This window comes from Lissotriton helveticus, chromosome 2_1, assembly GCF_964261635.1.
Source record: "Lissotriton helveticus chromosome 2_1, aLisHel1.1, whole genome shotgun sequence".
NCBI lineage: Eukaryota > Metazoa > Chordata > Amphibia > Caudata > Salamandridae > Lissotriton > Lissotriton helveticus.
In genome coordinates, this window is record NC_136059.1 from 624,095,862 (window position 1) to 624,167,950 (window position 72,089).

A 72,089-nucleotide genomic window follows, 5' to 3' on the forward strand; every position below is an offset into this window, starting at 1 on the left:
ATTTTGTTAGTGCGAGTGAATATATTGTACAGAACAAAGGGTTAGAACATGGAAAGGGGAGAAGGTAGAGATTGTCTGGCCGGGTAGGTTTTCTCAGGGGGTGCAGTATGGACCCTGAACGCGAAAAGAAATTTTTTTTTTTCGTGAAAAAAGTTGCGGGGTGCGCGCACTCGGTCGCGCACCCCTATTTACAAGACTGTGAAAAACTATAGTGGAGAGAATGGAAAGGGAGCAGGGTGGAGACTGTTTGATTTCGTAGGTTCCTTGAGGGGTTTATTAAGGATGCCGAAAGTCTAAAAGTAGCTTTTTTTTTGCAAAAAAAGTTACGGGGTGCGCGCACCCGGTCGCGCACGGCGAACAAATAACATAAAGAAAGATGGAGATAAATTACAAGTTTGAGTGTTTAGATCTAAGGTGGCTCTTAAAAGAGCCCTTGTGTTAATTGAGTTTTTTCTGCACTTATAAGTAAGTTCCGATGCAGAGTCTCATGTTACAGAGGAAAATTCTATTTCCCTCATCCGTGAAATGAACACCATCTCTCCGATAGATGCCTTCCATGTTGGAACGCAAGTTGTTGTTGTATATAGAACCCATGCTATATTCTCTGAGGAAAGCAGAAACAGATTTATTTACATGTTTCCTTGCTTTCTCAATCTGTGGACAACGTTGATTGGACCAATTCCATTTTTGTCTTTGGCATATATTGGAATACACCAAGACAGTTCGAGGAAAAAGTGTCATCAATTGACGAAAGGTGTCCTTTAGAAGCATTTCCAAACCTACCCCAGTTAATGTGCCTAGATCATTCCTACCACAGTGCACAATAATAAGGTTAGGTTCAGGGAGATGCATAAAAGTGTTCACCAATGGTATCAATTGGTGACATCTTAATCCTCTTTGGCCAATCCACATAATTTGCACATTTGGTAAGTCAAGGTTAGAAATTCGTCTGTTTGCGCATATTTTTCACTCCAGTGAATATAACTGTGTCCTCCAAGCCAAACCTTCATTTTCAAGGCAGATGCAGTAGTACTCCGATGGGTTCTGGAAGTGGAATGGCAAGTAGATGGTGAAAGTCACGATAAAAAAGTGTGTGAGGTTTGGTGTTGATGAAAAACTGAAAATGATTGGTTCATTGTTATACCTCAAGATTCAAGACTACGTTGTATGGTACTGTTTTTTTAAAACAAAATCTTCTATTGGTCGTGGAAAAAAAAGAAATGTAAAAAAACAGTGGATAGGCAGGTGTGTTTGGAGGGAAATGAGCCTTTTTGCTTTGATTTAGAACGTTGAGATATGAACTTTTGACCTGTGCCTTCAGCCAGGTGCAGAATGAGCTGTTAGCATGGTAACAGCCAGAAAAGGCAGAGGTTGAAGGGTGACCTTTATGTGACTTTGAAAATATTGAAAGGGATAACCAACTGAAATGTTAATTTGATTATGAAATTGTGCGGGAACAAATATGATTGGTTGAAGAGACATATATGAGTGTGTATTGACAGAAAATCTATGCCATTATTCTTTGGTTGCAGTGATAGAAGTATTATTGAGAGCTCCGTCAAACGGCTATCAGCACGAAATTGCAATGTCCACTGTTAGTAAAGCCAATAGGTCTGTTTATATAAAAAATAAAAATAAAAAAAAAATAAGAACAATAGGGAGGGAAAAAACAATTAAGACGTCAATGGCTTGCATAAGAGTCATCCTACCATTGAGTAGGCAAAGTAAGTAGCAACCGCTTCTAAAAGGAAGTCAGTGTTATCGTCCGAAAACAAGTCAGCCATCCAATTGAAAAGAGGAAATGAACATACATGCTCTTTAATTACCGGAGCCTCTAGTACCATCAGAGGACAATTCGGTGAATTTTCAATGTAGCTGTGTGCCAAGAAATCTTGTGCCGCTGCGAATATATTCCAATGACTCAGAACTCCATGTATCCCTGCAAAGGCCATAATCCCTCCGTCGGAACAAAGCTGTTTGTGATCAATTAACGGATTCATGAGATGATTGTAATTCACTTCAGGAGATACCGAGTTGCAGAGACATAAGTCCAGGGCCCACATGAAATCACAGCTCAGGCAATGAAATACAGGCTACACACAGGTGAAATAGGAAAATCTAAATGATAATCCATATGATGCACTGAAAGTCGCGAGTGGCAGGATGCCATAGTACTCAAGCATCCTGTGGCGAAACAGTTCTAAGCGCTCCAGCTTGTTTGCGAAGACAGGACGGACATCCATTTTGTAATAAAGAAAATAGGAACAGAAAAGTAGCAGCTGCTGGTAGTAGATCAGGAAGTTCAGAAACATAGGTCAGAGAATATGGAGTGAAGAGTAGCAAAATGCCTTTAAATAATTTGGTGCAAAAAAAACACCAAACCATTGGTTAGTAGTTGCAAAAAAAATAGGCCAGCTGCGAAGTGGAGGAGCGTTAAAGATTATGGGAGTCACCTCAGGAAATTGTAAAGGAAGGTCACTCTTTAATAAGGTATGCAGTTTCCTGCGAGTGTTAGCTAAGTGAATGAGAAATGTTTGTGAACAGATGCTCGGGTAGCTTGATTTTGTGACAATAAGGCTGTTGTTCAAGTCTTGGGATGGAACTTTGAATTTAAGGCCGGATTTCGCGGCCAGATGGAAACATCAAGGTTCCCATGCGGGGGTGGATAAACTACATTTTTACAGAGAGGTATATGCAGAGTGACTATTACAGAGTAAGGCTTGTCGTTTAAAAACTCATAGTAATTCTCATTGCTTGAAAATAAATAATCACTGCTGAGTGTTAAGGTAAAATTCGGCATTATAGGAGGTACCGGTGTACCTTTGAAAACACATACAACATTACAGCGCTTCCTGTTAAATAAGTCATGCAATTGGTAGTGCCTGAATGTGAATGACTAATTCCATGTTTCAGTACGCTGATATCTATACAAATATATTTTTTTGCCATCTCTAAGGGATTAGTAAGTAAAAGGGAGCGACTTGGTTTCATGTTACTAAGAGTTACTGAGCAGGTGGTATGTATTTTTGTGAAAAAAATCTGTGGAATTTAAACATTGAAAAAGCGCGAAAGATAGAGTAATTAATTCAAGGATTAGGCATGTTGGAGGTGCAGCTTCTGACTAAAAAGGGTAAAGTGTCTAGGCGTTGAATGTGGAAAACCGAAAAAGAATCGTGTGTGATGGAAAGGAAACGTGGTTTGAAAATAAAATTTAAAGGTGGAAAGGGAGAGGAGACATGAAGATAGTTTCAGGGCTTTAAGTTTGCCGGGTCTTTTCGGGTGTCAGTAGAGGTATTTTCTTAAAGCTAGGCTGGGTGTGTATCGAGGTGCACTTTTGAGCTCTGGCATAGGTAGATTGTTTTTTTTGTCGGCCTATCATGACAGCATGGTGTTGCAGTACTTCAAGAAAAACTGGCAGAGCAAAAACATAGAGTGCAGTACAGACACGTTCAGAAAGTACATGTAGATTATGTGCGGTATTGATATTTTTGACACTGTGTACTTATGAGTAGTGGAGAAGTGACGCAATGAGATGATGGTAGGTGAGTGTAGTGTAGTAACGGAACGGAAAACCTTTAGAGAGAGTTATTTTTAGTGTGGAATACTTTTGATTTTTTCTGAAACTTAGGTATGAGAATATTGTTGTGGTGTCAGCCGGACTGTAAGTTGAAGTTTTGTAAACATTATTGAGAGGACTAAATTAAGGTTTATTTAACTTGTGCAGCTATCAATCTGTGTCAAAGGCAATAGTCCACAGTCTTGTAAATAGGGGTGCGCGACCGAGTGCGCGCACCCCGCAACTTTTTTCAAAGAAAAATAATTTTGTTTTCGCATTCAGGGTCCATACTGCACCCCCTGAGAAAACCTACCCGGTCAGACAATCTCTACCTTCTCCCCTTTCCATGTTCTAACCCTTTGTTCTGTACAATATATTCACTCGCACTAACAAAATGGCAGACAACACTTCCTGATTTCCTCCGAATCGAATGTTGACAGACGTTAAACAGCAAATCACAATTCCGCTCGCGCACAACCGCATAAGTAACTATAAAGGGTAAAGTGTCTAGGCGTTGAATGTGGAAAACAGAAAAAGAATTGTGTGTGATGGAAAGGAAACGTGGTTTGAAAATAAAATTTAAAGGTGGAAAGGGAGAGGAGACATGAAGATAGTTTCAGGGCTTTAAGTTTGCCGGGTCTTTTCGGGTGTCAGTAGAGGCAGTTTCTTAAAGCTAGGGTGGGTGTGTATCAGGGTGCACTTTTGAGCTCTGGCATAGGTAGATTGTTTTTTTGGCCGGCCTATCGTGACAGCATGGTGTTGCAGTACTTCAAGAAAAACTGGCAGGGCAAAAACATAGAGCGCAGTACAGACACGTTCAGAAAGTACATGTAGATTATGTGCGGTATTGATATTTTTATGATATGCACTGCTACACAATCTTACTTAGTATATTTGTTACCCAATACATGTAGATTATGTGCCGGGTCTTTTCTAACAAAATGGCGGTCAACACTTCCTGATTTCCTCCCATTCGAATGTTGACAGACGTTAAACAGCAAATCACAATTCCGCAAACTGAAAATTCTTGCAATTTTGAAAAATAGGCAAAATTGCAAAACTTAAAGCCCTGAAACTATCTTCATGTCTCCTCTCCCTTTCCACGTTTAAATTTTATTTACAAACCATGTTTCCTTTTCATCACACATGATTCTTTTTCGGTTTTCCACATTCAACGCGTAGACACTTTACCCTTTTTAGTTACTTATGCGGCTGTGCGCGAGCGGAATTGTGATTTGCTGTTTAACGTCTGTCAACATTCGATTCGGAGGAAATCAGGAAGTGTTGACCGCCATTTTGTTAGAAAAGACCCGGCACATAATCTACATGTATTTGGGTAACAAATATACTAAGTAAGGTTGTGTAGCAGTGCATATCATAAATATTGCATGTAGTATCCTGGCAATGTGTGGGAGATTAGACTGTAAATGATGATTGATTTTTAGAAAATCTGGGTGAAAAATTTGGTAATTGGATGTGTTTAATAAAGAAATATTAAAGTTAGTTAGGCTTTAGGATATATAATGGATAGAAAATTAGGGAATGTATCTGTTAGGCATGATATTTGGCACAATGGGTGTATGTTGTCTAATACATATGTCTGTATCATGTTAACTAAAATTCAGTTGTTTATTTTTTTTTAAGAGTGTTTGGTGCTGAAAAGCAACAGCCTGAAGTCAACGTGACAGAGTTTACAACGATCAAATTCTTTTTGACAGGTGCGTGGAAATTTTTTTAATGACATTTTATTTTTGTGCAGATTACAATAATAAGCAAGATTTTTTAGAATATTTGTACTGCTTCTCTTTTGCAGGAGGATTTTATCTTCTATTTTAAACATGTCTGTACCTGCTTGCACTACATATGTATTTTGAGAAAGGGTTCCACTGTTTGTTGGTACTATCTTTTTATGGGCCGGGTCCATGTGTTATTTTCTATGCAGTTCTGGTTCATCTATTCTTTGACTGTAAGAGTTTGCTCTTTACGTGGATTAATTCTTGCTAAGTCATCATTATCTCTCTAACTCATGCTGTATCATTTGTGTACAGTTGTTTTTCTTGATTTATAGAGGTGTATTATGATATGGCTGTTGGCGTGATGGGCATTTCTGGTGCATTTCTGTGACTGTACTATCTATTTGCACCCTATTATATGCATTTGCACAGGTGTATTATGATGTGGTCAGTCGGAGGCCGTGGAGGGAGTTACGGTGGGGCAGGGAGGCGGGGAGGGGGAGGTGTAGGGTGGAGATATCTAAAATCTGGCATATGGATAATTGCAGGTAAGTATACAATTCAATTAATAAAACGAATTTTGTAGCGTACACAGCATCGCATTTTGAGATGCAGTGCGCACTACAAAATTCGTTTCAATAATTAAATTATGTATTTACCTGAAATTATCCATATGCTGGTTTTTAGGTCCCTCCACCCTACACATCCCCTCCCCGTCTCCCTGCCCCACCGTAACTCCCTCCACGGGCCGCAGCTGAATGTGGTTTCTTATGGTTATGATGAAATGTTGTACATTCGATGAGATTTACATGTTGAGTATGCTGTTTAAAGGTAAAAGCAACTGTCTCTGTGGGAAGTAGCAATCTGTTTAGTGAATGTTTTCATTGGTATATTGTGAGTCCCCCCTTCAGTTTGCATACAGTTTGAATCACAGTTTGTAGTGGTGAACTCAGAAAATAGATCCCTACAAGTAAATTAGAAAGTGTATAAATAGTTCTACAGCACACAAATCCTAAAAACAAATGTCACACTAAAATGTGTTTTTACAGCACAATTTCAATTAAAAAAATTAAAAGGGATAGTGTTAATGTCTAGGATCATAGTGTCAGTTTCTTTCTAAAATAAAGAGGAAGGTGCTATCTTAATCTATGTAGTTAATGTCTTAAAAAGTATGAAAATGTATGTAGTTTAAAGATTAGTAAAGGTAATGTTTGGTTATCTAATCATGAAAAAGATATAATTTAGTTTTTTATTTTCTTAAAAGGACACAGAAGACAGAAAAGAAGTACTAAAATGGAACATTATTCAGAAAATATAAATGTACATTTTGAAATTGCAAATGAACTTATAGAAGATTTATTAGAAGGAATATTTGAAGAGGAAAATGGCACAGAAAATGTGGAGTTTATGGACCGCACTTTTGATAGTGCATACTTAGAAATGTTGGAAGGGGAAGAAGAAGAGAATTTGGAAGAAGAAAATAATATTAATGAAGTATCTGATGAAATGATGCTACAAGTGCTTTTAGAATACGAATTATTAAATGAATAAAGTTATTTTTGTTTAAAAAAATAATCTTGAAAACATTATTGTTGTACTATTCGTCGGTGTTCTCCTTTTTGAGAATGAGAATAAAGTTTTCATGAAGTGTATAACAGATTAAAGTTAAAAAAATTAAAAGCATTAGGAACACCTACAATGCTTGAAAATTAGTATAGTATTTATATGCCTGAAAAATTAGATTCATAAAATACGTCTATAATGATGACACAGGTATGGGCTGTCATATATTTAGAACCAATATTCACTATAGGATTTCCTACTCTGTTCAGAGACTGTTTCTTTGTCTTTATTCTAGTTATAAAATCAAGCAGTGGTTATAATTTGTATGTCATATGGTAGTAGGGGTCTATAATATTTTTTTACTTTTTTCCAAACAGATTGTCATTTTTATCACAAACATCAATCACTATGCCGACCAGAAATGAAAAAAGAAAGCTGTATAAAAAGATATACCATTTGAAGAGGAAAAAAGAACAAGATTTACATAATGAACAAAGGAAGGAGAAAAACAAGAGTGCTCCTGGTAAGAGCAGCAAGGATTTTTTTTAAAGTTGTGTCAAAGGAAAAGTCAATTGGATAATGTTCAAAAGGAAAAACAGTTTTCAGTATCTACAAGGAGAAATGGAAGAAAAAAGAAAAATGTGTCTGAAATCAGTGGTGAGGAAAATATGTACAGTAAAAGACGTACTAATCAGTTTGCGGAATTAAGGAAACGTATGTTTCATAAGAGAGTAGTTTTGAATTTATTAAAAAAGGAAAAAGTTTCTAAAAGGAAATCTGCTTTTTATAAGAAGAAAAAATATATAGAGGAAGTTGTGGATCATGCGTTTGAGACAAAAAAAAATTCTTTATTTTAGTACTTAATAGAATAAATACACTAAATAAGGCAATCAGAGTTTTAAAAGCTAAGAGTAAATGGAAGAGACACAAAAAATAGAACTAATTTTTGTAAAGTCTTTTCTGGGAAATGGATGCATACTTCAAATTCTGAGCCATTTTTTAATGAAGAGAGTTACTTTCAAAGTAACGATGTGTTGCATGCAGTTGACACCAGTGGTCGAGCGTATGAAGTGAAGGATGGCTGTCCTATTGAGAAAAAGAAAATTGAGGTTAGAAATCCAGAAGGGGAAATAGGTGGAGAAGTTTTAGAGGGACGTGTTCATGCTCCTGTTTATAGTTGGAATTGTAGCAGTATTTGCAGTGTACGACAGGATTCAATGGATTTCTTTCGCAATTTCTTACGTAAGTACAGTAAGGAAAGTCTAAAAAAAAAAAATTGTAATGTTGCAAGAATTAGATCGTTGCAGAGTGAGAGAAAAAACAGGTTTGCAAGGTCATTCTCTGGCTTGTGTTTCTAAAAAAATATGCCAGAGTGTTTTTCATCACTTCAGGATGTTAGCAGTGCATCATACCAAAATGAGAAAATTAGTGAGAAAGTTGTATTATGCAAAAAGTCCAGCACTTAAACTTAAAGAGTTAAATAGTGCTCTTTTGCATGGATGTGCATTAGATGTGAAGAATATTTGTGCAGAAATTGAGGTAAGTTATTTTGGTCGAGATGAAGACAATGCAGAAACTGATATAGTTATAGAAGGAAATGTGTTAGAAAATGTTGGACATTTTAATACGGAAGATTTTGAACAGGAAATAACAAAGTTTAAGGTCATTGCAGGTGAAAAACCAAATTTAACTTGTGTGTGTTGTCGACGCATTCATTACAAAAGTCAAACTAGGTTAGTTGATTCATATTTAAAAAGTGAAGATGAAGATAATACTCAGTGGAAAGAGTTTGCGACTTATTTGCTGGTAGAAAACTATTTTGATTTGGGTTTTGAGCAACGTATTTGTAAATATTGTTATAATAAATTAAATGAAAATAGAATGCCTGCTAGAGCTGTATATAATAATCTTGAGTTGATAAATATTCCATTGGAACTGAAGGATTTAAATACTTATGAGACTATTCTGATTCAATGTGTACATCCTTTTCAGGCTATTGTTCGTATGGAGCCTAAGACAGGGAAATTAAATCCTTCAGATTTACAAAGAGGATTAAAGGGTAGAGTTGTATATTTGCCACTTGATTTAAAAAAAAATATGGAGACAATTGGTATTGAAAATGTAGAAGAGGAACCTCTAGTTATTCTAGTTAATGGTGTACCTACAGAGAGTAAGAAAATCTGGCAAGATTTAGTGGATGTTAGGAAAGTCAAAAAGGCAACGTTGTATTTAGTCAAAAATAATAAATACTATAAAAATGTGTACGTAGAAGAAGAGGATGTAAGTGAAGAAGAGGATAATGATTTGTCTATTGGACAAATTGAAAAAGTCGACTTGTCCAGAAGTGAAGAAATTTATGAACATTACAGTGTTCATCCACTGCATTCGAAAGAAGCAATGGGGAATGCTATTGAGTTATTTCAGATGAAAAAAGCAGACGGAAGTCCTATTAGTGTATGGGAAGAAAGTTTGGAAGGTCGTTGTTTCCCACAGTTATTCCCAACAGGTGAAGGTGCGCGATATGATGATCGACCTATGCAGATTCCTGCATCTGAGTACCGGACAACAAGATTATATGCAGAATATCCGAGATTTCGTCAATGTATTCCATATTTGTTTCATCTTCTGTTTGAGAGTGACTTATCTGGTCTTTCTTATGCAGTAAACCATATCTTAAAAAGTGGAGTGCATCTGCAAAATGTTTCAGCAAAGGAATTTATGGATAAAGTGCAACAGAAAGATAGTGTTTTGGATTCTCACCGAATTAATTTAATGGCATGTCAGCGTGGTACTAATGAGTATTGGTACCGTCGTCATGGAGATTTAAAATGCATGCTAAGAAACTTAGGAGCACCTACATGGTTTTTAACTCTAAGCTGTGCAGAGTATGCCTGGGAAGATTTACTTGAATTTCTTCGAGAGGCGAATGCAAATATTGAAAATATAAACTACAAGACACCAGGAGAATTGTGTTAGTTGGATCCGGTTAATGTTTGCAGATATTTTAATCATAGATTTGAAGCTATGATGTCTTTTATTACAAACAAGAAAAATCCACCTCTTGGTGAAGTTCTGGATTTCTTCTGGAGAAAAGAGTATCAAGCAAGAGGTGTTCCTCATATTCATATGCTACTATGAATTAAGGATGCTCCCAAATTTGGAAAAGACTCCGATGACACTGTACTGTCTTTTATTGAACAATATGCCACTTGTGACACACCTAACAGTACAACTGATAATGACTTAAGAGGAAAAGTGTTACGGTTTCAAATACATCGTTGTGGAAAATATTGTCTGCGAAAATTCAAATCAAAGGATAAATTCTATACTAAATGTCATTTTGGATTTGCACGACCGGTGCTTTCAAAAGGAAGAGTCAACAATTTGATGTCATCTTTGCGACATAATATCACAAGAAGATCACCCAAAAATACCTACAATTTAAGAAGAGGTGAAGAGTCCAAATATATAAATGACTATAACCCTGTCATTTTGACCATGTGGAATGCTAACATGGATATACAATATGTTGCGGACAACTCTATTGCTGTGGCTCGATATGTAACGTCTTACATCACGAAATCTGAAAAGACGGAACTGAAGGAGATGTGGGAAGATATTTCTCATGAAAAGAGCCTAAGCAAGAAATTGTATACGTACAGTTTAAAGATGTTATCTCATCGAGAAATTGGAGCATATGAATGTTGTGATCGATTATCATCAGCAAGTCTTTATGCGAAATCTCGAAGTATCCTGTGGGTGAGTTTAGGTCTTGCAGGAACACGAAACTGTGTTTTGAAAACTGTGCAAGAAATTGAATATTTAGCACAGAAAGAACCAAACAGTACAGACATTCTGAAAACAAATATGTTGGAAACATACTATCCAAATAGAAGTACTCTGCTTGAAAACATTTGTCTGTATGAAGTACTTGAAAAATACACTTTTAAAAGGAATATTAGAGAGAATGTTGAAAAAGGTATATACGCTGTAATTGGACAGGAAGGATGTCTGGTGAAACAAAAAAAAGGACACTTGATTAATCACCGAAAACTGAGTTACGAAAATCCAGACAAAAGAGAATTTTACTATTTAGCTCGTTTGCAACTCTTTAAACCATGGCGTACTGAAGAGGAACTACTTGGAGACTTTGTTAGTTATGAAGATTCCTTTAACGCATCTAAAAGTAGTATAGAATGTCCTGTTTTTAGTAATTATCTCAAAATGTTGAACGACGAAATAGAGCAGGAAGCAACAATTGCAGCGGAGATTGCTAGAGAAAGTTCACAAGACACTCAAAGTTCTGCATCGTTGAGTCAGGATCCACTGGGAGAACCAATTATCCGAAATGAAGCAGCCACTGCCATGGATGAGGTGGAAAGAGCAATGCAGCAAGCTCAAGAGGATATAATAAACTTAGAAGAACTGGAGAAGGAACTTAATCTTGAGCAAAGACAGATATATGACGAAGTGACAGAGCACATTGAGCATGGTTTTCGTCATGACAAAAAAGAATGCTCATGTATGTCATTTGAACCTATTCGACTATATGTAAGTGGAGAAGCTGGAACAGGGAAAAGTTTTCTTATAAAAGGAATTACTACATATCTACAGCAAAGAACTCAGTCACCACTGTCTTGTGTTGTTACTGCTCCAACTGGATTGGCAGCACATAATATTAAAGGTATTACTTTACATCGTTTACTGATGCTGCCAGTTGAACATGAAATTAAATTACAATATCACAAGCTATCTGGAGACGCTTGTTATGAAGTTTCTAGAGTCCTTAAAGAAATGAAACTTCTCATTATTGATGAGGTAAGCATGGTATCCAATTTAATGCTTGCTTTTGTACATTTTAGAATGCAACAGATACTTAAAACTGACTATGATGTGTTATTTGGAGGGAAACATGTCATAGTTTTTGGAGATCTACTGCAACTAACTCCTGTGAAAGGACAACCTGTATTTGAAACTGTTACACATGAAGACACCAGAAAGTGCCTCGGCAGTATTGGAAATGTTAATATATGGTCACATTTCAAATATACTGAACTGATTCAAAATATGCGACAGGCAAAGGATACTAAATATGGAAATATTCTTCAAGATATAAGGATTGGAAAACTAACTGAAGATGCGAAAGAAACTCTACGAACACGATTACTTTGTAAGTTGTTTCCCAATGAAGATAATGTACCTAAGAAAATATATAGTAAAGAGGTAGAAGATTAGTCAGTCATATGCTTGATACCAACTCTAAAAGAATGCTCAGTTTTCAATGACAAAATGTTGAAGTTGGAAAATCAAGAAATTAAGAAACTGGAAGCTAAAGATAAAATAGAGCATGAGGGAAGTACTATTGTTTTCTCTGAAAAATTAAAGTTAAAATTGGATTCTCTTCAGAAATCTATATCTAAAACTGCTGGCTTAGAGAAGAATCTGTATGTATGTTTAAATTGTCGGATTATTTTACGGAGAAATTTACATGTAGAAAGAGGTTTGGTGAATGGAGCAATGGGTAATATTGTTGGTTTTGTAAATTACCCAAATAGAGATGAGATTGAATTTTTACGAATAAAATTTGATGGAATTGAGGAAGTTCAACAATTCAGTCGCTGTTCAACTCGTTTTTTGCTTGTGAAAGACTTGTATGTCCGTTGGAAACAATTTCCAATTTGTTCGGCATATGCAGTGACTATTCACAAATCTCAAGGTTTAAGTGTAGATTGTGCTTTGGTAAATATTGGAAACAGTGTATTCAAAGAGGGTATGGCTTATGTTGCTTTATCTCGAGTTAGAACTTTATCTGGACTTTATCTAATTGATTTTGATGAGACAAAGATCAGTGCAGATTTAAAATGTGTGAAGGAGTATAATAGGTTAAGAAGAGAATATGCTCCAAGTTTACCTCAATATCCTTTAATTAAAAAGAGTATGGTTGGTCAGAAAAGGAGAAATGAGGAACAATGTAGTGAAGTAGTAGAGAAACGAAGAAAAAAAGATGAGGCTGTCATTGGTAGCAGTAAGAAAAAGGTTAGTACTACAGAGATTGTTGGATTTAAATTTGAAAACAGGTCTGGTGTCAACTGCTATGTAAATGTAGTGGTTAATGTTTTTTTTTTCTAAAAAATGTACAGCAACAGATTGTAGAAAATCAGGAGCAAACATTTTGTTGTTCCTTAAATTCTGTGTTTGAAAAATGTAGCAGTGGTAATAGTGAAGTAGCAAGTGTTTCAGAAGTAAGGAATGTTTTAGACATATGTGCAGGACTAAATCAATTTTCTCAGAATATTCAGCAAGATTGTCAGGAATTTATTATGTATATGCTTACAGTTTTGGAAGAAGAAGGTGTAGGTATTGATAGTCTTTTTGGCCTTTCTTATAAATGGGAACATATTTGCGATAATTGTTCATTTTCAAGTAGTACTGACATACACACAAAAAAATTTATATATTTAATATTACCAGATTGTAAAACAGTGTCCTTTAATAAACTAGTTAAAGATGCATATCAGAACATGGTCTGCTCTCAATGTAACTCAGAAATGTTATCAACATTATTTATCCACAGATATGGACAGTATGTAATTTTAATGCTTCAACGATGCAGAGCTGATGGAAGTAAATTGCCAACTTCAATAAAAAATGTTGTGGCTTCTCAAATATCTATTTCTAGAAGAACATTTGTAACTGTAGCAATTATTTTTCATGAAGGGCCATCAATATCATCAGGACATTACATAGCTTATTTGAAGTGTCCAACTGGTTGGACGCTCTGCAATGATAGTCAATTAAGTTTTAAGAAACGTTTGCCTTGTGAGTTAACAAATTCTTATCTGATATTTTTGCAACCAAAATTTCAGTAAAATTACTTGGTCTAGTCAGATTAATACTGTAAAAATATGAAACTGTGTTGTTTAGAAATATCATGTGAGGGTGTTCAGATCTAGAAATGAAACCTTTATGTGGCAAAGTGATAGTATCAGGTAAGGTTTCCTTAATGTTTAATGGTACAGGACATGTTGGATTAACTCATACTATTTGGCCACGCGGAAAAGAATGAGATATCAAAATGTGGACTTGAGATAAATGTTTTTAGAACATACTTACTCGGAAGTTTGTTGAGAGGTACTAAACAAAAACGAATTAACTCATACTATTTGGCCACGCGGAAAAGAATAAGATATCAAAATGTGGACTTGAGATAAATGTTTTTAGAACATACTTACTCGGTAATTTGTTGAGAGGTACTCAAAAAAATAACGAATTAACTCATACTATTTGGCCACGCGGAAAAGAATGAGATATCAAAATGTTGACTTGAGATAAATGTTTTCAGAACATAGTTGCACGGTTATTTGTTGAGAGGTATTTAAAAGTAACTGGTATACTTTAATTAGTTTGTAACTGTGGAGTATGTGCTGTGCTTACTCAAGAAATTGCGAATTAGAGAAAAACATTTAAGACATGTTTTTTTCTAGGTATTTATATTATGTATAGAGATCTTGTACGGGTTTTTTAAACACAATCATTTTGATTGTGTTTTTTTTCCCCGCTGTTACATGATGATTACTATTGAAATCACTGTTTATAGTGAAAATCAATTTATCTGAGGACAGCAAAAATAAACCATTTAATATGTTATCTAAATTAATTTTGTAACATTGGATTTAGAAATATGTATTATAACAGATTTTTTTATTGTCTTCCACAGATATTACATTTATAAGGCAAGTACAACTAATCATATGTGAGAGTTTCATGTACCTCTCTCTTATTCTTATTTCTTTCATCCTCTTCCTTTGTAAGTGGTGTTTAGTCATGGTTATTCCCTTTAACTCATGCACATTTTGCATTTTTTAATTTTCGAAACCTGTTTCTCTTACATCTTTTCTGTTAGTATTCTATCCAGTCTATCTAACTGTTCAGTTTGTTATTTACGTTGTTTTATGCTGACTCACCTTTATTGACCTTGTATCACCTTTCTTTCCTGATTCTTAATTTCTTTGTTTTACTGTACCTTACAATTTGTTCCTTAACTCTGTTTTCATTAATTATGCTTTATTTCCAAACTAAAATCTATAGTTTAGTTCTCTTACCCTACTTCATTTCTCTTTATGTCTCTCTCTTACACTCCTTGTCTGTTTCTATTCCATTCATCTTCTGTTATTCATCCCTTTTCACTCTGTTACTCTTAGTCTTTTTCCTTTATTTTAACTATCTCTTTAAGACATTTCGGTACTCTTAGTCTGTTTATTTTACAGACTGTTTTGTGTATTATCACTGATCATACTCTTATTTTCTCTCTCACTTTACTTTCCTCTAAACAATCATTATTTCAATGCTAATATTTCTTTCAATTAATTTTTTTATTTATTGATTAATATACTACATATTCAGTCTCGGTCTCTTTACGCCCCTCAGTCTTCTTTTCTTTCACTTTCTGTTTCATTCACTTCTACTTTGTTTTGTTTTATAAAATGAAATTATAACCTTATTTTTACTTTTGTTCCACAGATACCATGTTTTTAAAAGATTTTAAGTTTTCTTTATTACTATTTCCTAGGTAAGTATACAAAATAAAAATACTTTTTCATCACTGTGTCATTTCTTTGAGTATCCTGGTCATACCAGTGTCGTGTTTTATGTGAGCACTTCCACGGAGGATTGGCTGCACTGTCACAAGGAGCCTCTTAAAAATTAAATTAAGAAATCAGCCACATTTCTCGGAGTCACTTCACTAATGCTGATGTGTCAAAACATTGCAGGTAAATGATGTGTGTTAAAGAACTTTGGGGCAAATTATCAAGGGGGTTTTACTCTGCTTTTTTGGCTTTAAAAGCAAAGAAAGCGGAGATAAAATTATCTCTTTAGTACGTAGCTGATGCTAACAGCAGTTAGCGACAACTATTAGCAGATAACGACTATCTTGTGACCCGCATTGTTTGTCTGTGTTATTTATTACTATTGACATGCAAAGTTAGCGTTGCAAGATGTTAGTGACTGGAAACAGTTGCTAACATTGCTATCTCATTTTACCCACTTATGAACATATTGGTGCCAAGGTCGAAAATGTCCAAAACCTAATAGCTGCCCCATAGCAGTTCTTAGCTATGTCATGTAATGGGAGGTAGATAACATGACTCAGAGCAATAGCTCGGTAATGCATGAATATTGCTGACTTTACAACAATATTTATGTGTTTGGATCGATTTCTATCACTTCGGACAGTGGTTTACAAAGTTTGTTGATCTGTGGTTTCCTTGATCTCTTCAGCAGTTTACAGAGGCTCCCCACCATTTTTTATAACGGTGGGTAGGTGGTATGTATGTCCTATTATTTTTCTTAAAGTAATTGGTACACATTCATTCACACATGCAATCATCCGTTCACTGTTCCAGCCATCTGGTCTCTTATCCATCCACCCTTTTAGTTTACTGATGTATCCATGGTTTTGTACATCTACCCCCTAATTAATCTTTACAATCACCCTTCCACTTATCCTTTCATCTACCATTTCAGTTATCAATTTATCCATCCACGCATTCACTTGCCCATCATGTACATTTCATTCATTAATCTATCTATCCTTTTACACATCCATCCACTAAATCACTGATCCATCAGGTGGTTTTTGCTCATGCATCCATCCTTTATCACATCTATCCTTCCTTTTAGCCATTTATGCACCCTTCTAGGCATATATCCATCAATTTATCTTTTCTCTCATTTATACTTTCACTCATTCATTTATTCATTCATTTTTTCTTTGATTATCTAACCTATCTCTTTTCATTCATCCATTCATCCTTTTAGTAATCGATCCAGCCATTTAGACATTCCATACTTATTTACTCACCCAGCTTTGTACTTTATAATGTGAGCATTTGTCTGCAAAGTTGTAGGGAGAAGAGGCCTATGAAGAACAAAGTACAGCAAGGGGTGGGGTGCGGTGGGGGAGAGTTCACAATGTTTCCGTACATAGGCAGACTGAAATGTAGAAATTATCAGTCACACATGATGTCCAGTAACAGGATGTGAGGTTACTGTAAAATGGTGTTGTTTCCATGGCTTTAAGCAGTGTTAAAAAAAAATGGAGGGGTCTTTTCAAAGGAGGTGTTGGATGTAATTCCAAGGGCAGTTTAAAACACCTAAGGTACAAATATGCGTTTAGCATAGTGTTGTGCTCGACTGGTGTTATGTTGTATGTGTCATTGCATGCAGATATGTAGAACAGCAACTATCTTTACACCAACAACAAGCAAAGACTATTGGCTTTGACAATGGGTGCTAGTTCCTTTAAGTACAAAAGCAGTAACCATGGCATTGTTGAATATAATAATGAAAATACTGCTGTTCAAAAATGATGAGAGAATGAAAGAACGTTAATCTGTTTTTTTGAATTTTCTTTCATAGCCTTCTTTAAAGGAAGTGTTTTCTAATATTGCATGGTGGTGGTTTTACTTTTTTTATCTAACAGAATGCCTTCTGTTCGTTGAGGCAGGAAGAGCGCTATCTGCTCTAAAAACCTTGACTGCCATATTCTCATTCAGTAAGTGCCAATGAGTTCCATAGAGAATTTCAATGGCGGGAGGGGCTGCTGCTGGAGGAGTGAAATCCAAGGCCATTCCAGCAGCGGGTGTGAGCCTTCTCACAGGGGAGGAGCGCGCAGCTCTCTGAGATGGATACAGTTACACATAACAGGGTAGTGACGTCCGTGGAATTTACGAACGGTTGGTCACCCTAGTGTGCGCCGTGCCCTTGGCACCTCATTACGGCTCACTCGGGAGTCGCGGTGCACAGTTTGGGAATCACAGGTTTGGGAAGTAAACCGTGATAATTGCAAGACTCCTAAGCGATAAAAATCGCCGCAGCTCGACGAAAAAAATATTGGAACTAAGCCAACATAGTGATAATTATCGCTAGTTGTTTAGGGTAACCAGATTTCTAAAGGCAAAAACCGGGACATTTCAGAAAAATAGAAGAAGGACTATGATTTTACTTCTAGTGATGAGAGTGCTCGTTAGCAGAGAATTGCAGAAGAGGCAGTAAGAACATAAATAAAATGTAATTTTTAATCTGTGTACGTTGCCTGTCAATTACATTGCATTGTGGAAACAACAGGTAACTTTAACTGCTTTGTAAAACATAAAAAATATTTCTTTCCATTTTCAGTCGACTCTCTCTAAAAACGGGGACATGAGCAATATTTAATGAAATTTGCTTGCATAGCTGGTTAAAAGAAGGGAAACCATCCTGGCAAAACGGGGACGCCTGGTGAATCTATACTTGTTGTTAATATGCCCTGAACATCGTACATTTGACTTTCGCCGGCTATCGCCAGAGTTTTCCACAGTGTAACTACGTAATTATTAATTTGAATATATATGTGATAGTACTCCTGTAACAGCCAGAGGCAGTTAACATTACCGCGTGAAAACAAGCGTTGTTTTTACGCACTAATGTGTGCCTTGTAATTAGGAGAGGGGGTTGATTTAGTTTTATTTTTCACACCCGCATGTTAACGCTGCCAAATGCTTGATCAAAGCAGGCCGTGGCAGTCGTACGATAAACAAGCTTATTTAAACTGTTTTTCTAACAACAGCCGTGTTCGTTATAGTATTTTCGCCTCCAAACACATTTTGCTTGTGGTTTAACGTACGCCTACTATGCATGTCATTAACTGTGTGTGCGGCACACATGCAAAGTGCTCTTACGGCAGGCGCTGTTATGACGTTGTCACAAAGGTGTTGAGGAATATTTACAAGGATACGGAGGACATTATCGCCGCCCTTAACGGCAGGAAGTTGCCGATATAGGGGTGAAAACGGCGTTCATAATATGCTCTATGAATTGCAATCGAACGTAATGTTAGATATAAAGACATCTAACATACATTTCGATTGGAATTTGTAGAACATAGGGGCATATTATCAAGGACGGGCGATACATTTTCACCGCTTTTATCGACAGGAAACTGCCGATAAAGCGGCGATAATGGGCTTGATAATATGCCCTATGGAAATCCTATCGAAGCCCATGTTAGATGTTGAGACATCTAACATGGGCTTCGATAGGAATTCCATAGGGCATATTATCAAGCCCATTATCGCCGCTTTATCGGCAGTTTCCTGCCGATAAAAGCGGCGATAATGTATTGCCCATCATTGATAATATGGCCAATATTATGAAGGCGATTATCGTCGCTTTTTTAGCAGTGTTCTGCTGATAAAAGCACCGATAAATTATCACGTCTTCTTCATAATATGCCCCAAGTATTGCCGCATTCTTGAATAATTGTTCTGAAAATGCGGCGATACTTCAGCTTATGAATAGAGCTCTTTTTGGTACAATGAGGTAGTTCTGAAAAGAACTTTTTTTGGGGGGTTTTGTAGTTTTTTTACTTTTTTTTAATTTTTTGACAAGTTTTTTATTGTTTATGATTTGTTAAACTGGAGCCGAATTTTTGAACTGTAAAACAGGAACATAAGAAGTTGTTAAAAATTATCTTCATTCGAAGCATTCATGGTCATTAATTCTTCTTTCTATAAGAGTGAGGCTCTGCTCCCCGTACACAATCATTCCATGACACTCGTTGCATTTCATATGCACTTTCGACAAAAATGGTTTCAAGTCCAACTGTGCAGTAGATGGAGATGCAGGTCGTCTTCTCGATGAAGTACTGGCCACAGCTGGTGGTAGTTCTGTTGCCAGAGCTCTTGTCGCTGCCTGTGCAAATTGCACAGGATGGACTTGGCTCACATGTCTCTTCATCGTATTAATCGAAAAGGAATACTTTTTCGAAGGATTTCCTCTTGAAAGTACTGTGTCACAAATTGTGCAAGGTACTTTTGGAGCATTTACTTTTTTTTGATCCTGAGGATAGGTAAAAAATTGCCAGATGAAAGATTCTTTTTTTTTTTTTTAAAGGTACACGAAAATTTTCTTCAGATTCCGAAGATGAATTGCGTGCGGCAGCCATTTCAGCAAACTCTGCGGAAAGATGAAAAAGGTTCTTCTCCCTTGAGCGCCAAAAAGATAGTGAGGGAAGTTGGTGGTTTCTGGAAAATTGCAGAATAGAAACTACTATGAACCAATAGGAAGTGTTCTTTTCAAGTCACATGACTTGACATGCGCGTATTAGGACGTATACGCGGTGACGGAATCCGGACACGTACGTCATTTGGAAGTATCGGTCTAATTTAATGAAGTTTTAAAACGTGAAAAGGAGGAAAGGTAGACATTCTCTGATGTTGTATACCTTCATATGGGGTCCCAAGAAGAATACCGATAAAGTATAAATCCTTTTTTTAATCTTTAAAAATACCGGGGTACGCGCACCCGGTCCCGCACAACAGTATAAAACTACGTTTTCCAACATTTAGTGACAAGTCTGAAAACGTTAAAAAGAAGGCAAGGTAAAGACTTCGTAAACCTCTAGAGATTTATAAGGAGTCCCTAAACAATTCTGACAGTGAAGAAAACTTTTTTATTCGATAAAAACATTTCTCGAAATTCTATGTTAAAACTATAGAATACAGTGAAAATATAGTTAATAATTAGCATTTAAAAAACCTTTGAAATTCACTGAAAAAACTATAGGTTTCAAACACGTTATAGTTAGGAAGTAGCCTTTAAAAAACCTATGAAATTCACTGAAAAAACCATAGGTTTTACACACGTTATAGTTAGGAAGTAGCCTTTAAAAAACCTATGAAATTCACTGAAAAACCATAGGTTTTACACACGTTATAGTTAGGAAGTAGCCTTTAAAAACCTATGAAATTCACTGAAAAAACCATAGGTTTTGCACACGTTATAGTTAGGAAGTAGCATTTAAAAAACCTATGAAATTCACTGAAAAAACCATAGGTTTTACACACGTTATAGTTAGGAAGTAGCATTTAAAAAACCTATGAAATTCACTGAAAAAAACATAGGTTTTACACACGTTACAGTTAAGAAATAGCATTTACAAAACCTATGAAATTCACTGAAAAAACCATAGATTTTACACCAGTTATAGTTAGCTCGAAGTTTTACTCACATAAAACCATTGAAATTCCTACGTTATAGTTAGTTGGACTCACTATAACTTGCGCGTGCAATGCACTGCTGATGACGTCACATATTACATCACTCATGACATGGTCAGTGACATCACTCATGACATCACTGATGACACCATCCAGTGAATGTGTGTCTTTGTGAAAAATAAATATGTGTTATATATGTATATGTTATTGAATATCTTAGTGAATACATATATTAGAGAGTAATGTTTAAATATTTAAATATATGGATTAGTGTTTCACTTTGTGTATATGTTTTCTCCATGTCAATTTCCATAGGAAACTTTAGACATAGCTACAGCCCGAACTGCTAAACGGAATGACACCAAATTTGGCAAAAAGGTTGCTCTTGGTTCAGGAAACACTCTTTTTCTTAAATCATGTAAATCCATTCAGTAGTTCCCAAGAAATGTAAAGATTTCTAAGATATCCAAATATCAACGCAAAGGATTTGTGAACCCTCATGATCTCGAGCCTGCAATCTGATTGGCTGCCAACACTTCAAACCAGGAAGTGTTGGCAGCCATCTTGTTACTCAGTTGAACCGAGTCACAAGAAAAAAGGTGAAAAAGGGTAACAAATTAAGAAAAGGGGGCAGGGTAGAAACACCCTGACCCCCTAGGTCTGTTCCCCTAGGGCCAAAAAAAGCATTTTTTTAAAATTAATTTGGCGGAAGTCACATTGGGTCTGCCAATCCTGCCCAGGTTTTTTTTTAACGAAGCACAGTCTCCCATGCTTTGCCGGGTGGGCCAGGTACTGGGGCAATGACAAATGCGATGTGCAAGCCCCGGAGACCGCCATCTCCCTGGTGCTTAAATTTAAAGGGGGGGGCTATTCGCCCCCATATCCCTGGGGACCACCACCTCCCTGAGGCTAAAATATTTAATAAAATGTGTGAGGGGGCTCCTGCTGCCCCCAGGCAGCCATTGGGACCACCACCTCCTCGGGGCTAACTATCTCCAATGCGGGGTCACGTGGTCCCCCCACAGTCCCAGGGGCTACCACTTCCCCGGGGCTATTTTTAAAAGTAAAGTGAAGGGTTGATTGAGTCCCCCCACAGAGCCCCAGGAACCACCATCTCCCTGGGGCACAAATTAAGTAAAATACGGGGGTCTGCTGCGGACCCCAGGCCCCGGGGAACACCACCTCCTGGGGCTATGGAGAAGATGGGAGGGGGCCTCACGGCCCACCTCCAGGACCCCTCCATGGACATGGGCACCGCCAACCACCAAAGCCAGCTCCGCGATGTCCCGGTGTGCCCACCCCGGGACATTGCAGTTTCTATAGCATGATGGGGGCACTGCTCCCGCTATATCATTGCAAACTCTGGTCCGCTTCATAAAAGCGAGAGCAGGAAAAATGCTCTTGCTTCCATGAAGCAGAGCAAAATTGCTTTTGGGCAGAGGGAGCTACATGTTAGGAGCTCCCTCTCCCCAAAAGCAATGCTGGCTCCCACAGGAAGCGGGGAGCCGGCAGGGGCTGCAGTGGCCTTGAGGCTAGGACGCGGTCCTCAACGAGAGGCCAAGCTCCCTCCCTGTTTTTATTTAAAAAGAAAAGGCTTAGAGGACCCCCTCCTTTAAGATTTTTTTTAAATTGCCCGGGCTTCAGGGGATGGTGTTCCCGGGGCCAAAATCTGCCTCGGGATGGGGGCTGCATGCCCCCCTCCCTCAATCAATTATAATTAAAACATAGGCCTAGCCTCGGGGAATTGGGTCTCCGTGACCAAAATCAGCCTGGGGAGGGGGGCCACACAGCCTCCCTCCCATAATCAATTATAATTAAAGAATAGGTCTAGCCCCGGGGGATGGGGACCCCAGGGTCAAAATCAGCCTCGGGAGGGTGACCACGCAGCCCCCCTCCCTTTATAATTAAATAATAATAAAAAAATGGGTCAGGCCCCAGGGGAAGGGTTTTTCGGGGCCCAAAAGCGCTAAGATCAGACAGCCCCCTTTCCTAAATTTAAAAAAATACACAAACTGGTAACTCGCTGGAGGCCCACCCCCTTTCTCCACTACTCTGTAAATGTGCCTCCTGGTGCAGTCTTGGTTGGGGGATGAAGTCCACGTTGCTGCTGAGGGTCCTTAGGGGCCAACTACGCCACCAGGTACCTACAGTAAGCCCTAAACAATGGGATTGATGAGAGGAGGTCCACGGCCATGCCCCTTTTTACACCACTCTGCAAACGCACCTTTTGGCACACTGCTGGAGGGGGGATGAGGCCCGGTTGTGTCCTGAGGGCCTCAGGACTAAAGTAGTCTTTATCCCCCAAGCAGCAGCACACCAGGAGGTGTGTATGCAGAGTGGTGGAGAAAAGGAGCATGACCTCCGACCACCTTTTAAGCAAGCTGTGTGGGGCTTACTGGAGATAACAGGAAGGCTAGTTGGTCCCCAGGAACCTTCAAGAGGCAAAGAGACTTCATTCCCAACCGAGAGCGCACCAGGAGGTATGTTTGCAGAGTGGTGGATAAAGAGTTGTGGCATGCAACCACCTCTCAGCAATCCGACTGTGTGGGGCTTACTGGAGGTAACAGGTAGGCTAGTTGCCCCTAAGGACCCCTAGTAGTGAAGGGGACTTCATCTCCTAACCAAGAGCGCACCAGGAAGCATATTTGCATATTGGTGGACAAAGGAGGTGTAGCCTGCTTTCAGCACTCAGCAATCCTGCTGTTTGAAACTTACTGGAGGTAGTAGGAGGGGTAGTTGGCCCCAAGGATGTCCTAGGGTGAAGGAAGTGACATAATTAGGGCCACCCGGGTCCCTCGCGACCACCTCTCAGCCTTCCATACAAATGAAGAGTTGGTCAGACAGTATAAAATACAAACCAAGTATATTTTATTCAGGTACACTCGAGCGGAGTCCAGTTTAACCAGCCTCCTGGGATTGCTGCAGAGGGACTGACTTCAGAAAACATAGAGATACATTATGTACGTTTCTGAGCCAAGAATGTCCCACCACAAATGGAAATCTACTAGCAGGTGCAGCTAAAACAAAGAAGTACAATAAGATGAGTCTTGACTAGAGTAGTTTCTTTCCGTGTTTGCACCGTGTTAATTTTTGATATCGGATAGTGGCTTATCTTCTTGCCGTGGCTTGTCGGTAATCTCTAAACCCTTCAATCTACTTAAGGGGCTCAAATGTGGCCGGTGGCTTTTTGACAGAACTCTGTGTGTTTGTTTTCATTAGCTTCATATTGATTGGCCCATAGCCGTACTGTCAACCAATAACGCTGTGTCTTCGGTTGAATGTTATAGGTCAGTCCTCTGTGTCATCTTTTCCTATTTCTTATCCTTATGTGTTTATTCAACTACAGTGTGTAATTTCTGACATCTCATTTAACCCATTATTGGTGGTGTCCAAGAATATTACGAACTAGACTCTTAACTCTAACAGGACCAAACACTAGGATTTGCCAAGTAATAAACAGTTTAGTACTGGCAATAAAGTAGGACTTTAACCAGAAGAATTGAAACAGGGTCAATATTTGGAACAATATGTTTTTGTTTGTGATTTGAACACTTGAATGTATGTATAAATTTGTACTTATTTGTCACTTGTAAATATTGTGCGGTGTATATATTTGTGTGCAAAGAATTGAGACATGAAATGTCAGTACGTTTTTGTGTATAGACTGCAAACATACCTAACCGAAAAAAGCTGTATATAAAGAAAGAGAAAAAAAGTAATAAGATTAGTAGAGTCAATAAATAGGACTTCTGCTACCAAAATAAGAGTGTATGATTTATGGTGTTAGGGATAAAACTTTTGTTAAAACGCATTGTAAATGCAGCGCATCAATGGTGGCGCAAGAGGTGTCTGCTGTGACGCACAATAACTGGCGCAACCTGCTGATATGTAGGGATGCACCAGGTATTGTAAATATGCCCTATTGTCTTTGTAAGTCTGTGGGTGCTCTCCTTTGAGAGGAGCTGAAGTAACAAAGATGTGTTTAGGGGGAACGGGTGTTGTACCAACCAAGGATACTTCTCCTCTAGAAACCAAGATATTCCAAGTATTGCTAGTAGGGCAATCCCAACTTTTAATGCAAAAAATATTTTATTCTTTGTGGACCAACCCCGTTCTAGATGCGGTGGTGCAAATGGCTGTTCTTCTTCAATAATAGGCTGACCAAACGGATACATTATGAAGCAAAAGAGGAATCCAGTAAAAAGTAATAATGAAGGCAATTGTTCCCAGTGTCTGTCTGAGCCTCACTGATACAGGCTCCTATCGTTCATTAATGTTGGTGCTCTTGAGCACCGGTGGTGGAGCTGCTCAGTCCTAGCTCTCGAGGAATCTCACATCTCACAGGATAATGAACTCCCTCTAAGGGAGCATGTTCGATCTATCCTGTCAGAACAATGCACCAATCTCGCCTCACCCTAAACTAACACCATTGGTACTATTGACAAAGTACACCCTAACTTGCACAGTCCATCCCTAACTAATTTGACTTCTCCTTTGGTGCACTGTTCTTCAACTAAGGGCGCAAATTCTGCCTGGTGACTCCAGGCACAGAGGGGCCAACTAACTTTATTGCTCGGATATCCGGGGGAACTGCTGCATTGAGTACATTGTCATTCTCAGCATCCATTTGTGTCCATGTCAGCTGTGCGTCACTGAAGGGGATGAACTGAGGTATCTTTTCTCCCTCAGCATCCCCAATACCATCCCTCACCCTCTGGTCATAGGGAAGGGCAAGGATACTCTGCAGCAGTGACTGGAATGAATCCAATTCTTTTGGCCAGCGACTTTCACAGCAGTCCTGGTAGCGATGAGGACTAACTCAGGTCCCTTCCAACAGGGCTCAAAGCTCTTATTCCGCTGAAAATTTAGAAGCAACACCTAATCCCCCGGATGGATGTTGTGGCTGGGCTCCTCTGGAATGGGTGGTAGCGACTCTTGTATCTGTTGGTGAATAGAACGCAACTTTTCACTTAACTGACACAGATAATCAGTCAACAAAGGGTACTCAATCTCTGAGAACCTACGTGGACGCGGGACAACCCAGACATTATCCGGGCGCCTGAACACGACCTTGTAGGGTGACAATTATGTCCTAGAATGTGCTGTTGTTCTTGTGGACAACAGAACTAATGGTAAAGTATCTGGCCACTGCAACCCGGTGGTCTCCTGAATCTTTGCCAATTTCAGTTTGAGAGTACCATTGTACTTCTCAACAAAACCTGCTGACTGGGGATGATGTGCAGCATGAAACCGTGGCATTGAAATGACTTCCGTTATCACTCTGGATCAAACAGGGCAAGCCAAAGCAAAGAAAGAACTCCTTCAGGAGTATCTTTGCAGTTGCAATGGCTGTATTATCTTTAGTGGGGTAGGGCTCAACCCACTTACTGAATGCACAACCATCATCACATACTTCAAATTATTGACCCTGTCCATTTCTATGACGTCCATTTGCAGGACCTCAAAAGGGAAAATAGGAGGTGCAAAATTACCTGGTAGTGTAGGGGTACCCTTTCTAGGATTGTGCATCATGGACACCATGCAGTATTTCACTAAATATGCAGCTGTCTACAAGATGTTGTCATGTTGCCATACGGGATCTAAGAACTTGCAAATACCCTTAGCACTGATATGAGCTGGGCGATGGGCAATTGTCACAACAGGAAGAACATATGCATCTGGCAACATCCCTCTTTGGTTCCCAGGCATATCAACCCAACATTCCTCATCGTTCAAGTTTGCTGTGCTTTCTTGCCACATTGCTAATAGCTCCACCGTGGCCTCGCTCTGTATCTCCTTCACATTGTCAAGTGTATCCTCAAACATGGGGAACTCGGGCACCCACCTGGCGGGACCTGCTACAAACATTCTTTTCATCTTAGTTTGGGCTGTTTCTTTAGCTGTCTGATCTGCAAAAGCGTGTCTCTTACCCACATTGTCAGTAACTTTCTTCTGGGTGCTGCACGTCACTATTGCCAACTTCTTAGGGAGTGTCAAAGCAGACAAAAAGCCTAAATATGAGAGGGCTGTACTGTATTCTCATCCTATGGGAAGTAAGGAACCCTCTCTCAGCCCAGAGTCACCCAAAATTATGTACAACCCTGAAGACATACTGGCTGTCAGTAAAAATATTGACAACCAGTCCCTGACTCAATTCACAGGCTCGTATTAGGGCAACTAACTCTGCAGCTTGGGCCAACTGAAAGCAAACTTGTGATGTCTCAACTACAATGCGCAGCGTAGTAATCGCATACGCAGCTGTTATGGTACCATCTGGTAATTTAAAACAAGAGCCATCGACATATAGTTCCCCTTGTGGGTAAGATAAGGAAACATCAGTCAGGTCTACCCGTCCTTTCATCTCTTCTTCCATCCAGAAGATACAATCATGTATGTCAATTTCCTCATTCTCATAAGGGAGGGGGAGTATCATGGCTGGATTCGGAGTGGTACAGCTTTTGATCGTAATGTGCTTTTGAAAGAGCGTTAGCTCGTAACCTGTCAGACGTGCACTGGTGAGGTGCTCTGTCCTTGTCTTATTCAAAAGTGTATCCACAGCATGGGGTACCATACCTGAGGGGTCAGTATCGAGTACGAGTCCTGCCGATTGTCTTATTGAGACAGCCACAGCCGCTACCGCTCCTAGACATCTTGGGAGGGCTTGGGCGACAGGGTTAAGCACAGCAGAGAAATAAGCACACAGATGTTGCTTATCTCCACATTTTTGTGTTAAAACAGAAAGTGCACAACCACCCATCACATGGACATACAATCCAAAGTATTTAGCATAGCTAGGGGTACCAAGCACTGGACACAAGCAAAGCACAGTTTTTAATTGCTCAAAACACTGCTGACACTCTGGCGTCCAAAGAATTGGTTCAGACATCCTTTAGTGTTAGCGATTGCAGGGGCTTAAAAAGCAACGAATAGCCAGGTATCCACTGCCTGCAATAGGAAGTGATATCTATGAAAGCACGCACATCTTTCTGAGTTTGCGGGACAGATATTTAAACAATGGTACTGATGAGCTCAGGGGTAAATCTCCTACCCTCCTTCAACAGTAGGTCCCCTACGTAGGTGACCTCCTGTCGACAATACTGAAATTTGGAAAGGGACACTTTATGGCCATATTGAGCTAAATGTAGCAGCAATTTACCTGTACTGTCTCTGCAACCTTGGTCTGTATCCGAGGTGATGAGCAAGTCATTAACATACTGAAGCAATACATTAACTGTAGGGAGTGACAAGGAATCCAGCTGACCTTTCAATGCCTGACTATAGATACTCGGACTCTCTATATAGCCTTCAGGAGCACAACAGAATCTAACGCTTCTTCTGGTGAGGGTGAACCGAAACAGATATCTGCTATCAGGATGAATGGGGATACTGAAGAATGCATTTTGCAAGTCAATGTCAGAAAAGCATTTAGAAGAAGAAGAAATCATCGTCAAGAGAGATGTAATGTCAGGGACCACCGGAGACTGGGGAATCGATATTCTGTTAATTTGACACAAATCAATCACAATATGATAAACATGTTCTTGATATTCGGAGGGACCCAAAGGCATCCTTTTAAGAATGGGAAGAATAGGGTTATTGCAACCATTAGCAGTCGTCTCCTCAACCTCTCCTTTCTCAATCAATCATGCAGAATCTTTATCAAAGCTCGCTCACCTGCCTGCGATATCTTATGCTGAGGAATACAGGGTAAAATACCACCTTCCTTGATATGAATCGAAACGGGCGATATCTGTAACAAACCCTCATCTGTGTCGCCCGTTGCCCATAATGTGGGTGGCACATCTTTAAAGTCAGCAAGGAGGAGCGCATCTGTGGACAGACACTGCTTAGCGCTCACCACATTAGGACCCTTTATTATATAGACGCAGGCTGGGGAGCAATAAATTATAGCATGCAATTTCTTCAACAGGTCCAAACCCATCAAATTCTCTCCACAATTGGACGTCAACAAGAATGGTGAATACACAGTGAAAGGACCAATAGTCAACGCAAGAGGCTCTGAAATGGGGATCACAACCGGTACACCAAAAAATCCTACCGAAACATTATTATGGCCAGACAGAATAGCCCCAGGGACCAAGGAACGAGAAATAGAGCTGTTTGTTGCAACTGTATCCACCAAAAACTCCTTAGTGGAACCATGCACATCTGTACTTACATACAGACCTCGCTGATCTACAGGTATCAAAACTGGTCCCTCACCCTGTCCCTGGCTGTCCTAGCTGTAAGACATCCCGGTTACCTCATCCATATCATAGTCATCATGATAATACTGTTTGCCCAGAGGATCGTCAAAGTTGTTCTGATCAGTGTGATCCTGAGATGCCACAGCTTTCTGAGCCCAGTCCTGGCCACCATCTTCACAACCCCATCCACGAGACCCTTGTCCTCTTGGGACCACCACCTTCTGCAGAAGTACAGGACACTCACTGCGCCAGTGTCGCTCCTCCTTACAATACACACACTGAATCGGTCCCAACAGCGTAGTATTCCTGCTAGTACGGGGAAGCTGTGGGGCTAAACCACAACATCCCCTACCATTCTCTCTAAAAGCCTGCTGCAACAACACCTTCATCTTCAAATCCTTAGTCTTCTTTTCTACCTTTTCCCTATCCTCATTGTCCCTGTGCTCATAATACTGCTCCATATTCAAGATAACAGAAGGAGAAGGAGAAGAGGTGGATCAGGTGCTCTCGGAAGCCTGCAATCGAGTCGCAATCTCAGGAAGCAAATATGAAAGAAATCTATTAACAAACAAACGCACGCCACTTTCGTTCGACAAGTCCTGCCCACTTTAATCTAGAAACCCACCTTCAAACCGAGTGAAGTAATCAGACATACTCTCATCTTTCTTCTGACGACAAGCCGATAGCTTGTCCCAATCAACCTTTCTAGGCGGGATAAGAGAATGCATATACTTGATAATGCGGCCTGGTAACACAAATATTTCTACTTTAGGCTTCTCACCAGGCTTCCCCTCCTGGTCCCATACTTTAATTTGATCCCAGGTACCACCCAATTATGCAAAATTATCATGTGTGTGTACTTGCCCCCAAATACCAACAAACTAAACAACATTTCAATACCTGCAATCGTCATTACAGTCGAAGAGGCTGCCTCAGTCAATTCTTTGTAATATGAGTAGGATTTCTCCTAGGGTCAAGTAACTGAGTCTTAAGGGACAAGACCTCACTCCTTTTCCATGGAGTATGAACCCACTGTTCTTAGAAACGGGCCGCTATCCCATGTCTAGTAACAACATTATGCTGATCCCGCAGCTGTGGTATTTCAGGGTGGACATTCCTCATTGGAAACTGAGATACTGTCTTCGGGCTCTTCTCAAGCAGCCTACCTAGATAAGCAACCAATGTTGCAACATTACTAAAAACTTGACCAGGTGCCATGTCAGCAATGCATACGTGATCCTTAATATCATGAATAATCTGCGGTGCAGCATCATTGAAAGACATCTCCCAAAGTCCAATCAAAGTATCCGACATGTGCTTGAGAGAATGCTGTTGTACAAAAGGCTCATAATCTTCCATCACACTCTGTGCATCCTCCACACCATAAATGGGGTTTTGGGCCCACTGCGCAGCTTGAATCGGTACACCCTGTTTCTATGCCTCCCCCATATTAGATCATACCTTTGGTCGCCCCGGTCGTTCCTAAAATTTCGTCCAGTCTCTATCCTCAGGGCCACGTACTGGTGTCCCACCACTCAGTAATGTTGGGGAATGGAGGAAAACAGTGGGAGTGATAACAGAGGTAGTGGGCATTAACATCGGTGCTGGCTGGGTCATGTGTGTAAGAGCTGGCAAAAGGGATGCGGAAGCAATAGGTGTGACAGGAGTGCTAACAGTCTTAGTTGCCACAGACGGTGAAGACAAAGAAAGGACAGGAGGTGCCATGGCCAAGGCAGTCTAATCAACAGTAACAGAAGCAGAAACAGCAGAGACAGAAGAACCGGGTTGCTGGGCCGGTGGTGGAATAGCGTGATATACCCTTTGCGGGGCATACGGAGGTGTGGGTAGAGCATCTAGCAATTCTTCCACAAAAGCATAATTTTCTTCTCGGGCTACATAAGATTTATCAATATTCAGTTGAAACCTCCTATTTTCACGTTTAATTTCTATCTCCTGCTTCTCTCTGTCATGTCCTACAGCTTTCTGAGTCAATGTTTGCATTCTTCCCTTCCAGGCTTCTTTCTCTGCTTTCATTCGCCTCTGCTTAGCCTCTTTTTGCCATGTTCTGAGGGAATCAAACATAGACTGCTTGCTTCTTCTCGCAAACAACTTCTCCTGTAAAAACCTAAATTTTATTCATCAAAAGTGCCCGTCAATGGTCACTGCAACTCGGCATTCTCCCTGGTATATTTGTGCTATAACATACTAAACATAATAGGGCCAAGGCCAAGTTTTACATACATATTAAAATTCGGAGTGCCTTCCGGAGGCACTGGCTGACCTTCTTCCAGCCGAGCATCAGCAGAACAACAACGACAACAAGAAACCAAAAACCGACTGAAAACCGGCACTTTCAAAATTAAGCCAAATTCGTTATGTTGCTGGGCAAAGTGTTCACAAACACTTTGTATCAAAATCAGTCCTCAGACAGTACCAAATGCAAATCAAAATCAGTCCTCAGACCATGCCAAAGAGAAATCAAAATGGTACCATATCCACAAAGAACCAAGACAAACTGACCTGATGCACACAGGTCAAACAAATTTATTCTCCACTGTCAACTCTTCAGACCAAATGGTCAAATCCAAGGTTTGACCATTCAGGGCCCCAGTCGGGATGACTGCTGGGAGAGTCACCGCCTGGCCAGGCAGACGGGGCAGCTGTGAGTTCTGGTGTCTCTCGTGCAGGGATCCCTGGTCTGCCCGTCAGACCCGACGTTGGCCCCGACCTCCACAACCGTCCGCAACCGAGGATTGGTCAGCCAATGGAGTACCTGTTTGGGTAGCATCTGGTCAAAATCTCAAAAAGGATTGGAATAGGTGCATAAAGGTGTGAAAGATTTACTAGCAGGAGTCGTTCACTGGGCACTCTCAGACCTACTGATAGTGTTCCCATCAGGCAACCTGGTCACATGCCCATGCCAGAAAAGGTATGTAGGCATGACGACCCGGAAAGTAAGGACACGTATCACCGAGCACAAGAGTTCAATTCGGTGTTCAAGGCAGTCCACTAAACTCACAAATCATTTCTTGCAAGTAAAGCACACTCCGAATGATCTACGCTGGACAGTGCTAGATCAACCTCTGATACCGACACATATTACCGATACCAAAAGTTTCCTGTTTAGACGTGAACAAAAATGGGTACACAAGCTTAGGACGGATAAAGAAGGATTGAACGAAGACATTCCATGGATGTCTTTATAAAACGTTGCAATATATTTCCTTCATTTCTGATACATTGTCCGTCATGACGACTTTAGATAAGCCTCATAATATTTTGGGATCCACAACCAAGGTATTTACAAGAGGGTTCTGAGGCATGCACCCTTGGAGGGCTTGAAACTACCTAACGATCCATTTCTGTATAGTTAAGTTCCTCAATAGGAGAATTCAACTCACTGAGTGACTCAAATATGTTCAAATCGCTATTTGAAATATTTTTTCCCTAACCCCCCGTTTTTGCATTTGACCAGATCGCTGTGGGCTGAGATTTCTTTGATTTAAATCTTGTTTTTCTGATGTTTGCGTCTCTCCCAGTAGGCAATATTGCAAATAAAATGATTGGGGGTCTAGCACGAGAATATCAGATTCTAGAACTACTAGCCGTGCAAAAAACTACAGCTCCCATGATTCCTTGACGCACCGGGATGACGTCACGCCACCATCCGGAGGAACCAGGGAAGCTGTGAGAGGTAAATAGCATTGCTTCCTGCCCGTCCGGTACCTCCCACAGACAGCCCAGAAGGACGTCTGGAGTACCGACGGGCAGGTAAGTGGCTGGTAAACAGGGTGATCGCACAGCCAGTGTAGCGCCTTTGTGTAGGTGCGGCGTTTGCTAGCAATCGAATGACGGAGCACGCTTGCAAATTTGGTCTAATAACTTTCACCAGATTGAAGGCGGGCGGCGCTCCAACAAAGCTAATACAATACTGACGAATAACAGTCATTAAGCCTTTATAACTTTGACGAGGTTTTCCTCGGAAGTGCAGATTAAGTTATGAGATATCCTGAGAGGTTTTGCCCTCGTGTGCGGGGGCTTCCTCCTGACATTCTACCTGTGTCTTTATCTATGTACTATCTCCCACAGAGCGGGGCTCCTTGCGACCTGCGCTGATGCCGGGTGAGGTGAGGCGTCACTCTCCTTAATAAAAGGTGAGTGTAAGTGACCAGAAGTCATGCAGCTCTTACATAAAATCGCAAAAGCGGACTTGTGATATGTGGCATAGACACTACTAGAAGGGTGTAAACCTCAGCTATGTGATAAGTCTGTGGTGTGTTTTTACAAAGAAGAGAATTAAATAGCTAAATAGCTTAATGTTTTTTTCTCTCTTTCTCTTGCATATTGGTGTGTGTGTTTACTTTCTGAAACTCGGAATTTCAACAATCCAGGAGAATAGAAGGTGATATTGTTTACACTTTATTTTGTTTTACTAATTCCACTACAAGCAGTAGAAAGAATAGGTCCTGAAGAAGCAGTAGGTGACCTCTGGGCCCAAGGTAAACACTGCAGAAACATGTCGACCAAAAGAACTGTCATGGTAGTTATTTGTTGATGCTACCTCTCTTCCACTGTTTTTAACATTGGGAAGGGAAGGTCCCTATTAAACTGTTTTACTTCCTTTACCCTATTTTAATAGCACCACCACCGTTTGTATCTAATTAATTTGTTTAATTTTATATTTTTGCACTGCTTGTGAGCGACCCTTGTTACCTAACCCTTAACAATGTTAATCATTGGGGTATGAAATACGAATAGAGCACTATTGTGCGCGCTCGCACACTGAGTTACTTCCAGCGAGCCTCAAGATGTTTGTCCCAAATGATGAAGGGCGGTACAGGTCGGTTGCCTGATGGGAACACTATCAGTAGGTCTGAGAGTGCCCAGTGAACGACTCCTGCTAGTAAATCTTTCACACCTTTATGCACCTATTCCAATCCTTTTTGAGATTTTGACCAGATGCTACTCTGTTGTTGGTAGTTGTTAAGGTAGAGGGCTGTAGCATCTTGGTCGTTAATATTCCCTCAGACCCCCCTTTCTGTATGTAGTGTACCTGCTTGGGTGCCAACTGAAGGAAGTGACCCGATTAGGGTCACCAGGGTCATTCGCGACCACCTCTCAGCCTTCCATACAAATGAAGAGTAGGTCAGACAGTAGAGAATACACACCAAGTATATTTTATTCCGGTACACTCGAGCGGAGTCCAGTCTGATCAGCCTCCTGGGATTGCTGCAGAGGGAATGACTTCATCAAACATAGAGATACATTTTTTTTCTCTTTATTTTACCCCAACCTTCCTTGTTTAGTATCTAATTGCAACTTTGCCAGCCCTATACGCCTTCTGCCATTGCCCCATATCAGCTCAATCAGTAGAGAAGATAGCAATTGAAACATCGGGGTCGGCACTATAATGGGTAAATTGGTGAAGAAGTACAATAATCTAGGGAGCACCACCATTTTGGCAATTCCCACCCTGCCTGCCACTGATAGAGGCAGGGTGGTCCAGAACTTTATTTGGGACCTGAGTGAAGTGATAGTACGATTAGATTGTCATCCGGGAGGTCCGTTGTATCTCTGTATATATTTATCCGTAAGTATTTGAATGTGCTGGGTGCAATCTGGAAAGACCAGTTCCCAAGGTCTAGCACACCAGTGAGTGACGTGTCTGCGAAAAAATACACATAAGACTTGTTCTCATTGATTGATAGCCCAGAAAGTGCTTGAAATGTTGCGAATGTAGAAGGTACAGGTTCATAGTCACTATCCAAGTTCCTGAAATATAATATTAAGTCATGTGCATATGCAGAAACAATGTGGGTGTTGGGACCCAATACTATTCCCCTATGACCCTTGGTAGAGTGTTGCTTCTGCAAGAGGGGTTCTAAGGCTTGAATAAACAGCAGGGGCGACAGTGGGCACACTTCTCTGGTTCTCCTTGCGACCGTATATTGTTTTGAAAAATGCCTCCCTGTCCGCGCCCGCGCCGTGGGGTTCATGTACAACAGCCTCACCCATTTTATATATTCGTCCGGAATGTCAAATTTGGACAGGGCATAGACCATATATTCCCAGGGTATACAACCTTAACAACGCAACTTTTACAACGACATACCATTACCACGCATTTTTTACAACGCAGGAACCATTACAACGAAGTACCATTACAACGCATGTATTTACAACGCAGGTACCTTTACAACGCATACCATTACAACGTAAGTATTGGTAAGTATATAATTTTATCTAAATTATTATAAGTTTGGGTTTTTGGGTAAAGGGTATTTTTAGGGTTCAGGGTCAGTTTTCAGTTTTTGGGTAAAGGGGTATTTTTAGGGTTCAGGGTCAGTTTTCAGTTTTTGGGTAAAGGGGTATTTTTAGGGTTCAGGGTCAGTTTTGGGTTTTTGGGTAAAGGGGTATTTTTAGGGTTCAGGGTCAGTTTTCAGTTTTTGGGTAAAGGGGTATTTTTAGGGTTCAGGGTCAGTTTTGGGTTTTTGGGTAAAGGGGTATTTTTAGGGTTCAGGGTCAGTTTTGGGTTTTTGGGTAAAGGGGTATTTTTAAAGTTCAGGGTCAGTTTTCAGTTTTTGGGTAAAGGGGTATTTTTAGGGTTCAGGGTCAGTTTTGGGTTTTTGGGTAAAGGGGTATTTTTAGGGTTCAGGGTCAGTTTTGGGTTTTTGGGTAAAGGGGTATTTTTAGGGTTCAGGGTCAGTTTTGGGTTTTTGGGTAAAGGGGTATTTTTAGGGTTCAGGGTCAGTTTTAGGTTTTTGGGTAAAGGGGTATTTTTAGGGTTCAGGGTCAGTTTTGGGTTTTTGGGTAAAGGGGTATTTTTAGGGTTCAGGGTCAGTTTTATGTTTTTGGGTAAAGGGGTATTTTTAGGGTTCAGGGTCAGTTTTAGGTTTTTGGGTAAAGGGGTATTTTTAGGGTTCAGGGTCAGTTTTGGGTTTTTTGGTAAAGGGGTATTTTTAAGGTTCAGGGTCAGTTTTGGGTTTTTGGGTAAAGGGGTACAGGGTAAAAATTAAATACAATTAAATTTAAATTACATTAAATTAAATTGATTAAATTAAACTAAATTAAATTAATTACATTAAATTAATTAAATTAAATTAAATTAAATTAAATTAAATTAAATTAAATTAAATTATATTAATTTTAATTATTTTACATTTAAAAAAAATATTATATACTTACCAATACTTACGTTGTAATTGTATGCGTTGTAAAGGTATCTGCGTTGTAAATACATGCGTGGTAATGGTACTTCGTTGTAATGGATCCTGCGTTGTAAAAATTGCGTGGTAATGGTAGGCGTTGTAAAAGTATGCGTTGTAACGTCATACATCCATTCCCAGTGCAGGGAATCAAATGCCTTAAGCAGGTCTGATGAAATACATCCCACCCGTCCGCTCGCTGAAGCGTATGAGTCATTATTTGAGGCACCCTCCTAATATTAAGAGCTGTGTTCCTGCCTGGGACAAACCTGCATTGATCACTGTGTATCAACTGTGGTAAGTGTTGATAGAGCCTAGTAGCCAGTATCTTACTCAGAATCTTATAATCCACGTTTAATAGTGAGAGGGGCCTATACCCTGCCCTGTCAGTGCCATCCCGTCCCAGTTTTAGCAATGAAACCACGGACGCCTGTAATGTTGTTTGGGGAAGGGTGCCAGTTTCTAGGGATGTCTGATATAACCGCTGCAGATGAGGGACCAAAAGGTCAACGAATGTTGTATAAAACTCAACGGGCAATCCATCTCCACCAGGCGACTTATTACGGGGTAAGCTAATAATTGCACGTTTGATTTCCACATTAGTCACTGAGTGGCCCAGTTCTACTTTGTGTGCTTGCAGCAGCCAAGAGAGTTGCAGACCGTCAAGAAATGCATCGAGAACTGTGTCATCCGCAGCATCCGGCTGCGTATACAAGTTTTTATCATATTCCCTAAAGGCCTCATTTATTTATAGTCGTGTGCTGACCATACCACCCGCTACATTCCTAATTTTTAATATGGCCACTGCATGTTGTTTCTGAGCATAAAGCCTATAATCTAAAAGACGTAGATCTTCCAACAGTTCTGCATGTTTAATGTGAGCTTCTTGCAACTGTACATGGTGCGCCTCGTCCAATGTAGCCAACCGTTCCAGACTCCCTAATTTATTTTCTATGTCAGTAAGCTGTGCAATAAGGGTATATCTCACCCCTGCCCTTGTACTGATAGCCACTCCTCGCAACACAGTCTTAAAGGCATCCCACTCTGTCTGCCTAGAGAAAGCTGTATTCGCATTTTCTGTGAAGTAATTATCTACGGCTGTGGACAGCGTCGTTCTAAAAACTGAGTCTTCCAGTAGCTGTGGTTGTAGCCTCCACGTCCGCACTAGGGTAGGTATTTTGCTGCCCCATTGTAGTGTAATCTCCACCAGATTATGATCCGAAAAAGTTTTCCCCTGGTGGGTAGAGTCACTAACTACATCCAGCAACAAAGAGGTGCAAAATATTCTGTCTATTCGAGTATGTAATTTGTGCGTCGGGTAGTAAAAGGAGTATTCCCAACCTTTCGGATGCGTCGCCCTCCAGGCATCTACAATCCCCCATCCAACTGCCGAGTTTTTCAGTGCATCTGCTAGTTTCCTACTGGCTGTGTTATTTAGTGGCGGGTGTGACCTGTCTAGCTCTATATCCAGTACTACACTGCAGTCACCCCCTATTACCCATGGGTAGCCCTCCCAACCCATCAATAATGTATTTCAAACCCCTAAGAACTTATCTTGCTCATTGTTCGGAGTATTAATACTTCCCAGCACAATGTGATCCCCATCAAGTAGCCCGTGTATTAGGACATATCAGCCCTCCATATCAATCTTCTGTTCTATCAGTTTAAAAGGCGTGCCATTTCTAAGCCATATCGTGGCTCCACGGGGAAATGCCGAGTATGACGTGAAGAATAACTGCCCCCTCAACTTTTGTGTGTAGCTTTACTACTTCATTGTGGTTTAGGTGGCTCTCCTGGATGAATGCCACATTCACTTTTTGCCTATTTAATTGGGCTAGAAGTCTATGTGGACAGAGCCAAGCCCCGACATTCCAGGAGTTGTACTTATAGCTATCAGGACATGCCATCAATCCTCATGTAAGGTGATCTCCTAGGACCAATGTAGCTGCTGAGTTGGAACTGTGTCACATTAGCTAAAGCTGAATGTACAAAAACAACAAAGTACCCCAATACTAGGGACCCCCTATGAACAGCAGAGGACTAAATCATAACTAGTAGTTCAACCAGAACTCTACTGAAACAATGCCATAGTGCAATCACCAGGGGGGGAGGGTAGGCAACCACCATGTCAGTAGCGGTCATGTACCTTGAACATTTACCTGAACTGCAGCGCTCCAGCTCAAACCCCTCTCCCGCATATGCAATGACAGGGAACAGAGTATCGTACGACTTCCGCAGCAGAACAACCTACTATACAGAACATTATACAATACCAGTCCCGAAGAGCCCTCTCCAATAGTCCAATAGTTTGTGCGGTGACCAAGGGAAACAGTGTTAGGCTGGACTCGGATTCTGAGCTAACCGTGGCCCCATCTGAGGAGTGGACTGACGCAGCCCGTTTCCGGGCATCATGTTTCCCCAGTGCTGCCACTGTCAGAATAGCATCCCTCTGGTTAGTCGTGATCTGGTCCGCAGATGGAGTCCTCCCGGTGTCCTCACCCCTGTGCTTGGAAACTTCCATGTCTGTTGTAGCTTCACGCCTCGGCGGGGAGCGCACAGACCCGCTTCGTGGAAAGGAGGCCTGTGAAGCGGGAGGGTGAAAGTGATCTCCAGTCAGTCTGCCACCTCCTCCGGGTTCTCGAAGAAAATTGATTTTTGGCCATGTATCACTTTCAATCTAGCCGGAAAGAGTAAGGCATACTTCAACTTGTGCTCTCTCAGTTGCTTCTTAACTTGTTGGAAAGTGGCCCTTGCCTTCTGAACCGCTAACATAAAATCTGGATACAAGGAGATCGTTTTGTTTTCAAAACGGATAGGGGCATTCTCTTGTGCAGCCCTAAGGACTGTGTCTTGATACTTTTAATTTAGATTACGTGCTATTAGGGGCCGAGGGGGAGCCCCCGGACGGGGAGGCCTAGGAAGCACTCTATGTGCCCTCTCTGTCCCTCCTTCGCCACATGCTCCCTCAGCCAGGTCTCCACAAACTGCGTAAGGTTGCGTCCTACACTTTTCTCAGGCATACCCAGAATTTGCACATTATTCCTTCGTGATCTTCCTTTCACATCGTCCACTCTGTCCTGGAGTCCCTGCAGTTTACGCCATACGTGCTCCAGCTGGGTAGTCTGTTCAGTTTGTTGAGGTATCAAGTCATCCAGTACAAGCTTGTTGGAGTTCACCTTTTCCGCCAGTTTCTTGTGGTCCGCCTGTAAAAGATTAAAGCTGGTGGAGAGCGACCCCAGCTGCGTTTCTAATGCCAATCGCGAATCTCGTATTTCTTTTAATATGAGGTCCAATTTATCTGCAGGTTGTTGCTCCTCTGTAGGGGGTATCATATCCACCTCCGAGTCTTGTGTCTGGCCACCCAAGAGTACTGCATTCGTGTTCCCCGTGGCATGTGAATCTGGCAGCTTTGCTCTAGTGCACCCCATGATGTCAAGCAAAGTCTGCGTTCATGGGACCTGTGACTCCCTATCTCCAGTACAACCAGGAACACCAGCAGCGCCACCGCAAAGGAAGCTGGGACCCCAGTACGTGTCTGTCCTGTATGCCGTCACTTCCTGGAAGGGGCGGGGGCTCCTGTGATGTGTACATTCCCTGTCTCAGGCCGATGATGGCACTTCCTCGCCGCACCCTGTAAATAGCCAGCTGCAGCACACTGCTCTGCATACCTCAGGCAGCCCGCTCCTGCGGTGTACATTCAAGTGTTGTGTTGCTCAATTCAGACCCCACCAGCACGGTTTTCAGGAGGCCGCAACCACTCACTTCAGCAGGCTTTCAGTATTCAGTCTCACCGTATTTGGAGTCTCAGCCGTTCATCCTCTTTACTGTGCACAGCACACCATCCTTCACCTGCGTGCACCTCAGGCCTGTTCAATGCCCACACCTGACATCAGTTTCCAGAGATTCAATGTATTTGGCCTCCCAATATATATGCCAGAGTTCCAGCAGCAGTGCCCCAGCCCGCACGCCCTCTCAGCTCACCGCTACCACCTCCAGGGCCTCAGGATTGCATGGGGGAGGGGTGTGAGTCACGCAGCGTGGCACCCATGCCAATCTGTGCACCATCTTATTTCCGTGCCTCTACCATTAAGACACTGCCCCGTAGGTATACCCCTTCCAGTCATCAGCATCGGAACCCAGGTCCCACAATCCTGCAGTACCTCCATCTCCCGCTGCCGGTACTATCACAGGTCTCCGTCCCCCATTTTTCCTTACGACAGCCAGCTTAGTCCATTATTCCTCCCCGCAAGCTCCAGAGATCGTAGGGCAAGGCTGCACTCTTCAGCCACCGCACGCCACGGTCTCCGATCTTGCTTCAAGTGGAGAGGGGCGACTTCCGTCATTTCAATAAGGCCCTGCACTCGGCCTTGCACAAGAGCTCATGCCGCCCTTCCCCCCGCGGAGCTCTGCGTTGCAGCGTTGTCTCCGTGATATGGTGTCTCGGCTCTCCGCAGGCAGTCTGTCAGTGCCTCAGTCGTTCCGCTTCACTATGCAGGTATTCATTCTTTAGTATCACTCGGTCCTGCCAGGATAATTTGTCAAAGTGTTGGGTTTGGCTTCGAGCTCACTCAGCCCCCGACCGCCATGCTCGGCAGCTCGCCACGCCCCTCTGAAACATAGAGATACATTATGTACATTTCTGAGCCAAGAATGTCCCTCCCCTAATGGGAATCTACTAGCACGTGCAGATAAACAAAGAAGTACAGTAAGACGAGTCTCGACTCTGAGACCGGGCACACATTATCTTAATGCCTAGGTTGTTCTGTTCATGTCTATTGCCAGGCTATTGGGAGTAAGCCTCCATCTATGGGAAAATAATGCGTTAATAAGAACAGTGTATTCATTAGCTGAGGAAGGCCTAACCTTGGAGAAATTAACATTTTCACAGCCTGCTTCTGGAGTCAGAGAATACATAGCTGACGACATGATTCAAAAAAGCGGCTGAACATAAAATGGTTCAGCGAATGCTAACTTACCACGAGAACAAAGCACAAATAAAATAGCAAAACATTTTCATTTCATCATGGGGGCCAACTTCCCCTCCTGTTACCTCCAGTAACAGGAGGGATCCTCCTGCTAAGAGGTCTTCTGAGGCAACGCCCCCTTTGTCTGCCACTCTGCAAACTCGCCTCCTGGTGCACTACTGGTTGGGGGATGAAGTCACTTTAATCCAGAGGGACCTTAGGGGCCCCGACCTCCACAACCGTCCGCAACCGAGGATTGGTCAGCCAATGGAGTACCTGTTTGTGTGCCAACTGAAGGAAGTGACCCGATTAGGGTCACCAGGGTCACTCGCGACCACCTCTCAGCCTTCCATACAAATGAAGAGTAGCTCAGACAGTAGAGAATACAAACCAAGTATATTTTATTCAGGTACACTCGAGCGGAGTCCAGTCTGATCAGCCTCCTGGGATTGCTGCAGAGGGAATGACTTCATCAAACATAGAGATACATTTTTTTCTCTTTATTTTACCCCAACCGTCCTTGTTTAGTATCTAATTGCAACTTTGCCAGCCCTATACGCCTTCTGCCATTGCCCCATATCAGCTCAATCAGTAGAGAAGATAGCAATTGAAACATCTTGGTCGGCACTATAATGGGTAAATTGGTGAAGAAGTACAATAATCTAGGGAGCACCACCATTTTGGCAATTGCCACCCTGCCTGCCACTGATAGAGGCAGGGTGGTCCAGAACTTTATTTGGGACCTGAGTGAAGTGATAGTACGGTTAGATTGTCATCCGGGAGGTCCGTTGTATCTCTGTATATATTTATCCGTAAGTATTTGAATGTGCTGGGTGCAATCTGGAAAGACCAGTTCCCAAAGTCTAGCACACCAGTGAGTGACGTGTCTGCGAAAAAATACACATAAGACTTGTTCTCATTGATTGATAGCCCTGAAAGTGCTTGAAATGTTGCGAATGTAGAAGGTACAGGTTCATAGTCACTATCCAAGTTCCTGAAATATAATATTAAGTCATCTGCATACGCAGAAACAATGTGGGTGTTGGGACCCAATACTATTCCCCTATGACCCTCAGTAGAGTGCTGCTTCTGCAAGAGGGGTTCTAAGGATTGAATAAACAGCAGGGGCGACAGCGGGCACCCTTCTCTGGTTCCCCTTCCGACCGTATATTGTTGTGAAATATGCCTCCCTGTCCGCGCCCGCGCCGTGGGGTTCATGTACAACAGCCTCACCCATTTTATATATTCTTCCGGAATGTCAAATTTGGACAGGGCAGAGAACATATATTCCCAGTGCAGGGAATCAAATGCCTTAAGTAGGTCTAATTAAATACATCCCACCGCATCCGCTCGCTGAAGCGTATGAGTCATTATTTGAGGCAGCCTCCTAATATTAAGAGCTGTGTTCCTGCCTGAGACACACCCGCATTGATCACTGTGTATCAACGGTGGTAAGTGTTGACAGAGCCTAGTAGCCAGTATCTTACTCAGAATCTTATAATCCACGTTTAATAGTGAGAGGGGCCTATACCCTGCCCTGTCAGTGCCATCCCGTCCCAGTTTTAGCAATGAAACCACGGACGCCTGTAATGTTGTTTGGGGAAGGGTGCCAGTTTCTAGGGATGTCTGATATAACCGCTGCAGATGAGGGACCAAAAGGTCAACGAATGTTGTATAAAACTCGACGGGCAATCCATCTCCACCAGGCGACTTATTACGGGGTAAGCTATTAATTGCATGTTTGATTTCCACATTAGTCACTGGGTGTCCCAGTTCTTCTTTGTGTGCTTGCAGCAGCCAAGAGAGTTGCAGACCGTCAAGAAATGCATCGAGAACTGTGTCATCCGCAGCATCCGGCTGCGTATACAAGTTTTTATAATATTCCCTAAAGGCCTCATTTATTTATAGTTGTGTGCTGACCATACCACCCGCTGCATTCCTAATTTCTAATATGGCCACTGCATGTTGTTTCTGAGCATAAAGCCTATAATCTAAAAGACGTAGATCTTCCAACAGTTCCGCATGTTTAATGTGAGCTTCTTGCAACTGTACCTGGTGTGCCTCGTCCAATGTAGCCAACCGTTCCAGACTCCCTAATTTATTTTCTATGTCAGTAAGCTGTGCAATAAGGGCATATCTCGCCCCTGCCCTTGTACTGATAGCCACTCCTCGCAACACAGTCTTAAAGGCATCCCGCTCTATCTGCCTAGAGAAAGCTGTATTCGCATTTTCTGTGAAGTAATTATCTACGGCTGTGGACAGCGTCGTTCTAAAAACTGAGTCTTCCAGTAGCTGTGGTTGTAGCCTCCACGTCCGCACTAGGGTAGGTATTTAGCCGCCCCATTGTAGTGTAATCTCCACCAGATTATGATCCGAAAAAGTTTTCCCCAGGTGGGTAGAGTCACTTACTACATCCAGCAACAAGAGGTGCTAAATATTCTGTCTATTCGAGTATGTAATTTGTGTGTCGGGAGTAAAAGGAGTATTCCCTATCTTTCGGATGAGCCACCCTCCAGGCATCTACAACCCCCCATCCAACTGCCCAGTTTTTCAGTGCATCTGCTAGTTTGCTACTGGCTGTGTTATGTAGTGGCGGGTGTGACCTGTCTAGCTCTATATCCAGTACTGCATTGCAGTCACCCCCTATTACCCATGGGTAGCCCTCCCAACCCATCAATAATGTATTTCAAACCCCTAAGAACTTATCTTGCTCATTGTTTGTAGTATTGATACTTCCCAGCACAATGTGATCCCCATCAAGTAGCCCGTGTATTAGGACATATCAGCCCTCCTTGTCAATCTTCTGTTCTATCAGTTTAAAAGGCGTGCCATTTCTAAGCCATATCGCGGCTCCACGGGGAAATGCCGAGTATGACGTGAAGAATAACTGCCCCCTCAACTTTTGTGTGTAGCTTTACTGCTTCATTGTGGTTTAGGTGGCTCTCCTGGATGAATGCCACATTCACTTTTTGCCTATTTAATTGGGCTAGAAGTCTATGTGGACAGAGCCAAGCCCCGACATTCCAGGAGTTGTACTTATAGCTATCAGGACATGCCATCAATCCTCATGTAAGGTGATCTCCTAGGACCAATGTAGCTGCTGAGTTGGAACTGTGTCACATTAGCTAAAGCTGAATGTACAAAAACAACAAAGTACCCCAATACTAGGGACCCCCTATGAACAGCAGAGGACTAAATCATAACTAGTAGTTCAACCAGAACTCTACTGAAACAATGCCATAGTGCAATCACCAGGGGGGGGGGGGTAGGCAACCACCATGTCAGTAGCGGTCATGTACCTTGAACATTTACCTGAACTGCAGCGCTCCAGCTCAAACCCCTCTCCCGCATATGCAATGACAGGGAACAGAGTATCGTACGACTTCCGCAGCAGAACAACCTACTATACAGAACATTATACAATACCAGTCCCGAAGAGCCCTCTCCAATAGTCCAATAGTTTGTGCGGTGACCAAGGGAAACAGTGTTAGGCTGGACTCGGATTCTGAGCTAACCGTGGCCCCATCTGAGGAGTGGACTGACGCAGCCCGTTTCCGGGCATCATGTTTCCCCAGTGCTGCCACTGTCAGAATAGCATCCCTCTGGTTCGTCGTGATCTGGTCCGCAGATGGAGTCCTCCCGGTGTCCTCACCCCTGTGCTTGGAAACTTCCATGTCTGTTGTAGCTTCACGCCTCGGCGGGGAGCGCACAGACCCGCTTCGTGGAAAGGAGGCCTGTGAAGCGGGAGGGTGAAAGTGATCTCCAGTCAGTCTGCCACCTCCTCCGGGTTCTCGAAGAAAATAGACTTTTGGCCATGTATCACTTTCAATCTAGCCGGAAAGAGTAAGGCATACTTCAACTTGTGCTCTCTCAGTTGCTTCTTAACTTCTTGGAAAGTGGCCCTTGCCTTCTGAACCGCTAACATAAAATCTGGATACAAGGAAATCGTTTTGTTTTCAAAACGGATAGGGGCATTCTCTTGTGCAGCCCTAAGGACTGTGTCTTGATACTTTTAATTTAGATTACGTGCTATTAGGGGCCGAGGGGGAGCCCCCGGACGGGGAGGCCTAGGAAGCACTCTATGTGCCCTCTCTGTCCCTCCTTCGCCACATGCTCCCTCAGCGAGGTCTCCACAAACTGCGTAAGGTTGCGTCCTACACTTTTCTCAGGCATACCCAGAATTTGCACATTATTCCTTCGTGATCTTCCTTTCACATCGTCCACTCTGTCCTGGAGTCCCTGCAGTTTACGCCATACGTGCTCCAGCTGGGTAGTCTGTTCAGTTTGTTGAGGTATCAAGTCATCCAGTACAAGCTTGTTGGAGTTCACCTTTTCCGCCAGTTTCTTGTGGTCCGCCTGTAAAAGATTAAAGCTGGTGGAGAGCGACCCCAGCTGCGCTTCTAATGCCAATCGCGAATCTCGTATTTCTTTCAATATGAGGTCCAATTTATCTGCAGGTTGTTGCTCCTCTGTAGGGGGTATCATATCCACCTCCGAGTCTTGTGTCTGGCCACCCAAGAGTACTGCATTCGTGTTCCCCGTGGCATGTGAATCTGGCAGCTTTGCTCTAGTGCACCCCATGATGTCAAGCAAAGTCTGCGTTCATGGGACCTGTGACTCCCTATCTCCAGTACAACCAGGAACACCAGCAGCGCCACCGCAGAGGAAGCTGGGACCCCAGTACGTGTCTGTCCTGCATGCCGTCACTTCCTGGAAGGGGCGGGGGCTCCTGTGATGTGTACATTCCTTGTCTCAGGCCGATGATGGCACTTCCTCGCCGCACCCTGTAAATAGCCAGCTGCAGCACACTGCTCTGCATACCTCAGGCAGCCCGCTCCTGCGGTGTACATTCAAGTGTTGTGTTGCTCAATTCAGACCCCACCAGCACGGTTTTCAGGAGGCCGCAACCACTCACTTCAGCAGGCTTTCAGTATTCAGTCTCACCGTATTTGGAGTCTCAGCCGTTCATCCTCTTTACTGTGCACAGCACACCATCCTTCACCTGCGTGCACCTCAGGCCTGTTCAATGCCCACACCTGACATCAGTTTCCAGAGATTCAATGTATTTGGCCTCCCAATATATATGCCAGAGTTCCAGCAGCAGTGCCCCAGCCCGCACGCCCTCTCAGCTCACCGCTACCACCTCCAGGGCCTCAGGATTGCATGGGGGAGGGGTGTGAGTCACGCAGCGTGGCACCCGTGCCAATCTGTGCACCATCTTATTTCCGTGCCTCTACCATTAAGACACTGCCCCGTAGGTATACCCCTTCCAGTCATCAGCATCGGAACCCAGGTCCCACAATCCTGCAGTACCTCCATCTCCCGCTGCCGGTACTATCGCAGGTCTCCGTCCCCCATTTTTCCTTTCGACAGCCAGCTAAGTCCGTTATTCCTCCCCGCAAGCTCCAGAGATCGTAGGGCAAGGCTGCACTCTTCAGCCACCGCACGCCACGGTCTCCGATCTTGCTTCAAGTGGAGAGGGGCGACTTCCGTCATTTCAATAAGGCCCTGCACTCGGCCTTGCACAAGAGCTCATGCCGCCCTTCCCCCCGCGGAGCTCTGCGTTGCAGCGTTGTCTCCGTGATATGGTGTCCCGGCTCTCCGCAGGCAGTCTGTCAGTGCCTCAGTCGTTCCGCTTCACTATGCAGGTATTCATTCTTTAGTATCACTCCGTCCTGCCAGGATAATTTGTCAAAGTGTTGGGTTTGGCTTCGAGCTCACTCAGCCCCCGACCGCCATGCTCGGCAGCTCGCCACGCCCCTCCGAAACATAGAGATACATTATGTACATTTCTGAGCCAAGAATGTCCCTCCCCTAATGGGAATCTACTAGCACGTGCAGATAAACAAAGAAGTACAGTAAGACGAGTCTCGACTCTGAGACCGGGCACACATTATCTTAATGCCTAGGTCGTTCTGTTCATGTCTATCGCCAGGCTATTGGGAGAAAGCCTCCATCTATGGGAAAATAATGCGTTAATAAGAACAGTGTATTCATTAGCTGAGGAAGGCCTAACCTTGGAGAAATTAACATTTTCACAGCCTGCTTCTGAAATCAGAGAATACATAGCTCACGAAATGATTCAAAATAGCGGCTGAACATAAAATGGTGCAGCGAATGCTAACTTACCACGAGAACAAAGCACAAATAAAATAGCAAAACATTTTCATTTCATCATGGGGGCCAACTACCCCTCCTGTTACCTCCAGTACCAGGAGGGATCCTCCTGCTAAGAGGTCTTCTGAGGCAACGCCCCCTTTGTCTGCCACTCTGCAAACTCGCCTCCTGGTGCACTACTGGTTGGGGGATGAAGTCACTTTAATCCAGAGGGACCTTAGGGGCCCCGACCTCCACAACCGTCCGCAACCGAGGATTGGTCAGCCAATGGAGTACCTGTTTGTGTGCCAACTGAAGGAAGTGACCCGATTAGGGTCACCAGGGTCACTCGCGACCACCTCTCAGCCTTCCATACAAATGAAGAGTAGCTCAGACAGTAGAGAATACAAACCAAGTATATTTTATTCAGGTATACTCGAGCGGAGTCCAGTCTGATCAGCCTCCTGGGATTGCTGCAGAGGGAATGACTTCATCAAACATAGAGATACATTTGTTTTCTCTTTATTTTACCCCAACCGTCCTTGTTTAGTATCTAATTGCAACTTTGCCAGCCCTATACGCCTTCTGCCATTGCCCCATATCAGCTCAATCAGTAGAGAAGATAGCAATTGAAACATCTTGGTCGGCACTATAATGGGTAAATTGGTGAAGAAGTACAATAATCTAGGGAGCACCACCATTTTGGCAATTGCCACCCTGCCTGCCACTGATAGAGGCAGGGTGGTCCAGAACTTTATTTGGGACCTGAGTGAAGTGATAGTACGGTTAGATTGTCATCCGGGAGGTCCGTTGTATCTCTGTATATATTTATCCGTAAGTATTTGAATGTGTTGGGTGCAATCTGGAAAGACCAGTTCCCAAAGTCTAGCACACCAGTGAGTGACGTGTCTGCGAAAAAATACACATAAGACTTGTTCTCATTGATTGATAGCCCTGAAAGTGCTTGAAATGTTGCGAATGTAGAAGGTACAGGTTCATAGTCACTATCCAAGTTCCTGAAATATAATATTAAGTCATCTGCATACGCAGAAACAATGTGGGTGTTGGGACCCAATACTATTCCCCTATGACCCTCGGTAGAGTGCTGCTTTTGCAAGAGGGGTTCTAAGGATTGAATAAACAGCAGGGGCGACAGCGGGCACCCTTCTCTGGTTCCCCTTGCGACCGTATATTGTTGTGAAATATGCCTCCCTGTCCGCGCCCGCGCCGTGGGGTTCATGTACAACAGCCTCACCCATTTTATATATTCTTCCGGAATGTCAAATTTGGACAGGGCATAGAACATATATTCCCAGTGCAGGGAATCAAATGCCTTAAGTAGGTCTAATTAAATACATCCCACCGCATCCGCTCGCTGAAGCGTATGAGTCATTATTTGAGGCAGCCTCCTAATATTAAGAGCTGTGTTCCTGCCTGAGACACACCCGCATTGATCACTGTGTATCAACGGTGGTAAGTGTTGACAGAGCCTAGTAGCCAGTATCTTACTCAGAATCTTATAATCCACGTTTAATAGTGAGAGGGGCCTATACCCTGCCCTGTCAGTGCCATCCCGTCCCAGTTTTAGCAATGAAACCACGGACGCCTGTAATGTTGTTTGGGGAAGGGTGCCAGTTTCTAGGGATGTCTGATATAACCGCTGCAGATGAGGGACCAAAAGGTCAACGAATGTTGTATAAAACTCGACGGGCAATCCATCTCCACCAGGCGACTTATTACGGGGTAAGCTATTAATTGCATGTTTGATTTCCACATTAGTCACTGGGTGTCCCAGTTCTTCTTTGTGTGCTTGCAGCAGCCAAGAGAGTTGCAGACCGTCAAGAAATGCATCGAGAACTGTGTCATCCGCAGCATCCGGCTGCGTATACAAGTTTTTATAATATTCCCTAAAGGCCTCATTTATTTATAGTTGTGTGCTGACCATACCACCCGCTGCATTCCTAATTTCTAATATGGCCACTGCATGTTGTTTCTGAGCATAAAGCCTATAATCTAAAAGACGTAGATCTTCCAACAGTTCCGCATGTTTAATGTGAGCTTCTTGCAACTGTACCTGGTGTGCCTCGTCCAATGTAGCCAACCGTTCCAGACTCCCTAATTTATTTTCTATGTCAGTAAGCTGTGCAATAAGGGCATATCTCGCCCCTGCCCTTGTACTGATAGCCACTCCTCGCAACACAGTCTTAAAGGCATCCCGCTCTATCTGCCTAGAGAAAGCTGTATTCGCATTTTCTGTGAAGTAATTATCTACGGCTGTGGACAGCGTCGTTCTAAAAACTGAGTCTTCCAGTAGCTGTGGTTGTAGCCTCCACGTCCGCACTAGGGTAGGTATTTAGCCGCCCCATTGTAGTGTAATCTCCACCAGATTATGATCCGAAAAAGTTTTCCCCAGGTGGGTAGAGTCACTTACTACATCCAGCAACAAGAGGTGCTAAATATTCTGTCTATTCGAGTATGTAATTTGTGTGTCGGGAGTAAAAGGAGTATTCCCTATCTTTCGGATGAGCCACCCTCCAGGCATCTACAACCCCCCATCCAACTGCCCAGTTTTTCAGTGCATCTGCTAGTTTGCTACTGGCTGTGTTATGTAGTGGCGGGTGTGACCTGTCTAGCTCTATATCCAGTACTGCATTGCAGTCACCCCCTATTACCCATGGGTAGCCCTCCCAACCCATCAATAATGTATTTCAAACCCCTAAGAACTTATCTTGCTCATTGTTTGTAGTATTGATACTTCCCAGCACAATGTGATCCCCATCAAGTAGCCCGTGTATTAGGACATATCAGCCCTCCTTGTCAATCTTCTGTTCTATCAGTTTAAAAGGCGTGCCATTTCTAAGCCATATCGCGGCTCCACGGGGAAATGCCGAGTATGACGTGAAGAATAACTGCCCCCTCAACTTTTGTGTGTAGCTTTACTGCTTCATTGTGGTTTAGGTGGCTCTCCTGGATGAATGCCACATTCACTTTTTGCCTATTTAATTGGGCTAGAAGTCTATGTGGACAGAGCCAAGCCCCGACATTCCAGGAGTTGTACTTATAGCTATCAGGACATGCCATCAATCCTCATGTAAGGTGATCTCCTAGGACCAATGTAGCTGCTGAGTTGGAACTGTGTCACATTAGCTAAAGCTGAATGTACAAAAACAACAAAGTACCCCAATACTAGGGACCCCCTATGAACAGCAGAGGACTAAATCATAACTAGTAGTTCAACCAGAACTCTACTGAAACAATGCCATAGTGCAATCACCAGGGGGGGGGGGGTAGGCAACCACCATGTCAGTAGCGGTCATGTACCTTGAACATTTACCTGAACTGCAGCGCTCCAGCTCAAACCCCTCTCCCGCATATGCAATGACAGGGAACAGAGTATCGTACGACTTCCGCAGCAGAACAACCTACTATACAGAACATTATACAATACCAGTCCCGAAGAGCCCTCTCCAATAGTCCAATAGTTTGTGCGGTGACCAAGGGAAACAGTGTTAGGCTGGACTCGGATTCTGAGCTAACCGTGGCCCCATCTGAGGAGTGGACTGACGCAGCCCGTTTCCGGGCATCATGTTTCCCCAGTGCTGCCACTGTCAGAATAGCATCCCTCTGGTTCGTCGTGATCTGGTCCGCAGATGGAGTCCTCCCGGTGTCCTCACCCCTGTGCTTGGAAACTTCCATGTCTGTTGTAGCTTCACGCCTCGGCGGGGAGCGCACAGACCCGCTTCGTGGAAAGGAGGCCTGTGAAGCGGGAGGGTGAAAGTGATCTCCAGTCAGTCTGCCACCTCCTCCGGGTTCTCGAAGAAAATAGACTTTTGGCCATGTATCACTTTCAATCTAGCCGGAAAGAGTAAGGCATACTTCAACTTGTGCTCTCTCAGTTGCTTCTTAACTTCTTGGAAAGTGGCCCTTGCCTTCTGAACCGCTAACATAAAATCTGGATACAAGGAAATCGTTTTGTTTTCAAAACGGATAGGGGCATTCTCTTGTGCAGCCCTAAGGACTGTGTCTTGATACTTTTAATTTAGATTACGTGCTATTAGGGGCTGAGGGGGAGCCCCCGGACGGGGAGGCCTAGGAAGCACTCTATGTGCCCTCTCTGTCCCTCCTTCGCCACATGCTCCCTCAGCGAGGTCTCCACAAACTGCGTAAGGTTGCGTCCTACACTTTTCTCAGGCATACCCAGAATTTGCACATTATTCCTTCGTGATCTTCCTTTCACATCGTCCACTCTGTCCTGGAGTCCCTGCAGTTTACGCCATACGTGCTCCAGCTGGGTAGTCTGTTCAGTTTGTTGAGGTATCAAGTCATCCAGTACAAGCTTGTTGGAGTTCACCTTTTCCGCCAGTTTCTTGTGGTCCGCCTGTAAAAGATTAAAGCTGGTGGAGAGCGACCCCAGCTGCGCTTCTAATGCCAATCGCGAATCTCGTATTTCTTTCAATATGAGGTCCAATTTATCTGCAGGTTGTTGCTCCTCTGTAGGGGGTATCATATCCACCTCCGAGTCTTGTGTCTGGCCACCCAAGAGTACTGCATTCGTGTTCCCCGTGGCATGTGAATCTGGCAGCTTTGCTCTAGTGCACCCCATGATGTCAAGCAAAGTCTGCGTTCATGGGACCTGTGACTCCCTATCTCCAGTACAACCAGGAACACCAGCAGCGCCACCGCAGAGGAAGCTGGGACCCCAGTACGTGTCTGTCCTGCATGCCGTCACTTCCTGGAAGGGGCGGGGGCTCCTGTGATGTGTACATTCCTTGTCTCAGGCCGATGATGGCACTTCCTCGCCGCACCCTGTAAATAGCCAGCTGCAGCACACTGCTCTGCATACCTCAGGCAGCCCGCTCCTGCGGTGTACATTCAAGTGTTGTGTTGCTCAATTCAGACCCCACCAGCACGGTTTTCAGGAGGCCGCAACCACTCACTTCAGCAGGCTTTCAGTATTCAGTCTCACCGTATTTGGAGTCTCAGCCGTTCATCCTCTTTACTGTGCACAGCACACCATCCTTCACCTGCGTGCACCTCAGGCCTGTTCAATGCCCACACCTGACATCAGTTTCCAGAGATTCAATGTATTTGGCCTCCCAATATATATGCCAGAGTTCCAGCAGCAGTGCCCCAGCCCGCACGCCCTCTCAGCTCACCGCTACCACCTCCAGGGCCTCAGGATTGCATGGGGGAGGGGTGTGAGTCACGCAGCGTGGCACCCGTGCCAATCTGTGCACCATCTTATTTCCGTGCCTCTACCATTAAGACACTGCCCCGTAGGTATACCCCTTCCAGTCATCAGCATCGGAACCCAGGTCCCACAATCCTGCAGTACCTCCATCTCCCGCTGCCGGTACTATCGCAGGTCTCCGTCCCCCATTTTTCCTTTCGACAGCCAGCTAAGTCCGTTATTCCTCCCCGCAAGCTCCAGAGATCGTAGGGCAAGGCTGCACTCTTCAGCCACCGCACGCCACGGTCTCCGATCTTGCTTCAAGTGGAGAGGGGCGACTTCCGTCATTTCAATAAGGCCCTGCACTCGGCCTTGCACAAGAGCTCATGCCGCCCTTCCCCCCGCGGAGCTCTGCGTTGCAGCGTTGTCTCCGTGATATGGTGTCCCGGCTCTCCGCAGGCAGTCTGTCAGTGCCTCAGTCGTTCCGCTTCACTATGCAGGTATTCATTCTTTAGTATCACTCCGTCCTGCCAGGATAATTTGTCAAAGTGTTGGGTTTGGCTTCGAGCTCACTCAGCCCCCGACCGCCATGCTCGGCAGCTCGCCACGCCCCTCCGAAACATAGAGATACATTATGTACATTTCTGAGCCAAGAATGTCCCTCCCCTAATGGGAATCTACTAGCACGTGCAGATAAACAAAGAAGTACAGTAAGACGAGTCTCGACTCTGAGACCGGGCACACATTATCTTAATGCCTAGGTCGTTCTGTTCATGTCTATCGCCAGGCTATTGGGAGAAAGCCTCCATCTATGGGAAAATAATGCGTTAATAAGAACAGTGTATTCATTAGCTGAGGAAGGCCTAACCTTGGAGAAATTAACATTTTCACAGCCTGCTTCTGAAATCAGAGAATACATAGCTCACGAAATGATTCAAAATAGCGGCTGAACATAAAATGGTGCAGCGAATGCTAACTTACCACGAGAACAAAGCACAAATAAAATAGCAAAACATTTTCATTTCATCATGGGGGCCAACTACCCCTCCTGTTACCTCCAGTACCAGGAGGGATCCTCCTGCTAAGAGGTCTTCTGAGGCAACGCCCCCTTTGTCTGCCACTCTGCAAACTCGCCTCCTGGTGCACTACTGGTTGGGGGATGAAGTCACTTTAATCCAGAGGGACCTTAGGGGCCCCGACCTCCACAACCGTCCGCAACCGAGGATTGGTCAGCCAATGGAGTACCTGTTTGTGTGCCAACTGAAGGAAGTGACCCGATTAGGGTCACCAGGGTCACTCGCGACCACCTCTCAGCCTTCCATACAAATGAAGAGTAGCTCAGACAGTAGAGAATACAAACCAAGTATATTTTATTCAGGTATACTCGAGCGGAGTCCAGTCTGATCAGCCTCCTGGGATTGCTGCAGAGGGAATGACTTCATCAAACATAGAGATACATTTGTTTTCTCTTTATTTTACCCCAACCGTCCTTGTTTAGTATCTAATTGCAACTTTGCCAGCCCTATACGCCTTCTGCCATTGCCCCATATCAGCTCAATCAGTAGAGAAGATAGCAATTGAAACATCTTGGTCGGCACTATAATGGGTAAATTGGTGAAGAAGTACAATAATCTAGGGAGCACCACCATTTTGGCAATTGCCACCCTGCCTGCCACTGATAGAGGCAGGGTGGTCCAGAACTTTATTTGGGACCTGAGTGAAGTGATAGTACGGTTAGATTGTCATCCGGGAGGTCCGTTGTATCTCTGTATATATTTATCCGTAAGTATTTGAATGTGTTGGGTGCAATCTGGAAAGACCAGTTCCCAAAGTCTAGCACACCAGTGAGTGACGTGTCTGCGAAAAAATACACATAAGACTTGTTCTCATTGATTGATAGCCCTGAAAGTGCTTGAAATGTTGCGAATGTAGAAGGTACAGGTTCATAGTCACTATCCAAGTTCCTGAAATATAATATTAAGTCATCTGCATACGCAGAAACAATGTGGGTGTTGGGACCCAATACTATTCCCCTATGACCCTCGGTAGAGTGCTGCTTTTGCAAGAGGGGTTCTAAGGATTGAATAAACAGCAGGGGCGACAGCGGGCACCCTTCTCTGGTTCCCCTTGCGACCGTATATTGTTGTGAAATATGCCTCCCTGTCCGCGCCCGCGCCGTGGGGTTCATGTACAACAGCCTCACCCATTTTATATATTCTTCCGGAATGTCAAATTTGGACAGGGCATAGAACATATATTCCCAGTGCAGGGAATCAAATGCCTTAAGTAGGTCTAATTAAATACATCCCACCGCATCCGCTCGCTGAAGCGTATGAGTCATTATTTGAGGCAGCCTCCTAATATTAAGAGCTGTGTTCCTGCCTGAGACACACCTGCATTGATCACTGTGTATCAACGGTGGTAAGTGTTGACAGAGCCTAGTAGCCAGTATCTTACTCAGAATCCTATAATCCACGTTTAATAGTGAGAGGGGCCTATACCCTGCCCTGTCAGTGCCATCCCGTCCCAGTTTTAGCAATGAAACCACGGACGCCTGTAATGTTGTTTGGGGAAGGGTGCCAGTTTCTAGGGATGTCTGATATAACCGCTGCAGATGAGGGACCAAAAGGTCAACGAATGTTGTATAAAACTCGACGGGCAATCCATCTCCACCAGGCGACTTATTACGGGGTAAGCTATAAATTGCATGTTTGATTTCCACATTAGTCACTGGGTGTCCCAGTTCTTCTTTGTGTGCTTGCAGCAGCCAAGAGAGTTGCAGACCGTCAAGAAATGCATCGAGAACTGTGTCATCCGCAGCATCCGGCTGTGTACACAAGTTTTTATAATATTCCCTAAAGGCCTCATTTATTTATAGTTGTGTGCTGACCATACCACCCGCTACATTCCTAATTTCTAATATGGCCACTGCATGTTGTTTCTGAGCATAAAGCCTATAATCTAAAAGACGTAGATCTTCCAACAGTTCCGCATGTTTAATGTGAGCTTCTTGCAACTGTACCTGGTGTACCTCGTCCAATGTAGCCAACCGTTCCAGACTCCCTAATTTATTTTCTATGTCAGTAAGCTGTGCAATAAGGGCATATCTCGCCCCTGCCCTTGTACTGATAGCCACTCCTCGCAACACAGTCTTAAAGGCATCCCGCTCTATCTGCCTAGAGAAAGCTGTATTTGCATTTTCTGTGAAGTAATTATCTACGGCTGTGGACAGCGTCGTTCTAAAAACTGAGTCTTCCAGTAGCTGTGGTTGTAGCCTCCACGTCCGCACTAGGGTAGGTATTTTGCTGCCCCATTGTAGTGTAATCTCCACCAGATTATGATCCGAAAAAGTTTTCCCCAGGTGGGTAGAGTCACTTACTACATCCAGCAACAAAGAGGTGCTAAATATTCTGTCTATTCGAGTATGTAATTTGTGTGTCGGGAGTAAAAGGAGTATTCCCTATCTTTCGGATGCGCCACCCTCCAGGCATCTACAACCCCCCATCCAACTGCCCAGTTTTTCAGTGCATCTGCTAGTTTCCTACTGGCTGTGTTATGTAGTGGCGGGTGTGACCTGTCTAGCTCTATATCCAGTACTGCATTGCAGTCACCCCCTATTACCCATGGGTAGCCCTCCCAACCCATCAATAATGTATTTCAAACCCCTAAGAACTTATCTTGCTCATTGTTTGGAGTATTGATACTTCCCAGCACAATGTGATCCCCATCAAGTAGCCCGTGTATTAGGACATATCAGCCCTCCTTGTCAATCTTCTGTTCTATCAGTTTAAAAGGCGTGTCATTTCTAAGCCATATCGCGGCTCCACGGGGAAATGCCGAGTATGACGTGAAGAATAACTGCCCCCTCAACTTTTGTGTGTAGCTTTACTGCTTCATTGTGGTTTAGGTGGCTCTCCTGGATGAATGCCACATTCACTTTTTGCCTATTTAATTGGGCTAGAAGTCTATGTGGACAGAGCCAAGCCCCGACATTCCAGGAGTTGTACTTATAGCTATCAGGACATGCCATCAATCCTCATGTAAGGTGATCTCCTAGGACCAATGTAGCTGCTGAGTTGGAACTGTGTCACATTAGCTAAAGCTGAATCTACAAAAACAACAAAGTACCCCAATACTAGGGTCCCCCTATGAACAGCAGAGGAGTAAATCATAACTAGTAGTTCAACCAGAACTCTACTGAAACAATGCCATAGTGCAATCGCCAGGGGGGGGGGGGTAGGCAACCACCATGTCAGTAGCGGTCATGTACCTTCAACATTTACCTGAACTGCATCGCTCCAGCTCAAACACCTCTCCCGCATATGCAATGACAGGGAACAGAGTATCGTACGACTTCCGCAGCAGAACAACGTACTATACAGAACATTATACAATACCAGTCCCGAAGAGCCCTCTCCAATAGTTCAATAGTTTGCGTGGTGACCAAGGGAAACAGTGCTAGGCTGGACTCGGATTCTGAGCGAACCGTGGCCCCATCTGAGGAGTGGACTGATGCAGCCCGTTTCCGGGCATCATGTTTCGCCAGTGCTGCCAGTGTCAGAATAGCATCCCTCTGGTTCGTCGTGATCTGGTCCGCAGATGGAGTCGTCCCGGTGTCCTCACCCCTGTGCTTGGAAACTCCCATGTCTGTTGTAGCTTCATGCCTCGGCGGGGAGCACACAGACCCGCTTCGCGGAAAGGAGGCCTGTGAAGCGGGAGGGTGAAAGTGATCTCCAGTCAGTCTGCCACCTCCTCCGGGTTCTCGAAGAAAATAGATTTTTGGCCATGTATCACTTTCAATCTAGCCGGAAAGAGTAAGGCATACTTCAACTTGTGCTCTCTCAGTTTCTTCTTAACTTCTCGGAAAGTGGCCCTTGCCTTCTGAACCGCTAACAAAAAATCTGGGTACAAGGAGATCGTTTTGTTTTCAAAACAGATAGGGGATTCTCTTGTGCAGCCCTAAGGACTGTGTCTTGATACTTTTACTTTAGAATACGTGCTATTAGGGGCCGAGGGGGAGCCCCCGGACGGGGAGGCCTAGGAAGCACTCTATGTGCCCTCTCAGTCCCTCCTTCGCCACATGCTCCCTCAGTCAGGTCTCCACAAACTGCGTAAGGTTGCGTCCTTCACTTTTCTCAGGCATACCCAGAATTTGCACATTATTCCTTCGTGATCTTCCTTTCACATCGTCCTCTCTGTCCTGGAGTCCCCGCAGTTTACGCCATACGTGCTCCAGCTGGGTAGTCTGTTCAGTTTGTTGAGGTATCAAGTCATCCAGTACAAGCTTGTTGGATTTCACCTTTTCCGCCAGTTTCTTGTGGTCCGCTTGTAAAAGATTAAAGCTCGTGGAGAGCGACCCCAGCTGCGTTTCTAATGCCAATCGCGAATCTCGTATTTCTTTTAATATGAGGACCAAATTAGCTGCAGGTTGTTGCTCCTCTGTAGGGGGTATCATATCCACCTCCGAGTCTTGTGTCTGACCACCCAAAAGTACTGCATTCATGTTCCCCGTGGCATGTGAATCTGGCAGCTTTGCTCTAGTGCACCCCATGATGTCAAGCAAAGTCTGCGTTCATGGGACCTGTGACTCCCTATCTCCAGTACAACCAGGAACACCAGCAGCGCCACCGCAGAGGAAGCTGGGACCCCAGTACGTGTCTGTCCTGTATGCCGTCACTTCCTGGAAGGGGCGGGGCTCCTGTGATGTGTACATTCCCTGTCTCAGGCCGATGATGGCACTTGCTCGCCACACCCTGTAAATAGCCAGCTGCAGCCCACTGCTCTGCATACCTCAGGCAGCCCGCTCCTGCGGTGTACATTCAAGTGTTGTGTTGCTCAATTCAGACCCCACCAGCACGGTTCTCAGGAGGCCGCAACCACTCACTTCAGCAGGCTTTCAGTATTCAGTCTCACCATATTTGGAGTCTCAGCCGTCCATCCTCTTTACTGTGCACAGCACACCATCCTTCACCTGCGTGCACCTCAGGCCTGTTCAATGCCCACACCTGCCATCAGTTTCCAGAGATTCAATGTATTTGGCCTCCCAATATATATGCCAGAGTTCCAGCAGCAGTGCCCCAGCCCTCACGCCCTCTCAGCTCACCGCTACCACCTCCAGGGCCTCAGGATTACATGGGGGAGGGGTGTGAGTCACGCAGCGTGGCACCCGTGCCAATCTGTGCACCATCTTATTTCTGTGCCTCTACCATTAAGACACTGCCCCCGTAGGTATACCCCTTCCAGTCATCAGCATCGGAACCCAGGTCCCATAATCCTGCAGTACCTCCATCTCCCGCTGCCGGTACTATCGCAGGTCTCCGTCCCACATTTTTCCTTCCGACAGCCAGCTAAGTCCGTTATTCCTCCCCGCAAGCTCCAGAGATCGTAGGGCAAGGCTGTACTCTTCAGCCACCGCACTCCACGGTCTCCGATCTTGCTTCAAGTGGAGAGGGGAGACTTCCGTCATTTCAATAAGGCCCTGCACTCGGCCTTTCACAAGAGCTCACGCCGCCCTTCCCCCGTGGAGCTCTGCGATGCAGCGTTGTCTCCGTGATATGGTGTCCCGGCTCTCCGCAGGCAGTCTGTCAGTGCCTCAGTCGTTCCGCTTCACTATGCAGGTATTCATTCTTTAGTATCACTCCGTCCTGCCAGGATAATTTGTCAAAATGTTGGGTTTGGCTTCGAGCTCACTCAGCCCCCGACCGCCATGCTCGGCAGCTCGCCACGCCCCTCTGAAACATAGAGATACATTATGTACATTTCTGAGCCAAGAATGTCCCTCCCCTAATGGGAATCTACTAGCACGTGCAGATAAACAAAGAAGTACAGTAAGACAAGTCTATTGGGAGAAAGCCTCTATCTATGGGAAAATAATGCGTTAATAAGGACAGTGTATTCATTAGCTGAGGAAGACCTAACCTTGGAGAAATTAACATTTTCACAGCCTGCTTCTGGAGTCAGAGAATACATAGCTGACGACATGATTCAAAATAGCGGCTGAACATAAAATGGTGCAGCAAATGCTAACTTACCACGAGAACAAAGCACAAATAAAATAGCAAAACATTTTCATTTCATCAGGGGGGCCAACTACCCCTCCTGTTACCTCCAGTAACAGGAGGGATCCTCCTGCTAAGAGGTCTTCTGAGGCCACGTCCCCTTTGTATGCCACTCTGCAAACTCGCCTCCTGGTGCACTACTGGTTGGAGGATGAAGTCACTTTACTCCAGAGGGACCTTAGGGGCCAGGAAGCCCTCTGGGTACCTCCTGTAAATCCTACACAATGGAATTCCTGTGAGTTGGTTGGATGCCCAGAATCCTTTCTCCACCACTCTGCAAACGTGACGCCTAGTTAAAAAACCTTAGAAATTCACTGAAAAAAAACAGGTTTTGAGGGATGTTATAGTTAGAAACTAGCATTTAAAAACCCTTGGAAATTCACTTGAACACCACAGGTTTCAGGGACAGTATAGTTAGATATTCACGGAAAAAAACACAGGTTACAGGAACGTTATAGTTAGGCTGACATTTCACTCATACAGAACCAGAGAAATTCAGCTGTTATAGTTAGCTGAGCTAACTATAACTCGTAACCCCGCTATGCACTGCTAATGACGTCACATATTACATCCCTCATGACATAGTCAGTGACATCACTGATGACATCTCAAATGAAAACACGGTCTTCTGTGCTTCTCCTTTATTTTGCCCCCAGGTGGGCCAGGTCTCAGGAGGTTTGAGGGCTGAAAATGGAGGGGTCACCCTCCTCGGCTTATGGTTGCCCTGAGGACCACCACCTGTTAAATTAATGTCAGGAGCCCCTGCAGTCCTCCTGCAGACTTGGGACCACCTCCTCCCCAGGGCAAATTAAAGTAAAATAGTGCGGGCCCGCGTGGCCCACCAGCCTCCCCATGTCTTGTCACTTCTCTGGCGCAGTTAAAAACATGTATGCGGGGGACTGACCCACCCCGGGGACCACCACCTCTATCGGAAAAAGTATGTTTAAAATAATGCAGGGCAGCCTACGTGGACCGGCACCTCCCTGGGGCTGAAATAAATTAATGTATGGGGTCCATTGTGGACCCCTAACCCTGGGGCCCACCACCTACCCCCGGCTAAACTTATATGATGGAGGGGGCTGCGTAGCCCCCCTTGTGGTACCATAGATTGGCCTGGGGACCCCCACCCCCAGGACCAGCTCCTTCTATCTCCCAAGGGACCCACCCTCGGGAGGTAGCTGTTTGGTTTTGCTTCCACCAAGCAAAAGCAAACATAACACTGCTTTCTGCAAGCTGGAGCCGTCAAACAGCTCCTACTTGCAGAAAGCAGCGTTTTTATCTTTTCCTTCCTCGCAAATATGCGTGCATGGGAAAAGATTAAAACATTTGCTCTGGCAGTCAGGGAGCTTCCTTTCAGCAGCCCCTGTCTGTCATATCAATGCCAGCTCCTGCAAGAGGTTGGGAGCCAGCCGGAACCCCAGGGGCCTTGAGATCAGGAGCAGCTTCTCCGTAATGGAAGAGGATCATCGCCCCACTGGGTCTGAGCCAGCAGCCAAAAATAAAAGGTTATTTCATGATTGCTTTATTTCTAATTAGCTGGCTCAGCCAGCATGTGCAGGTAGGGGCGAGCTGTGGCATGGGAGGGGGAGGGGGAGGAGGATTGCTATGTGCACTGTCTAATTGCACATGTGTGTTTGGCCAGCCGTCTCAGACTGACCAAAACACACATGTGCACTTAGGTTTCTATAACCCAGTTGTATTGAATAGCCGGGTTAGAGAAACCCCACAGACTCCCTAAGTGGAGCTACTTTTCAGCCTGCTCAGGCCAAAATGCATGCTGCTCTGTGATGTAGTCCCAGTGTCTGCTGGGACATGGAAGACCCAGCACCGAGGCATGACGTGGGAGGTTACAGGAGCATTATATTTATGTAATAGAATTTTTTTAAACTTAGAAATGTACCCAATTTTTTCCTGGCGCACGTTTGTCTTTAGGTTAGAGAGACCCAACCTGTGAGCTGGTATTCAATAGGCGTGGATGTGGGTTGTAGGGCTTGTCTAACCACATATCTCTAACTCAGGATTGATGGGGAGGTCACCTAGGGTGAATCAGACAGCAATCATGTGGGTTCATTAGAACTCCTGAAACATTATAGCGGTCACTGATATAATTTTTATCAACATCCTTAACATTGTGCATTCAGTTTGCATAGCATACATTGACATTGTTCTTACTGGCATTGACACGGTTAAGTTTGCTTAGGTCATAACGTACCTCAACATTGTTCTTACTGATAACAGTGTCATCATTTGAGCATGGATTATGACATACATTGATGTCATCACTTGCAGGGGCTACGCTACTGGGTGGGTACAGGTTATGACATTGAATAGATGGGTACTAGCATGGTTCTGAGGGCACAGGTTATGACATACATTGATATTGCATTTATTGGCATCTGTGTTGTTGGGCCTGTACACATCACAGTAATCATTGACATTGTGTTCACCCATCACAACACTCTAATTTGGAGGCGTATGATGATTAGTAGCTGTGTTGGTACTGTCACTGGCAGTGCTGGTGGGGATAATGGGTGGTGCAAGTTGCAGTGGCCTCCTGATGGGGGCCCTGACACTTATTTTTTACTAATCCCGCATTGTCAGTATGCCGGTACCCATCAACACACCCATTCCTACTCTATATTGAAAAGGCTTCAACAGTATTGCTTACAGCATGATAGCAGTATTGTGGTGTAGACCACACCACTGTCTAGATTAATAATTTCACCTCTAAGGATATCACCAGCGCTGGCTCGAGAGGTTCACTCATCCAATTTGGGTTAGTGGGGCTAATTTGCTGCGGTATTTATGGGATAAAGATAAAATACCCCTTTCATACATTATAATTATATTGCAAGTCACCAAGGATTTCCATAACCACATAGAAAGAATGAGGCCCAAGACTTTATAAGACTATGGAATACAGAGGTGACTTGCAATATCCTAAACATGTACACCAACGGGTACTTTATCTTATAAAATACAGGGTCACACCATCACCTTTCCCATAGACCACTTAAATCCTCTGTGCATAGCTCTCTTATATGAAAGAGAGTCCAAGTTTGCAAACATAAAGAGTAAAAATAGATTCACTAATGAAAAATTAAACACATTAAAAAAAAATTTTAGATAGTTGCTGACAAAAGAGTTAAGCAGTTAAATAAAAGTCAGTTTTGAACAAAAGACGCAGCAGAAATATGCAGAAAGATTCTAACTTTTATACAGTTTCCGAAGAAGCGCAAAAAATAAATGTGCTGCCATGCATAGGAAACGGACGGAACAACGCTGACCATGCTTGTCTTAACCATGCATATGCCTTAACCACATATATGCGTGGTTAAGGCATATGTGCAGGGTAAATGTCTGGAATGGGTGGGTCCAGGAAGAGGAATGATTGGAACAGGACAGGTGAGGTAAGTGGGGCTGGGGCTCGGTTTTGGGGAGGTGGGGGTAGTTTTTAAGGGTTGGGGTAGTTTTCATACTGGGTCGTCAGAGGAGGATTTTAGGGCTCAGGGGGTGTTGAGGACCTTTTAAGGGCTCGTGGGGGTCATTTTTAGGGGTTGGGTTTGGGGTAGTTTTTAGGACTCAGGGGGTAGGGGTAGTTTTTAGGGCTGGAGGGTCGGGTCGTTTTAGGACTTGGGGGGAGATGTGTTGATTTTCAAGAGGGAGGATGGTTGTTTAAGGTCTCAGGGTGTGGAGGGACGGATCATTTTTAGGCCTGGGGGGGCAGGAAAGTTTTCAGGCTAAGGGGAAGGGAGTTGGTTTTCATAAGGGAGGGTATTTTTAGACCTCAAGGGAACAGGATGGGGCCTCACGGCTACAGCTGCTGACTTTGGAGCTGAAAACCTAGTTCGAACCTCGGCTGAGCATCCTGTGATTCTGGGTAAATCACTTAATCTCCCCTTGCCTACCAAAACAATTAATGTGTCCTTGTGTAACATAACTGGTGCTCATCTAAAGCACTCCAATACCTTCAAGTCGAGGTCACGCTATAGAATGTGCAAAAAAAAAGGCAGGGAAGGGGTCTTTTTTTGGCCAAGGAGCCGTTTTAGGGCTCAGGGCGCGAGCTAGGGATTGGGTTTGTTTTTTGGGCTTGGGGCCGTTTTACGGTTCAGGGCAGGGCGGGAGATTGGGGTGGCTGTGGGCTCGATTGATTTTTGCTCTGGTGGCCTTTTAGGGTTCAGAGTGGGGAGCAGGGGTCATCAGTTTTAACCGTGCATATGTCTTTGCTATATATGCCTTAACAGCGCATATTTCATTGTAAAGGCATGCGTGGTAAAGGAATATGAATGGTTAAGACTTGCGCGGTTAAGACCGCGTTGAACTGGCTTGCGTGGTAATGGCATGTGTGGTTCTGTTACACTACCGCCATAAATACCTACTTTCTGCTTGGGACTGTACAGTTAAAAAAAAACAGAACAAAGATAAGCAGCATTTCATTTTCTTCCTTTAAACAGTGGCTCCGCGACATCACCTGCCTTTCACATAGGCTGCTGGGTCCAGCAGCTTGCATTGTAATGTCAGACCTCAACTGTAATAAGTTATTACAGTTACAATCAGTAACCGAGTGCAGTAGAAGTCGCAGATTATAAAGAAATTAGAGACTGGCGTGTCTGCAGGGAATGGAGAATCCCATTTATTTTAAATATATATATATATATATATATATATAAAACATTGATACACTGTTTGCAATCATCCAATGCAATTTTTAACCTCAGCAAATACCTTGTTGTCAAGTAGAGGAATGAAATTACCCAGACAAAAACTGGTTAACTTGTGTCAAGGTTTTCAACGTTTTACCATGTATGATACTTCTAGCGAGAAACAAGAAAAACTCACTGGCAATCTGTACAGTTTGAAATAATGTTCTCAGAGCTCTGGGCTCAAAATAAAGGAACTAGGAAGATGTGCAAATATCCTGTCTTAGGTTAGTGTGTGTCCGTCCCTGAAATTTGGTTGTCTCTTGACCTCGGGTTACTAGTTTCTCAAGGCCAGCAGCTCCACGTACAGGGGACATCAACCTCAGTAATAAAGGGTAACATTCTTGTTTGTGATTGTACATAATGGTGTATTTTAGGAGTTTTAGGTCTCGACTATTCTATCCCACAGGGATAGATAGGCGAGTATATAGTAGGCAGATCAAAATCTCTACCAACTGCGGATCACGTACAGTTCATGTGGACACAATCACGCGCATTGTCAACAGCTGCCACAACCACGCGCATTTTTGTAAGAGCTTCCATTTGCTCCCAGACACTTCGTGCGCGATCGCCGCGCTCTCCCTCTGTTGCCACCGGCATTAAACTCACCAGCACACCCCCTCCCACTCCATACGGTCGCTTGAGTTCACGTTGGAGTGCTTTCCCCGACAGGCTCTGCCCCACTGCCCCATTTGTCTGTGCCTCGCATCTTCAAAGGCTGCCGCTTCTCCGCCCCCCGCATCAGACTTCAGACTTCAAGCTGTGGCCGTCATCAGGCTCCTCTGCTTGCCGTAACCCCTCCCTTTTCCCCCTCCCTCCTGGTCAGCCTCGCTCTCATCGTCAGCTCAAGCCAAACAATAATTATAAAAATGTTATATTTAATATTATATATATACTTTAGCATTAGACATATAAAAAATAATACAATTGCTATGAGCCATTAAAATCGTACAATTAAAAAGATTCTCATTAATTAACAAGATGCAATTAAAATCTGGTAACTTGTCACAATTCCTTGAAATACACATATCATAGACACAAAATGAAAGTGCTATATTTTCTTTAGTGTTCCATATCACTATATTCACTTACTTACTAGAGACCATGTAGACTAGATATGAGAAGCTGCAGGACGGAACATTAGTGGTTGCTCCCTCCTATAGCAAAATGCTAGAGCATTCTTTCCATTTTAACAATATGGGCCATATGTATCAAAGCAAAATGGGTTCGCAAACGCCGAAATTCGCAGAATTCCGGCGTTTGCGAACCCATTTTCGCTAAATGGTATGTATGAAACATTTTTGGTGCAAAATAAGGAATCGCTAAATTTGCCATTCCCTATTTTGCGATTGCATTTAAGGAATTGCAAATTTTGCGATTCCTTAAATGCAATGTATCAAGGAAAAAAACATTCCAAAATGCCATTAAGGAATCACAAATTACCACCAACTTCTAGTTGGTGGTAAGTTGCGAATTCTTTTAAAAAAGCATTTTTTTAAACATCAGAAGGTGCCATGTGACGCTCATACATGCCCTTAGGGCATGTATGTGCGCCATATGCGCACACATGTCATTTTCAGGGGTGCAGCAGGGTGTTCTTGAGACACCCCTGCACCCTTGAAAATATTCACAATTTGCGATTAGCAAATTGCGAATCGCAAATTTTCCCTTCATTCCTATGGGCCTCCTGGCCCATAGAAATGAATGGGAAATTATTCCTTAATTGCGATTAGCAATTTGCTAATCGCAATTAAGGAATAATTAAGGAATCGCTAAAAAGAAACGATTTCCTACATACATACCATTTTGCGATTTCTAAATAGCGATTCCTTAAAAATCGCTATTTAGGAATCGCAAAACGGAATGTTGATTCATATGGCCCTATATGTCTTAAATAATAGCAAAACTTGATGTTGTCATTCTTTCACAGTTAATGTGTAGAAAAGCAACAAGTATTTTTACGATGTTCGTGGCTTATTTACAAGCCCCTTGCGCAGCCAGTGTGTCACTTTTTGTGATGCACCAGAGTTGCATTTTGCTGCCCCATGTTTACAAGGACAGGAAAAGCCACCTTGCGTTACTTTTTCTGTCCTTGTAAATATGACCCCTTTACACGCAGCACTTTGCGTGAAAGGGGCTTTAAATGGGTGTTGCTATAGGTGTTCCCATGCAACACCCATGCAACTTGACACATTTCCAGATTTACGAGAAAACTTAAACCTGGAAATGTGTCTTGATGCTATGCCTCCCAATGGGAGGCATAGGGAGGCGCAACGAGGAGAAATGTATTTGTTTAAACAAATATTAAAAAAATGAAGTTTTGCAAGTTCTATGTGTGTTAATGCAGCACACATAGGAGTTGATAAATGCCATTTTAGATTGTTTATGTGCAGGAAGGGACACCTTCCTGTACTTAAACGATCATCCCTGTGAAGCAAGCATTCTTGCACCCTAGTGCAACAGTGCCTGTGCATGGCAGCAAATTGTGCGCCAACGCAGGGGAGAGAAAAGGGATCCGTCATATCCTTGTAGATATGATACATCCCTGTGCGTGGAAAGTGCCACAGTGTGGCGCAGCCAAAGGGCTTGCGGTGCCGCCCTGCGGCACTTTCTTGTAAATAAGGCCCTTCATCTTCGTCTCCTTCTACAAGTCAACCATGGATTGTTAGATAAACCCTGGTTGTGAAAGTTCTCCTTCTAAACTTAGGGCCCTATTTTTGACCCGTTTTGCATCGCTCTTGCACCACAAAACGTGGTGCAAGAGTGACGCAAACCTTAAGTCATATTTTTGAAGCAACGCCAAGCCACTTTGAGTGGTTCAAAAAAACTAGAATAATGCAATGCATTCCAAATTGGTGTGTAACGTTACTTTGCCCTGGGTACGCGTTCCATGGCCCTTGCATTGGTGTTCCCATGTGACTTCATGGTTTTTGATGCATTCCCAGATTTAAAAGACCCAGGTGACGCATACCGAGGAGAAATATATATTTTTTTCCCCCTTGTTACTTTCTCTTTCTAAGTGTGCTGCATTCTGAATATACTTCTCAGGATTGTTTTTGTGCAGGAAGGTGTGCAATATTTATACACAGTTGAAATATGGAGAAGCTTCAAGAGGCATGCATTGGAAGTGCACAGTGGCCCTTCCTCTACATAGGAATCACCACACAACTTGTGAAGAGACTCCGAATCAAACAGAATGCAGCCGCAAGACTCATCCTCAACCACCCAAGACAAACGCACATGACCCTCCACCTCAAAGCAGTACACTGGCTCCCTGTAAACAAGAGGTGCCAGTTCAAACTACTCGCCCATGCCTACAAAGCGCGCCACAACTCGGAGCCCATCTACCTCAACCACAGGGTTAATTCCCACAAGACAACTACGTTCTGCATCCCTCCACCTGGATGACAACCCCCGCTTCCCCAAAAAACAGGAGCAGCGTATGTGCCTTCACCCATTTGGTCACCTAACACTGGAATGAAATCCCTCTGCAACTGCACTCTCCAAGAGTTCAGAAAGAAACTTAAAACCTGGCTGTTCAATATATGTTTTTTTCTGAGTTTTATATAGTGCAAACTTGACCCTAAGACTTTACATGAGCACCAGTTGCGTTACAGACAAACGCATTCATTTTTTTGTTGGGCACAGGAAGTTAAATTGATTTGCCCAGAATCACAGGATGTTGAGCTTCCCTGTTGAGACTCAAACCCAGTTTCCCAGTTTCGAGGTCAAAAGACCACATCCTTTCCCCTCGATAGCCCGCAACAGCAGCATGGCCCCCACCAGGACCTGGAAACTCTCGCCGGTGATGAACAGCAATTTACAAATCCTTATTGATATTTGTGTGGAGCCAGGACAAAGTTAATTCAAGTTAAGTGGGGCAGGGCCCGGTTCCTCCCTCTCATCCTGCCAGTGATGGCCCATCCAGGCACACATATGCTCCCTATTATGTGTGACTGTCTATGAGGAGTACACAAAGCCCAACTGTCGATTAAACTCAGTCATGTGACCCAGAGACAGGCTGCAGGCACCGAAAGGCTAAAGCAGGAAAATGCCAACTTTCTAAAAGTTGCGTTTTTGAAATTGTAATTAACATGACTGCACCATGAATTAGGACTTTCAATACAATTCCAAAACCACCAAACATAAACTAGTTACCTATTCCTCTTTGGATATTACAGCCTATCTTCTGAAAATACAGGCATTCTTTTGCAAGGGCTCTTACCATGGCCATACAGTCATGAGGTCACAGTACTGCTATTCAGTGCAAACACGAACAAAGTAATACCTTATCCGGCAGCAGTTAACTGCCTGAGGTAGAAAAGTGCAGAACAGTGATGTCTATCTTAGTCTTCCATCCAGAGACTCCTTTGATCATGGCAGTAGAGGAAGACACTTCAAAGACCTGTGTACCAATATCAGTAGGTTCTGAAACTGAGGCTGTTTGGGATCGACGGGAATAAGCTGAAAAGTTAAGCTATAGATCACATTTATTCAAAGCTAGATAACAAGAGAGCAGCCATATTTGGTGTGGGCAAATATGGTCTTTCATTACTCCTCAAAGTAAATAAAAGATAATGAAAAATAAGTCTCCTGCAAATATATACCACAGGAGCCTTAAGCTTTTCGCTTACCAAATACGGTAATTGCAAATGTAACAACTGTAGAATGTGAAACAATCATTAGGAAATACAACAACTAGTCACTACCTCAAATAAAACCAAGAGGGTGAGCATTGTGTCACTGCATTTACACAAGGTCGGAGGCTGATGCTCTTACACTGATATTAAGAAAAAGTAAAGTGTCCTCTTAAAACAGTGCTCACTGTAGCAGTTAACATAGTTTATTCCCTTGTCCGTAAAATGAACAGTACTTCAGCAAACAGATTTTAAGGTAAAAGTGGGGTAGAGGGTGTCAGTGGGGTTCAGGTAACACTGTATGGCATGAAGGATTTTAGAGGAGGGTTGAAATCTTTCTACTGACGAAAGAAATAGTCTTCTAGTAAAATCGAAATGCTTAAATTTGAATGATTAAAACTCATACTAATGGACGGCCTCTACACATGTGTAGAAGGGCCAAATCTGCAAAGGAATGCTTTGCTTCTATCTGATCGTGGACAAAGATCTGATGGCCTTAAGAAACAAGAAAGAAACAGGCAGGCTCGGTGACACAAATGACAACAAATGAATTTTACAACGTAAAGAAATTGTGAATCAAACTGGCAATGTCTTGAAAAGAACCATTAAATAAATATACTGAAAGAGATAATAAACCTCATAGAATGAAGAAACTGAAGTGACAATTTTATATTTACTGAGGCCCCAAACCAGCTTCAACATGCAGCATAAAGCAACGTCATGCATACTCTTATTCGGTACAGTAGAAATGTACCTAGTAGAGAGCACAGCCGTTTGTGTACCTCAACCCTGGCATGCTGGGCCTGGAACCTGAATATATTTTACTGTGACTCCTAACATAACAACAACACGTCTTGCAAATGTATTAACTTAATCTACATCTGTTATTTACTTAAATATAAGTATATGATGATATGTCATTAGTAGAATAAAATAATAAGAGTACATAGTACATCATAACATAATGTGTAATATATAGTAAAGCCTAGTGACAGCATTGGAAATACACAGTAGATCAATACGCAAAACAAAAACTGTAATATTCAATACGTTTTACATAGAGATCAACCCTTCAGTTAGAAATTGGGTTGTTTGTAGAATGTGGGTAGCCCCTGTTCAAGCAAGAGCCACAATCATTGTCAGGGTGAACCACAAAAGTCACTAAATCAGAATGTGCTTAATCCTTTGGTAGCTTGGAACAAAAGCAGTGAGACTTAACTTAGAGGCAATGTGTACAGTATTTATGCAGCACACAAACAGTAATAAAGTGAAAACACACAACAAGAAAACTCCCATGCCAATTTAAAAACATAGAGTAAATTTGAATAAATTATCCGACACCAAAACGACAAAACTCCAATAGTAGATCTGAAGTATAAGGTAAAAGGTTAGTGCCTAAAAGATCAAAGCACCAACCTAGGCCAGCTATTGTGCAAGACTGGGTCAAAGTCGAAAAATATGGCTCACCGAAATGGAGTTCAGTGGTGCAAGGCTGCAGGTGGTGTCAGAGGAGTGGATGTTAAGTGAGATAAAACAACCTAGGCACTATGGTATTATGAATTGTCAAACTTTTAGAAGATAATGAAGAGGTGGAACTACAGAGGTCCAGTATCTAACATTTAATAATATTTATATTAAAAACAGACAAAGCTTTCAGCAGATTGATCTGGGTTAAAAATTCAAACCAATGCAAGACAATACATAAAAATGAACCAATTAGCAATACATAATATTTTCAATTATACAAAATTCACAAATATCAAAAAATAACACAGTTATTATTATCACAAAATTCACAAATAAAAAAAGAAGTGGCAAAATTAAAACTTTTTTCCACAAATAAAAAAGAAGTGGCAAAATCAATGCTTTTCTCGACGCGCGTTTCGGCGACCAGCGCCTTCTTCTGGAGGAGCCACAATATATTCTACAAATAAAGAAAATGACTTTATTATCTAAACATAATAGAGCAAAAGGAACATACAATTGTTTTGACATTTAAAAATAACCTGAACCTGTGACATCCTAATAACCTCTTATGTTTAACAAATATACAGCAATAATATAAACCCAATTGCGGGTTTTCCATTTCCTTGTAAGGAGTGGATGTCGTCATCAGGGAGCCGCTGGACGAAGTTGTGGTGAAGATTTCTACATTTGGACGTAGGCCCTAATTGCGATATCGGTCGGTAAGCCTCCGACCGCTCATTGGAGGTTTACCAACCGACATTTTGGTTTGTAGTACGACTGTATATTACAATTACGGCGGTCAGAATCCAAACCGGATGGTCAATCCGGCTTGCTTCCAATGGGCTCAAGGAGCCTGTCGTCAGTCAAAACGGTCACATAATCCCTTTTGGACGGCGTTTCTGCCATCGGGATTATGATGTCTGTTTCTGACAGGCTTTCCATGTCTGGCTTTCCGACATGGCTGTCTGTCTGAAGGCGACTTTGAAGGCCCCTAGCAAGGCCCCCTTCTCTTCGCACCCTAAGTCCCTTTACAATGTGACAGGCACCGTGAGGTGGCTTCTAACAAGTAGGCTTAGAGGAAACTTCAGAGGTCTTGGGAGGGTGGAGAGATCGTTTTAACGTGAAAGGCGAGGGGATACATACTCCCACTTGATAATTCTAATACAAAAAGCGTATTCTCTCAACAAAAGGGGAATGGTCAAGTAAAGAGGAAACGGTTAATTCATACTTCCGCCGCACTCATAGGTGGGAAGAGGAAAAACCTCTTTTTTTATTTATAACCGTCACCCACTCTAGTAGTGTCATGCTTCATCATCAGGTTCAACCTGACTCCTAAAGGTCAGGGTGGGCTTGTTCATATTCCAGGGAGCACACAGGAGACAATTTGTTTTTAATGTTAAGGTGTTTTTTTTGCATTAAGATAAAAATCCCTAACTCACTCCAGGTATCCCTTTATTAATGGGGTGAGCGGGGATAATAAAATAATTATATATAAAAAGGGGCAATTCGGATCTTGTTGTCCTACGACCCTAATATAACGCTCCAACATGTTTCTGCCCTACTCTATTACCCGTGTGGGTCTGGAGCATTCGTCAGGGCAATACCAGAGAAGAGATCCCCCAGTAACTTCACCTTGCAATTTTTATAATGTTTATAATACTGTTTGTGCTGTTATTTGGTGATTATCCCCCAGC